Source organism: Nannobrachium achirus (genome assembly GCF_963921795.1).
Source record: "Nannobrachium achirus genome assembly, chromosome: 12".
Taxonomy (NCBI): domain Eukaryota; kingdom Metazoa; phylum Chordata; class Actinopteri; order Myctophiformes; family Myctophidae; genus Nannobrachium; species Nannobrachium achirus.
This window is the reverse complement of record NC_137832.1, coordinates 13,914,540-13,986,628: the sequence shown is the minus strand read 5'-3', so window position 1 is coordinate 13,986,628 and position 72,089 is coordinate 13,914,540. Positions and strand designations below refer to the sequence as shown.

Sequence of the window (72,089 nt, the reverse complement as noted above, 5' to 3'; positions counted from 1 at the left end):
ATATACATTAGAGAAGGGGTGCCCAAAAGGTAGATCGTGATCTACCAGTAGATCACCAAGGGTGTGCAGGTAGACCACATGACTTGCCTCTAAAAATATTTAATTAAAATAAAAGAATATGTCAATATGACATCAAGAAGGGCCTGTCAGCTCCCTTCATCGCTTCTAAAGTAGGCAAACCTCAAATGCAATACTTTGTTCAAGAGTCAGTCGCATTAGAATCCCAAAAAACTACCACTTCCATACAGAATGGGATGACATTCCCCCAGTATTTCCCATTTATTTCCCCCTTACAGTAAGTGTGTTTGTCTAAAATGTAAGGCCAGTGCTGTTATTCCAAAGCCCCCCTCAGGCCCTCAGCTAAAACATTGTGGATGGGTAGATCATGTTGAGCTAGTCATTTTAAAAGTAGATCTCATGTCAAAAAAGTGGGTATCTCCAGATTATTATTATTATTATTATTATTATTATTTTTACTGACATGTTATGGCTAGTGCACATAGTTTTAAATGTATCTGCTCAAGAGGCACTATGATTGCCACTTGTCACTTCCATTGTATTCTTCTCATCATCATCATTCATTCACAACACTGTTTCTTTTTCTCTTCAGTCAGTTAAACTAAGGGGATATTGAATTCCATAAATTAGAAAACAAAGTAGTGAAAATAGCCGGCGCGAAGCGACGCATTGTGAGCTGCCGTTTTCACGGGCAAACGTCAACTTTCTCTTTCGAGTCCAGAGCTAAAAAGTTTGGGAATTGGGATGTGTAATTCGTGCCGCGTTGTGAGCTTGTGGATCTGCTGTTTCCACAGGCAAACGTCTATTAATTTCTCTTTGGGGTCCTGAGTCCTGAGCCAAAAAAGTTTGGGAACCACTGGTCTAAACTAAACAGCATAATATCCCAACAAAATAAACAGGCTATTAACCTACTGTAGGTAAATAGGCTATGTATGGCAAGCAATGCATTCCGATTGAAACCATAGACAAGCAGTGAATAACCAGCAGCTATCGTTAGCAAGTAGCAAAATAGCTTAGAGCTAACGTTAGCCATGTTTACAAATGAATGCTTACCTTTCAGAAGAAGAAACGTCATGTAACAGAGCATGGCCTTCATGAAACTGCAACTGGGAAAAGCTGCATGTTCACTCTGGTCTGGTTTATCAGCAGCAATGGTGGACTTTTATTTCTCTTTTCTTTGTTTTTGCCTGGCTGGCTAAGCATAGCCTCTTCCACCATCCTGCTCAATTCACAGAGCTATTCTGAATGCATAAAGGCTTTGAAATGCAAGACAAGGCAACGCACTCAGCCAGCGACGCGATTGGCTGAAGTGCGCAATGAAATGTAATGCAGCCTTATCAATCCATATAAAAGAATAGACTAGGATATAAACAAGCTCCGTCCGTTGCCGGTCCGGTAATGGCCAAAATGATTATTTAATCCTTATTTTACGCCTTTTGTGGACATTTTTGAATAGAAACACATATATGAAGCCTAATATTTTTTATAACATATTTTCGAAACATTATCTTTATTTTATCGCCCGTTTTTCAAGAAAAAGTTGACTATAGCTCCTTTAAGGTTAAGGACTCTTAATCAAGTCATTTGACGCCACCCACAAGTCTGTATGACAAACGGTTCATGAGATAAAGGGTCACTTCCTGTTTGGTGAGGGTAGGCCCCAATTAAGGTTAAGGACTCTTAATCAAGTCATTTGACGCCACCCCCAAGTCTGTACGACAAACGGTTCATGAGATAAAGGGTCACTTCCTGTTTGGTGAGGGGCACTTCCTGTTTGGTGAAATAGGCCCCAATTAAGGTTAAGGACTCTTAATCAAGTCATTTGATGCCACCCACAAGTCTGTACGACAAACGGATCATGAGATAAAATGTCACTTCCTGTTTGGTGAGGGGCACTTCCTGTTTGGTGAAATAGGCCCCAATTAACTCATTGAATGCCATTTCAAGATGGCCCCCAAGTACCAGACTGCCACTATCCTAGATTTCTAGTGCACGGATCAATTTTTAGTGCACGGATCGTGCACGCCCATGCACCATATATGCATCATATGTGTAGTACTTTTTAACAGCTTTCAAACAAAAAAATCCGCTTGGAAATCCGTTCAGGCCTTCATGAGTTACAAGCCTTCAAAGTCAGACAAAACAAACACTGCCACCTTCCTAAATTTCGAGTGCACGGATCAATCTTTTGTGCACGGATCGTGCACGCCCATGCACCATATATGCATTATATGTGTAGTACTTTTTAAAAGCTTTCAAACAAAAAAATACGCTTGGAAATCCGTTCAGGCCTTCATGAGTTACAAGCCTTCAAAGTCAGACAAAACAGCCATTTTTGACATTTTGAAAGATGTGTTTGTTATGGGGCTAAACATGCAATTTCACAATTGTGATCATGCCTAATACATTTGAGGCATTTTTAGAAATTTTTTTATAAAAAAAATTTTTGAAAAAAAAAAAAAAAGCCATTTTTTTTCAAAATGGCTTCCAACTCGGGAAACTCGGGCTGTGGCAGCCTGGGAGTACTGCAATAACTCGTGAAACTCGTGCCTTGGCAGTCAATGAGTTAAGGTTAAGGACTCTTAATCAAGTCATATTACACCACCCACGCGTCTGTACGACAAACGGTTCATGAGATGTAGAGGCACTTCCTGTTTGGCGAAGGGCACTTCCTGTTACAGAGGGGGCGGGGCTTAATCAATTTCAGCTCATCCCTATTGGCCGGAAAAAGACCAACGTTGTGTGTGCATTTTAAAGTTTAAGTGACGTTCCTAGGGAAAAGTATGTCAGAGTAATGTGGGGCTAAAGTTTCTGGGTTTTTTTCAGAGTCCCCCATTCAAAGTCAATGGGGGTTTTTGAGCGTAGTTTTTTACGAATTACGTTGCCATGGCAACGCGGATCGGAAAGAAAAGTAATAGCACACCATGCCCGGCCGAGCCGCACGTTTTGATGTATATATTGCGGCGGTGGCGTAAATTGTGGGTCAGTTATTACGTACCGAAATTTGCAAGAACATGACCGACCGACCAACTTACTTAAAGGCCCAGTTCAGGGAATTAAGCTATTTGTTTATATACATATTGTACATGTAGAATAGTCATTTTTGAACCACTGTTAAAAAAATTGGAACTGTATCTTACAGCATTGTAGAATAAGACCACTTTACGTTTTTTTTAATCATGTCTGGTGTAGCATATTTTCAGGCTTTCAACCTCGTACGCATCACGGTAATACTGTAATATGTAATGAGCCTACTGTACTTTTAACTAGAAAAGAAAATTTCTAAGAAATTTTAAGTGTGCCTGCAGCTCGCTAAGTCTGTGCAACCTTGTGTAGCGGTTGGTGTTAGCATTAGCGTTACATTTTTTAACATTAGCATTTTTTGCATAAGCTTTAACATTATGGTTCTTCATATGACACCACCCACATTGTGTACGACAAACGGTTCACGAGAAAAAGGGTCACTTCCTGTTTGGTGAGGGGCACTTCCTGTTTGGCGAAATAGGCCCCAATTAAGGTTAAGGACTCTTAATCAAGTCATTTCACACCACCCACGCGTCTGCACGACAAACGGTTCACGAGATAAAACGTCACTTCCTGTTTGGTGAGGGGCACTTCCTGTTTGGCGAAATAGGCCCCAATTAAGGTTAAGGACTCTTAATCTTGTCATTTGACGCAACCCGCGCGTCTGTTCGACAAACGGTTCACGAGATCAAGGGTCACTTCCTGTTTGGTGAGGGGCACTTCCTGTTTGGTGAAATAGGCCCCAATTAAGGTTAAGGACTCTTAATCTTGTCATTTGACGCAACCCGCGCGTCTGTACGACAAACGGTTCACGAGATCAAGGGTCACTTCCTGTTTGGTGAGGGGCACTTCCTGTTTGGCAAAATAGGCCCCAATTAAGGTTAAGGACTCTTAATCTTGTCATTTGATGCAACCCGCACGTCTGTACGACAAACGGTTCATGAGATCAAGGGTCACTTCCTGTTTGGTGAGGGGCACTTCCTGTTTGGCGGAATAGGCCCCAATGAAGGTTAAGGACTCTTAATCAAGTCATTTGATGCCATCCTCGCGTCTGTACGACAAACGGTTCGAATTACGTTGCCATGGTAACGCGGATCGGAAAGAAAAGTAATAGCACACCATTCCCGGCCAAACCGCACATTTTGATGTATATATTGCGGGGGTGGCCTAAATCTTGCGGCAGTTATTACGTGCCGAAATTTCCCCCATTCTAAGTCAATGAGGTTTTTGGGCGTCGTTTTTTGCGAATTACGTCGCCATGGTAACGCGGATCGGAAAGAAAAGTAATAGCAACCTATTCCCGGCCGAGCCGCACGTTTTGATGTATATATTGCGTGGGTGGTGTAAATTGTGCGGCAGTTATTACGTGCAGAAATTTGTGGCGAAACTAATTACTTACTTACTTACTTACTTAAGTATGGCGGATTACAATAAGTGTTTTGCCATTGCGTTGCATGGCAGGCACACTTAATTAAGTGTGCCTGCCATGCAATGCAATGGCAAAACACTTATTGTAATCCGCCATACATAAGTAAGTAAGTAAGTAACTAGAAAAGAAAATTTCTAAGAAATTTTAAGTGTGCCTGCAGCTCGCTAAGTATAGCAGTTGGTGTTAGCATTAGCATTTTGCATTATCATTAAAATCATTATTAGATTTTTTTATTTCAGCATTTTTATCATTAGCTTTAACATTATTTTTTTTTAGCATTAACATTATCATTGATTTTTTTCCTTTAAACATTAGGCATTTGTTAACATTAGCATCTGTTAACATTAGCATGTGTTAGCATTAGCATTTTTAGCATTAGCATATTTGTTATCATTAGCATGAGCATGTGTTAGCATTAGCATTTGATAGCATTAGCATTATCATTTGTTAGCATTATCATTTGTTAGCATTATCATTTGTTAGCATTAGCATTTGTTAGCATTAGCATGTGCTAACATTAGCATTAGCATGTGTTAGTATTAGCATTTGTTAGCATTAGCATTAGTTAGCATTAGCATGTGTTAGCATTAGCATTTGTTAGCATTAGCATTAGCATTTTTAGCATTAGCATGTGTTAGCAATAGCATGTGTTAGCATTAGCATTTGTTAGCATTAGCATTTTTTAGCATTAGCATGTGTTAGCATTAGCATGTGTTAGCATTAGCATTAGCATTTGTTAGCATTAGCATTTGTTAGCATTAGCATTTTTAGCATTAGCATGTGTCAGCATTAGCATTTGTTAGCATCGGCATTTGTTAGCATTAGCATTAGCATTAGCGGTTAGCCGTTGGGACTGTGGGACCACCCACCGAGTTTGTGACCAGTAACGTGTTGGGAAGTGGAGACATGGCTGTTTAAAGCCTCGCCAATAGGAAGGCAGAGGGGGCGGGGTTTAAGCATTTACAGATAGTTCCTATTTGCCATGTAAGTACACACAGCGAGTTTCGAGACGGTACCATGCTGCAAACTGGAGATAAAGCTGTTTAAAGCTAAGCCAATAGGAAGATAGGGGCGGGGCTTAAGAGGGGCGGGGCTTAAGTAATAAGTCCCTATTGGCCGTTTAAGTCCAGACACCAAGTTTCAAGACGGTACCATGCTGTGAACTGGAGTAGTGGCTGTTTAAGACCCAGCCAATAGGAATACAGAGGGGGTGGGGCTTAATCAATTACAGCTCTGCCCTGCCCCCTCTGTAACAGGAAGTGCCCCTCACCAAACAGGAAGTGACCCTTCATCTCGTGAACCGTTTGTCGTACAGACTTGTGGGAGGCGTTAAATGACTTGATTAAGAGTCCTTAACCTTAATTGGTGCTACCTTCGCCAAACAGGAAGTGCCTCTATATCTCATGAACCGTTTGTCGTACAGTCGATAATGTTAAAGCTAATGCAAAAAATGCTTAAAATGTAAAAAAATCTAAAGTTAATCTAACGCTAATGCTAATACCAAAAAAATCTAACATTAATGCCAACACCAACCGCTACACAGGGTTGCACACACTTAGCGAGCTCCAGGCACACAGTAACCCTTTATCTCATGAACCGTTTGTCGTACAGACGCGTGGGTGGCACCATATGACTTGATTAAGAGTCCTTAACCTTAATTGGGGCCTATTTAGCAAAGCAGGAAGTGCCCCTCACCAAACAGGAAGTGACCCTATATCTCATGAACCGTTTGTCGTACAGACCCGTGGGTGGCGCCATATGATTTGATTAAGAGTCCTTAACCTTAATCGGGGCCTATTTGGCAAAACAGGAAGTGCCCCTCACCAAACAGGAAGTGACCCTATATCTCATGAACCATTTGTCGAACAGACGCGTGGGTGGTGTCATTTGACTTGATTAAGAGTCCTTAACCTTAATTGGTGCTTCCTTCGCCAAACAGGAAGTGCCTCTATATCTCATGAACCGTTTGTCGTACAGTCGATAATGTTAAAGCTAATGCAAAAAATGCTTAAAATGTAAAAAAATCTAAAGTTAATCTAACGCTAATGCTAATACCAAAAAAATCTAACATTAATGCCAACACCAACCGCTACACAGGGTTGCACACACTTAGCGAGCTCCAGGCACACTTAAAATTTTGTAGAAATGTTCTTTTCTAGTTGTAAATGACATTGTGTGTGTGTGTGTGTGTGTGTGTGTGTGTGTGTGTGTGTGTGTGTGTGTGTGTGTGTGTGTGTGTGTGTTTACATGATTGCCATGTCGGATACGACATCAAATCCAAGCAGTGCAGCAGGTGGTCTGAGCCTTTGATTAGGGGCGGTCTGTTATTGAGCGGAGCGCTGTGTTATCCAAGAAATAACAGAACGCTCATTGACCAATCAGAATCGATCATTCAACCAAGCCGTGTAATAAAGAACACTAAATGTTAGTATAATACAGCACATTGCATGATTGCAGTGTACTTCCAGCCAGACTAAACATGAGTATACTTCAAGGGTGTTAAAATGGAACAACTTTTTTTGTTCTTCAGTAGGAAACGTTCCAACGAGCTGTAATGATAATCCCCGCCTCCTCTATCTTCCTATTGGCTAAGCTAAACAGCCATAACTCCAGTTTGCAGCATTGTACTGTCTCGGAATTTGGTGTGTGTACTTACATGGCCAATAGGAATGATCTGTAATTGTTTAAGCCCTGCCCCCTCTTTCTTCTGTTTGGCTGGGCTTTAAACAGCCATAACTCCACTTCCCAACACGTTACTTGTCTCAAACTCGGTGGGTGGTCCCACAGTCCCAACGGCTAACTGCTAATGCTAACCACTACTTCCGCTAATGCTAAGCTAAAAATGCTAATGCTAATGCTAACAAATGCTAATGCTAAGCTAAATATGCTAATGCTAATGCTAACAAATGCTAATGCCAACACATGTTAATGCTAACAAATGCTAATGCTAAAATGCTAAAGCTGCCTCTTGGGTATTTATTGTTTTCCTGACCAGTGTTCGTATAACCCTGAAGAAGGCAGCTTTGTCTGTCCGAAACGTTGGTTTCTCTCTGTGTAGTCCAATATAATAAATGTGCATCGGCAGCTACGAGTGTGCGGCTTTACATTTTTTTCAAAATGCTAAAGCTAACACATTCTAATGGTAACAAATGCTAATGCTAAAATGCAAATTCTAATGCTAGCTAATGCTAAAAAATGCTAATACTAATGTTAGAAATGCTAATGCTAAAATGCTAATGCTAGTTAATGCTAAAATGCTAATGAAAAAAAATGATAAAGCTAATGCTAATAAAATGCCATTGCTAAAATGCTAATGTTAAAATTTCTAATGCTGATGTTAATGTTAATGCTAAAAACACTAATGCTAACACCAACCACTACACAAGGTTGCACACACTTAGCGAGCTGCAGGCAAACTTAAAATTTCTTAGAAATGTTCTTTTCTAGTTTTCAATATTAGCAAATATGATACCCATAAAATATATTATATATAGCAGTAGATGTTGTAGTTTGACCCCACTTGGCAGCCATTTGGCTTGTAGTTTTCTGTTAGTGAGTCAACACTCCAATGCGGGGTCAAATGAACTACACACCCCAGAAAACCATCTGTCATGATGTCATCACTGCCTACAGCCCTGCAAGATAACATGGGAAATGGATGAGTCTGGTGTGTCTCGGCTTGTGTTGGCTACAACAAAGAATAGCAGATGTACAAGATGTGTGTCACAAAGTAACATGCATGCTGCGAGATTGTAGATCTGCTATTTTTGAGTAGCCAATTCATGGGTTGCATTTGTAGTCCTACACCAGCCATTTTGAGGACCAACACAGGTGTTTTGATTAACGTAGAACATTGGTTCTATGCCAATCAGACGAATTGAACACCTGTGTTGGTCCTCAATATTGCCGCTTTAGGACTACAAATGTAACCCATGAATAGACATTAAATAAAGAATGACACAGATGCTTTCAAGGTTTTGATGGGTTGAGGAGGTCAGATAAGAAACAAGGTTGTAAATAAAACTCATCAGTTTGTTTGATTCTCCTTACAGATTCTGAACCGATCAACAACCTGACCAACCTGACCAACCTTGCCAAAGACTTGGACCATCTACTGTCCAAATACAACAACCTGACCAACCTGGCCAAAGACCTGGAGCATCTACTGTCCAAATACAACAACCTGACCAAAGAACTGGACATCATCACTGCAGAGAAGGACCGGATCCAGTCCAGTTATGACCAGCTACAGTCCAGATACGATGCCCTGACCAAGCAGAAGGACCAGATCCAGTCCAGATACGATGCCCTGACCAAGCAGAAGGACCAGATCCAGTCCAGATACGATGCCCTGACCAAGCAGAAGGACCAGATCCAGTCCAGATACGATGCCCTGACCAAGCAGAAGGACCAGCTACAGTCCAGATACGATGCCCTGACCAAGCAGAAGGACCAGCTACAGTCCAGATACGATGCCCTGACCAAGCAGAAGGACCAGATCCAGTCCAACTATGACCAGCTACAGTCCAAATACGATGCCCTGACCAAGCAGAAGGACCAGCTACAGTCCAAATACGATGCCCTTACCAAGCAGAAGGACCAGATCCAGTCCAGATACGATGCCCTTACCAAGCAGAAGGACCAGATCCAGTCCAGTTATGACCAGCTACAGTCCAGATTCAACAACATCACTGAGCTGAAGAGGAGGCTCTGTGGTCAGTGAGACTTCACTGTTTTATTCACTGTTACATCATGTTGTTCATCATTTATCATTAATATGAGAAACTGACAAAAACGAAACAAAAATGTACTTGTTGTCTTTATGTTGTTGTTAGAATTATCCGGATGGAAGACCTTTGGCAGCAGTTGTTATTACATCTCTACTGAGGAGAACACCTGGGATGAAAGCAGAAAGTGGTGCAGAGACAACCAGGCAGACCTGATCATCATCAACAGCAAAGAAGAACAGGTACGGTGTAGTGTTTAATGCCGGGAACCGGGATCCTGAGCTCACCTAATTTACCTCCCGGTTATTTGGCTTCGGGAACCGTCATCCCGGAGATTGTTTTTTCTTGTTATAAATTAGGTTACTATAGGCCTAGTAATTATTACTAGAAAGGCCTACTACAGTGCGGAGGCAATTAGGCTGCTTGCTACATTAACCTCGCCTTCTTTTTTAACAGGAAACATATATATCAGAATGAATCAGAACGTCAATATGCCTAATCCAACCACAAATTAATCTCTCTCTGACTTGAGCACACACATCTCTTCTGGCTCATTCTCAGAATTAATGGACATTTAGTTTGGCTGTTGATATCACGGGAGGCAGTCAGAGTGCTGTGCAATTCTAAAGCCAGTATAGGCCTACTATAATAAACGTAATTGATTAAATCTAACGTGGCCTGGTACCGAAATTATACTGCGTTCCAACCGTCCCTTTACCATTACAGAGAGACCGCCTGTATGCTTGTTTTGCTTGTTTTCCAGCAGCAAATAATAGAAAATTATAGATAACAAGTCTGTTGTTGGCAATCATGCCGTGAAGAAAATAAATCCACGTTACATGATCCAACTCTACTGTAAGTAATACGTTCTGTGGTCTACCTTGCTTTCTTGGGGTGAACTATGAAGAATGATCTTGCAAGCATTATATCCCCCAAATAAATAACCAATTGTGTAAGTAATGCAATGCTTTATAATGAGCCATTGAGGAACATTAAGTGTTAAGAGGAAGAGCTGTGCGCGTCCAACTAAGGCATCTCCCATTATTGATTATAGTTTGTTGTGCGAGTGTGTTGCGTCATGCTGAAAATAGCCGATCTGCAAGCTCACATAGCGTCTAATCTACAACGTGTTGTGAGCTTGCCGATCATCTATTTTCACAGACACATGTAGCCCCCTGGTGGTTAAAGGCCGTTCCATGGTTATTAATTATTATTACCAGTAAGACTCCCTAATCGGGAGATAAGCGACCGTAGGTCACTTATCTCCACAAATAGGGCAAAAATGTGTTTTGCCAAAATCTTCCTGATCCATGTTGATGACATGAGTGTAGACATACTGTGTAGTGATTTTCGTGATTTTACTGCAAAATCTGTAGGAGCAGTGTCCAAAAATGTGTTTTTAAAAATCGGCCTGGAGGTGGCGCTATATGGGAGAGATTCATGTTGATGGGATGAGTGTAGACATACTGTGTACCGATTTGTGTGATTTTAGGGCAAAAATTGTAGGAGCAGTGTCCAAAAATGTGTTTTGCAAGAATCGGCCTCATGGTGGCGCTAGAAGAGGGCCATGTGAGAAATGAGGGGTGGGGTCTCCGCGCCGGCAAGGCGGACGAATAGGTACCGGCCCCGGCTGTCCCGGTCGCTCCTAGCCGGAGTTACGGCATTTTATGTGAGCTGCAGTGTAGGGGGTTCTCCACTGGGGGCACCACCACTTTTGCATCCGTTCTGGAGCACCAGGAGTGGGTGGTCCCCGGGAATTCCCCGTGAGCAGCCCCGTGGGGGTGGTCATTTGGTCATTTTAGCACATTTGGTCATTTTTTACATCTGGGGGTCCCCCAGGGACCTGGGGGTCCCTGGAGCTCCGGGGGTCCTTGGAGGTTGTAGTTTGGCAGGTAAGGAAGGTGTGTGTAAAATTTGGCATGGATCGGGGCAACGGTTGCGGAGATATGAGCAGGGCAAGAGTGTGACGTGTGAGGTGTGACAGACAGACTGACAGACAGACTTACACTTTGTGCAGGGTTTGATAGTAAATGCGACCTACGGTCGCAATTATTATTATTATTATTAACGGGAAATACCGGGGAGCCCGGGAGACGCTCCGAAAACCCCCTTTTTTTTAAATGAGCTAAATTCTGGAAAAAAGTAAACACTAGTACGGTGTGTGTGTGTGTGTGTGTGTGTGTGTGTGTGTGTGTGTGTGTGTGTGTGTGTGTGTGTGTGTGTGTGTGTGTGTGCGTGCGCGTGCGTGCGTGTGCGTGCATGTGCGAGCATGTGTGTGTGTGTGTGTGTGTGTGTGTTATAACATATCTATTGTACAGTGTGTATTTCAGTAACCAGCATCTCTTCTGTCCAGGACTTTGTTGACAGCTGGGAGCGAGTAGAGAGCGTGTGGCTGGGTTTGACTGACAGCGAGGAGGAAGGAGTGTGGAAATGGATCGATGGAAAACCGCTGACCTCACCAACGTAAGACTTTATACCTTAAAGGGGGCGTGACACGGCCAAAACAGCTAATTATGGCTATCAAATTAGCCAATTTTTTTAATGATGTCATGTACCCCCATGTTAAATGACCCAATCAAATTAATTTATTGTAGTTACTGTACTGAAAGTAGTACTTTCTGTACAGTAACCGAAATAAATTAATTTGATTGGGCTAATATGGGGGGAGGGGCGGGGTCGATTATCCATATCATTATCTTTTGAAACTGCCCCAAAAAAAGCTGTCCGAGGTGTCTTTCCGACTTTCTAAACCAACTTTAAAACTATCAGTTCTAGGGGTAAAAATGTAATAGCATTCGCTATAAAATCAATGGTTAGACCGATAAAAAAAGTACATGTCTTCTTCAAAAAAGGTGTCAAAAAAGGTGTACGAAGGTCAACACGCTTCTCCCCGTCTATGCGACGGTTTTGTCGGCCATACCCTGCTGTCTCTTGCCCTAACCTGACTGGAGCACCCGGGACACCGGAGCAAGCGTAGAACCAGGGACCAGCGATCTCCTCCTCCTCCTCCGCAGAGGAGGTCCGCGGCTCATACACTCTGTGTGTGTGTAGCCTGTGTGTGTGTGTGTGTGCTTTCGCTCGCGCGCATGTGTGTGTGTGTGTGTACACACACAATAGCTCTCGCAAATAGCCGTGCGGTGCAGCGCTAGCCGCGCTACACGCTAACAACAAGGTTGTGCGCGGCACCGCACGACGGACGAAGTATACATTGCGCGGTACCGCACGGCGGACGAAGTATACATTCACTACTAACTGATACGGCCCGCCTCCTTTTCAGACTGTTTGAAGAAACACCGCACGTGACCTACTGTATCATAATGTTAATTTTCGGCCGGTGTCGCCATGCACTCCTTTAAGTCCACAATTCAAAAGGTACTTGAGTAAAAATATGAACGTGTTGGCATCAACATCAAAAGTACCAACATTTAAAATACAAAATGTTTGAAAATAGCCGATCTACATATGTGACACGTTGTGAGCTTGTAGATCGGCTAATCTCAAATAGCCTTTGTATAAAATAGGGCTAAAGTGGTTCATGTATGTTTTATAATATTACAACTTATCTGTAAAGTAATTAGCTACTGAAGTTTTCAAATACATGTAGTGGAGTAAAAGTACAATATTTGGATTCAAGATGTAGAGTAGAGTAGAAGTAAAAGTATTTTAAAGAGGTGGTGCCATAGTTTTGTACTTTTTCTGTTTTTCATGTGTCTAGGAGGTTGAAAGTACCGCATTAGACCCCCTGGTGTGGTTTTTATGAGCAATTATTTATTCACTTGGTATTTGTTTGTTTTCTCTTGGAGGCTGACACCTCTGGTCAAAAGTGTCAGTTAAAAAAACACAGATATGATGACATCACAGAATCAACTCCTCCCCTAATTGCCATTCACCCAATACTGTGGGGTGTGGCTAACTCAGCTAGGTCACCACCCACCATGACATCCATGCATACTTAATGAACTGGGGGTGTGGCCACATAAAAACCCAATTTTAACTCTTTCTGTATACTTTTTTGGAAAAAATCTTCCTCCTAGTATAATCATAATACCTGATAATCATGTTTTAGAGGGGGGAAATATCATGGCACCACCTCTTTAAAGGAGCTATCAACCGTTTGTCATACAGACGCGTGGGTGGTGCCATATGACTTGATTAAGAGTCCTTAACCTTAATTGGTGCTTCCTTCGGCAAACAGGAAGTGCCCTTTGCCAAACAGGAAGTGCCTCTATATCTCATGAACCGTTTGTCGTACAGACGATAATGTTAAAGCTAATGCAAAAAATGCAAAAAAATCTAACGCTAATCTAACGTTAATGCTAACACCAAAAAAAATCTAACGCTAATGCTAACATCAACCGCTACACAAGGTTGCTCACACTTAGCGAGCTGCAGGCACACTTAAAATGTCGTAGAAAGTATGGCGGATTACAATAAGTGTTTTTCCATTGCATTATTGCATTGCATGGCAGGCACACTTAATAATAATATTGTTTCGAAATATTTTTAAAAAAAAGTTTACGCTTCATATATTAGGCGCAGGAAGAATGACGAGCTAGTTCGGGGGGTGAGATCTCAAGAGGTTGGCGGCGCGCCCCCAGGTGGGCGGAGTATTATATTCCGCCCCCCCCGTCTCAGAGTATATCTAGGGTACTAACCTACAATACCTACAATACCTGATAATCATGTTTTAGAGGGGGGAAATATCATGGCACCACCTCTTTAAAGGAGCTATCAACCGTTTGTCATACAGACGCGTGGGTGGTGCCATATGACTTGATTAAGAGTCCTTAACCTTAATTGGTGCTTCCTTCGGCAAACAGGAAGTGCCCTTTGCCAAAGAGGAAGTGCCTCTATATCTCATGAACCGTTTGTCGTACAGACGATAATGTTAAAGCTAATGCAAAAAATGCAAAAAAATCTAACGCTAATCTAACGTTAATGCTAACACCAAAAAAAATCTAACGCTAATGCTAACATCAACCGCTACACAAGGTTGCTCACACTTAGCGAGCTGCAGGCACACTTAAAATGTCGTAGAAAGTATGGCGGATTACAATAACTGTTTTTCCATTGCAATATTGCATTGCATGGCAGGCACACTTAATAATAATATTGTTTCGAAATATTTAAAAAAAAAATATTACGCTTAATATATGTGTTTCTATTAAAAAATGACCACAAAAAGTGTAAAATATTGATAAAATAATCATTTTGGCCGTTGTCAGGCTTACTTTGTTTATATCCCTCTTCTAGGATTGATAAGGGATCAGGGATGTAAACAAAGTAAGTCTGACAACGGCCAAAATGATTATTTCGTCATTATTTTACGCTTTTTGTGGTCATTTTTTTTATTGAAACATATATATGAAGCTTAATCTTTTTTATAAAATATTTTCGAAACATTTTTTCTTTTAGCTTCCGTTTTTCAAGAAAAGGTTGACTCTAGCTACTTTAAATTGGAAATAACTGAAGTAAAATTGTACTTAAGTAAATGTACTTGGTTACTTTCCACCAGTGTGATTTAGAAGGTGTTTTTAGAATGACCCCCAGGTCTAAAACAAAAGATGAAAGTGAAAAGGTATCCTTGTAAATGTACAGTATTGTAATGAATGTAATGGAACTACTTCTACAGGTACTGGTTGTAAATGTACAGTATTGTAATGAATGTAATGGAACTACTTCTACAGGTACTGGTTGTAAATGTACAGTATTGTAATGAATGTAATGGAACTACTTCTACAGGTACTGGAACACTGACTATGGTGAGCCTGCGGGTGGAAGAAACCAAAACTGTGTTCTGCATCATTGGACCCTCAAGTGGATCAATCGATCATGTACTTTTATTCGCCATTGGATGTGTGAAAAGGCTCTGTAGTGAAATCACTTTCACATTGCATCAGTTGTGTGTTGTGTTGCTACAGCTACATGATAAGTGTGTCAACAGCTGGTCGTTTATGTGTTTGCTTTGCTTTGTCTGCCTTGTAATTCTAACACATTTGTTCAATTCAAAGGAGCTTTATTGGCATAAGAAAAACATAATAATGCACATGCTATATTTACATGGCCAAAGCAAGCATGTAAACAGACCTATGTCACATTGCAAAGTCATAATTATGCATTTTCTTTTCTCAAAGTGATTTAAATAGTATACAAAACAACAGATTTAAAATGCATTTAAAGCTAGCAGCTGTGTTTATGTGCAGTAGGTCTATAGAGGTCTACTCAGTATGTAACCATTATGCTACTGTATAATCATTTATATCATTATATTTTACATTATGAAGTTAAACAGAGCCTATCCACCTGTTTCCATTATGCTACTGTATGATCATTTATATCATTATATTTTACATTATGAAGTTAAACAGAGCCTATAGAATGTCTGTTTCATTTTAATATCATGCATATTAATGAATGTTTCATTTTAATATCATGCATATTAATGAATGTTTCATTTTAATATCATGCATATTAATTAAGTGTTTCATTTTAATATCATGTCTCATGCAGATTAATGAATTGTGTTGTATTCTTAAAACACTGTATTTCTCACAACACAATACTGGATTTAAATTTTAGTTTTAGGTATTTTATTTCATTTTATTTTCCATGTAAGTTTTGTAATGAAAATATGATTTACTTTAGAATTCTTTGCTGTATTTTTTTCTTTTCAAATCTTTCCTGTAACACAAGATCGTTATAGTTGTTCTTGTTTTCTTCCTTTTAGTCCTGAGCATTAAACAAAAATATATCTCTGAAAAAAAAAACGAATTATTTCATTATAGTCTGTTTTAATCTTTGGCATCAACCTGAATCTTTGGTGTGTGATGTTGTTACTGACAGCATGTTGAGTTAGTAGTGCCATCTAGTGGTAGACTGAGGTACAGCCCAACAGAGTGCCATCAGTGTGTAGTTCAGGGTGTTCAAACTTTATTGACTCCAGAGCTACTTTTCAAATGAACAGCTCAACATGATCAACCCGCCCCAAATGGAGGCTTTGGCGTTACTTATAAGATACACACACTTAAATAGTAGGGATAAAATAGGGAAATATTCTGGGGAAAGTCTTCATCCCATTCTGTATAATTGGTAGGTTTTCGGGTTCTTTATACTGACTCTTGAAGACAAAGCATTGCATTGTGGGGGTTTGCCTACTTGAGAAGCCATGAAGAAAGCTGATAGGCCCTTCTTGATGTCAGTCAATGAGTGTGTGTGTGTGTGGGGCGAGCTGGTAGATCTGCAATTTTTTGAAAAGTTATGAAAATGTGTGCAATATCATTGAATATATGTATTTTTTAAGCGAACATTTGTAACTCAAATTTTGTTTCTGGGGGGTCCCTGGAACTAAATATTTTGAGATGGGGATTGGGGGTCCGTGGCCAAATACATATCATTTTGGGGGTCCTTCACAAGAAAAGGTTTGAGCACCACTGACATATAGAAACATACTGTAGGCCTATGTTTTAAAAAAAAACGTGCCAAATGTTCATGATTTTTCAAAAATAGCAGATTTACAAGCTTGTCTATCTATAAATGCGAGAAGTCTCTGCGTGTCTGCGTGTCTGTAATCCGCGTATCTCGAGAACCTTCGTCCCACCGGCTTCAGATTCGGCACGCGCAGTGCCGGGCCTCGACCCGACCCGACGCGCGGTTTTCCCGAACCGGCACGAAATGTTCGGAATCTCCTTATGCGGGCTGATTGTTGACATCAGGCTGTTCCGGAGGAAATCGGCGCAAGCGCTGACTCATTGTGACATCACCTCATAAAAGGCTCTGACATCACGTACGCCACATGAGTCAACAAAAAATCTCTGTGAGTGTGTATGTATGTATGTAATCCGCGTATCTCGAGAACCGTTCGTCCCACCGGCACGCGCGTTCTCCATATATGGGAATAAAATGAATGCCCGTATGCGGAGCTGATGTCTGACATCAGAGTTTTCCGCAACCGGTACTGTGTGTGCAGAGATCTTCATATATGGGCATAAGTGGACAAAGACAAACAGATGGTCAAAACGGGTCCTATGACAACAGGTATATTGGGGCTGACTCCATAACAAAAATAATAATAATTCTGAACGATAGAGACCTTTGTTATATAATCCAGGAATATAAAAGAAGACATATCACAGGTATTTTTACAATCACTTGCTATTCGATGTGCACAGTACATAATGTTATTGAGGCAGCTAAACAGCAGCAGGTATAGTTTCTGTCTCTGAGCTATCGCAAGATTTGGATTCCAGACAGGGAATGGTGGAGAGTCTCGCGATACTAGCTAGTTCAGAAACTTACTTTGTGCTCTTTAGATACCTCTATAAAGTTATACAGCGTACACACTGAAAATCAACACAGCAGAAAATAATGTGTGACATTTTTTCTTTTATATTCCTGAGCCGAGTATTTTATAAAGGTCTCTATCGTTCATACAGCCGGCTCTCATAGACTCTAATTTTATTCATTGAACTTACGGTGCGAGTTTTGCCACCGAAAGTGTCATGGCGCATAGCCGTGGTGCCAAAATAACGCATCAGCGTCTTTTCCTTATCTCTTTTTTCCTAGCCGTCATCTAAATGCTGTGTTTGTGAGGCAAAAGCAGCGTTCAGTAGGATCTGAACCCTAACCCTATAAATGCTGTGTTTGTGTGGTGAAGGCAGTGTTGGTGTAGGATCCGTCCTTTGGCGTATTGTCGTGGACAGAGCTCGGTCTGGTTGTTTTGGCAGCGGCCATCTTGTTTTTGTCCCTCTGGCGTCCTGTGTGTTGGACACACATGTCCAGACGGTCCTCGGCCTGAAGCGAGACACACAGGCGCTGTTAACTCATTAATGTGCTTCATATTCAAACTCTGTTGATAAAAACACAAACTTTACTTTTCCAGATGGTGTTTATATGTCTCTGTGGTCAGCCGTGTTACTGGGCCGGTAGCCTGTTGACTTTCACATTTTACCCAGTGGTGGAAAAAAGTAGGCATACTCAATTTTCTTTTACTTAAGTAAAAGTATCAATTCTGCAATATAGAAATACTCTGTTAGGGTGCCCTCAAACCAAAATACCTAGAGTGGAATCCGCCAATGCTTTTCAATGAGAATGGAGTGTTTTTTGCCAGCAGAGGATTTCTGCAAAAAAAACGCTCCATTCTCATTGAAATGCATTGGCGGATTCCACTCTAGGTATTTTGGTGTGAGGGCACAAGTAAAAGGAATTCCGGAATTCAAAATGTACCTGAATTTAGCGCAGGAAGTCATGACGTAGCCAGTTCGGGGGGGAGAGCTAAAGGTTGACAGCGCGCCCCAGGGGGGCGGGGGCTAGCAGCCCTGGCCTCCCCTTACCCAGAGTACATTAGGAGTTGTAGCATAGGCATAGATCAGTTGCTAAACTCAACGCTGCTTGCAGGCTGCTGCAGCTGCCACTCACGGAAAGGTTACCGGTTGTTTCTGCTGCTCACTATTGCTAAAGCGCATTTTTAGCTGCTGTCCAGGCGGGGTTCAAGGCAAGGCTTATGGCATAAATGTTGGGTTTGTTGTTGTGGTAAACACGGCTGAGGTCTACTCTAACTACTGGGTCTACTCTAACTACTGCTTCATCAAGGTAATCGTGCTCATTCCAGCTGATTTTGCATACTACAGATCGAGATGGGAGTAGTTGTGGCTACTGTCCAATGCTAAAATAACTTCATTGTGCTTGGCTTGCTTGCGACCGTTCGCTAAGGTAAACTCTGTTGCTTGTGCTTATCGGGAACAGGGGTGTGTTTGTCGACAGGCGCTAGCCGTATCTGCTACTGCTGCTACTTCCTTTCAGTCAGCCAGGGGCTAGCTTTTGCTTGTTGTTAGCCGGCTAGCTTTAACTTCTGGAAGGATAGCTGTTAGCTGGTAAAACAGCTTGCTAGCCATGTTTTAGGCACAAGTATGGCCCTGTCTGTTGCCTCTATAAACAGTAAAGACTCATGTCAGGAGGAATAATGTATGTAAGTTGCGCGTGTCAGTATGCGGCATCTACCTAGCAGAGTTTTACGTCTTCATGGAGGAGGTTTACGCTCGGCAGCGAATACTAAGCGCTGCGTGTGGGAAATGTAGTTCTCTATCATGCCAAGCCTCTGCGTTGTGCTAGTAGCAAGAGTCGTATGAACTACTAGTCACGTCAGGCCAGGAGGAAGCATTCGATTCAAGCTTCGCTCGCAGCGTGCTTAATCTAGTTAGTATGGGGCCTATATTGCTTCTGCCTCGCCTCGGGTTATGTGTATGTTTTCCTCTTTTTGCACTGTCTGGCCGTCTTAACAGCTGCTGCTTATGAGGTGCTAGTTGCTATACCATAGCAGCTAATAAATGGTTCTGTCGCTTCTTGGACCACAGTAGGGCTGCTGCCAGTTACCGTGGCGTAGAAGCCCTCGCGGGATGAATTATTAAAAACAGTAATCGCCTCTCTTTGAGAAGCCTATAAAGGATGTCTGTCTGCGTGGGCTCCTGGGAGGAGGAAAACCCGCAAGCTCATAGGTGCCACAGTTTACGTGCAAACAATGTTTTGCGTCCGCTAACGCAAGTCGTGCCTGTCTGTCCTGACGTCACCAGTTAAACTCGCTAGTGCATGCAGGGAATCGTAGTCTTCTCTAAATGCTCGGTAGCTCCAGCTAAATATTCTCTTCAGTTTCAGCATCCATCAGCTGCAGCTCATCAGCTTTCCTCGCACCGCAAGCTTTTAGTTAGGGTTTGATAAGTTCTAAGTTGTCAGTTGTTCTGCTATATTAAATGCTAAGTAAAATAGGCAAATTGTTGCTGCTGCCGCAGTTGGATACTGTCATGTCTCCTTGGTTTCGTCTGAGGCTAGCTCTACCCAAGCTGCTAATGCTGCTGTAATTGCTGCTAATAATTACAACTGATGCTACCGCTTGTAGGATGCTGACATCATGCTTATCTGGGCAGTGCATGCTCAGCTGCCACGTGTCTGATACTAAATTATTTGTATCATTACAGCTCCCGGCTAAAGCACTTCTGGTCCGCTGCTACACCATCAAGTTATCGGTACTGCTGCATGTTAAAGCTGCTACCAGTGTATCAGAAGTAAAAGGGATTTAATTTAAATATTTGTTTCAAACTAAGGTTATAGTATTGGGTCACATAGCACACTGTATGTTCTAGTAGTGTTTCCGTAGCCGCTGCACTTGGCTTCAGTGCTGGTTTACAGCTCATGCTTAAGCTGCTACATGACTGTTGTAACATCATGTTCATATCCAGGATTTCTCCTTATCCGTTGTGCTGCTATCTTGGAGGCTAAAATGGTCACATTATGGTGCTAGTGGCTCTTGTTGCCGCTGCTACAGTCAGATACTATAATGTCTCCTATAGTTTCAGCTATTGTTAGCTCCACTCAACCTGCGGCTGCGTGCTAGCATAACTGCTAATAATTACAGCTAAGGCTGATGCTTGTAAAAATGCTGCATCATGTTTTCTTACAGCTCATGCTAAAGCTAATACTTGTTGGTTGCTAACATCCTGTTTATTATTTCAGCTCCAGGCCGGAGTGGCTGCAGGCCCACGGCTACGTCATCAGGTTATCATGGCAGCTTTATGCTAAAGCGGCTACATGTTCCACTAATCGTGTTTTACTTTATAGCTTCTTGCTGCGGCTGCTACATGTCTAACTGCTAACATAATTTCTATCCTTTCAGCTTGTGCTGGAGCTGCTGCATAGCTGCTACTACAGCAGGTCGCCATAGCAGCATGGCGCTGCAGCTGCTGAGGTTTTCTGCTAACATATTTATCATTACAGCTCCAGGCCGGAGCATTGCAGCTTTATGCTAAAGCTGCTACATGTTCCACTAAATCGCATTTTTCTTTATAGCTTCGGGCCACGGCTGCTGCTACATGTTGCTGCTAACATCATGTTTGTCCTTTCAGCTTCTTGCTGGAGCCGCTGCATAGCGGCTGCTACAGCATGTCATCATTGCAGCGTCGCGCTGCAGCAGCTGAGTGTTTTCTGCTAACATGTTTATCTTTATAGTTTCGTCCACTACTGTATAATGTTTATCTTTATAGTTTCGTCCACTACTGTATAATTCCATGAGACCAGTCAGGAGTCGGTTAGCACTGGAGAGGGCATTGCTACTACAGCTTCCGCTACTTCTGCCGCTACCATGAGCTGCCAGCCTGCCCGCCTGCCTGCCTGCCTGCCTGCCTGCCTGCCTGCCCGCCCGCCCGCCCGCCTGCACTGCCCGCCCGCCCGCCCGCCCGCCTGCACTGCCTGCCCTCCCGCCCGCCCGCCTGCCTGCACGCGTCATATTCAGCAGACGGAAGTGGCCTACCGCCAGCCCGCCTGCCTGCCTTCCCGCCTGCCTGCCTTCCCACCTGCCTGTCGGCCCTCCCGTCCGGCTGCCCGCCCACCCGCTACAGCATCAGTTAATGCTATTACTGCTGCTACCATGAGCATGAACCAGCGCTGCGTCGTGCTGGAAGCCTGTGGTGCCGGCCCATCTTCCGGGGGCGCTGTCAGGCTGTGACCGTCGTCGCCACCGCCAGGTCGCAAGGGAACATGGGAAGCTGCAGTTTCAGCACCAGCGGTGGGAACTCCATTCCTCTCGCCAGCTGCAGCTTTCCCAGATGCACTGAGGAGCCACACTCTAGCAGGTAAATAGCAACGCATTTGCTTGTTCGATTCTGTGAGCGTTCAGCCGCTCTCTAAGCTTGCTAATAATAGGCAACCATAGTTACATAGCAGCGACTTACTTGTACTGAATGTTGGGCTTTAGCCGCTCTCTAGGCTTGCATAGCTTGCCTTTAAAGGTCAAGACGGGTATCTCGTGGAGATTCTTATATGTGCAGCAGCAGACTCTGCAGCAGAGCGCTCTGTGGGCTGCGAAAATTTCTCGTGATCCTAAAAGTCAGCGACCCTAGGCGTGGTTTCATTGTTATGGTCAGCTAAAGCTAAGATTGTATTTTCTGCAGCAAGCACATGCGGTCACCAAGGCCAGGCTTAAGATGTGACTAGCACATGGCCTCTGAAGATTGCAGCTCGCAGTTAAATCAGGGAAGGTACACCAGTGTCAGTCGCAGAACTAACCCTCCCTTCTGTCCTTTCATGTCCATGCTGAACACCGGGCTGTCTGCCCGACGTCCTCGTCACACGACCCCCGGAGAGAGCTGCCAGATTTGCGGCCCGCCGCCTCTTCACTCTGCATTCTCTCCGGATCGGAGCAGCCACACCACCAGCACTTCTGGTGCCCTCAGCTAACTCAAGATCCTGCACGCCCAGCTATCAAGCACACACAACACAGGACTGACCGAAGCGTGATGGTTCCAAGCTGGAGTTGGACGCGCTTCAGTTAACGCTTCTGCTGCTGATGCTAATAGTGCTGCAGGCACTATTAGCAGGGTTGTTCCATAGGGTTTCACTTTGCTGCTTCTGCTGCGTTACTCGGGGCACGCGCCCCTGATAGGTTGCGTGTTTTATTTGCTGCTTCTGTTGCGTTTACTCGGGGCACGCGCCCCTGATAGGTTGCGCGTTTTATTTGCTGCTTCGATGCAGCGCTTCTCACGTATTCTTTGAGACACTGCAGACACACATGCAGGTATTTCAGGGCTTGGCCGAATCCGCTATTGCTTCTCCGGGTGAAAAAACACAGCTTTCACCCTTGGAATTGCATTACAGAACGTACTCGTTGTTACATTTTATTCATCATTGGGCATCATATGGTGAAGTATAATTGCAACAACCACGATCTGTTGAAGAATGAAAACGGGACAGTCAAATATTCTAAACTTTCCTCGATTCTTCCAATAATCATATTTTTTGAGACACACATCTGGGCTCATATACTTGACAATGACTTATGTGTATGTAGAAGAATATATCAGGCTTTAATTTCTAATAGCAGGTCAGTATCTTAATAGTTAGACTAGTTAATATCTGAATAGTTAGACTAGTTAGTTAGTAATTCTCTTACTGTTGTGTCGTTGTCACAACAGACGTTCTGGAAGCCTAATGTGACATTAGGCTTGTCCTGTTGTCCGGGAAAACTATTAATCTTTATGAACAAGTTAATTAAAATGCACCTAACACTGGGTGAAAAAATGGGTTACAAAATCGTGGGATAAAGATTTAAGGAACATTTTTAAATATACTTGTGGCTTTTGGTTTCACTTTTTCTGTGATGCTCCTAGCAGCTTTGTGCTGTATGCAGACTATGTACTGTGGAGTGGAGGGGGCCGCGAGTTCCTAAACTCTAGGGTAAGTGGGGGAAAACCTTAACTTTAACCTTAACCTTAACCTTAACCCTAAACCTAACCTCAGTAAAACTAACGCTATTGAATGCTAACCTGTTGAAATGCTAACCTGCCGACGCTGGTGTGTAGCTAACCTGCCGACGCTGATGAAAACGAGCGCTCCGTCCCCCACTTACCCTAGAGTTTAGAAACTCGCGAGGGGGCCTTATTTATTTGTCCCCAAAAAAAAGGAAAATAAAAAAGACTGAAATGGCTAATTGACCAGTGACTTTTGTGCCAGTGAATGGGAAATGTACTTGTCCAGAGGACACCCATGTGCTTCAAAACGTTAATGTCGAGCCCCGCTAATCCCCCGATCCTCCCAACATGGCTGCCAGGGGGAGGGGCAGCCCAGTGTGACATCAGCCTTTCCAGCCCTATTTGAAAATGTGCATCCTGTACACACACATACAATATTTTGCTTTGTTTACTGTTGAGTGAGAAAACTATGCCCCCAAATAGTTTGGGGATCACCCGGGGGTCCTGCCCCACAGTGTGAGAACCCCTGTCCTACTGTACCACTGAGGATGCTAATCAGGGTTCCCATGGCAACGGTGGCTGTGAATCCCAGCGTGCTGAGGTGGAGATAGGACATGCAGTACCAGGTGTCAGCCAGCAGGGGCCTGGAGGCAGCAGAGGACAGGGCAGTCAGACCCACAGTCGCACCAAACTCTGGGCCCGGGGAATTATACCCATTATTTTGTGCTTTAACTATTGAAAAATAGCAGATCTACAAGCTCACAGCGCGGCACCGAGTGCCGCACTGCGAGCTTTTAGATCTGCTATTTTTGAAAAATTGTGAACATTTGTGCAAGTCTTTGAATATTTCAAATCCTTCTAAGGTTTTTTGAAAAACCTATGTTTTTATGTCAGTGGTGCTCAAACCTTTTCATGTGAAGGACCCCCACAATGATATGTATTTGGCCACGGACCCCCATCTCAAAATATTTAGTTCCAGGGACCCCCCCAGAAGCGAAATTTTAGTTACAAATGTTCGCTTAATAAATACATAGGCCTATACATACACATTTTCACGACTTTTCAAAATTAGCAGATCTACAAGCTTGCAGTGCAGCACTCGGTGCCGCACTGTTAGCTCGTAGATCACAGAAACGGAAGTTTGGTAGGCGCTGCAGTGTGATCTAGGTAGGCCAATCAGAGGCCGGTACGTTAGGGGCGAGTCTTTTCCTAACCCACTGTGTTTTTAGTTTTCAGCTTTTTTTATACTTTATTAGTCAGGTGCAGGATTAAGAGTCAGAGTAGGCCTATTGTAATCAAAAACTTGTTTAGTTCATTTTGTAAACACACAATACAGTTTCAGTTATTGTTTTTCATTCTTTCTTCTAGTTTTTATTTAGTTCAGTTAACACAATGTTCTTATTTTGTTAGTTTCCACTAACTGTAATAACCTTGCTGTAGAGTTGGCATCCATCATGGCATCAGCAGCAGCAGCAGAGCTACCAGACATGTTGGTGAGAGGTTGGCACCCCGCGGTGCTCAGTGCCAGCGGTCTGGCGCTGTGTGCCAGTGCCGGGTACAGCAGCGACCCCACCCGGGTCCAAAAGGTCAGCCCGATGCCCGTCACCAAGCCCCCCGCTGCCCCCTGTAGACACAACATGAACACTGCACGGTTAACAGCCACATGAGGTGTTCTTGTGGTAAAACTCCCTAAAAGGCCAATCTGAATTATGCTTCCTGTCAAACGTGCAGAGATAAATAGACCCCTGTGTGATTCCCATAGCCACACGCACGCGCGCACGCGCGCACGCACGCACGCACGCACGCACGCACACACATTAATCACCACAAAAAATAATCCGATCTGAAAACATTTCAGGTTAGAAATAATCAACGTAGTAACTAATCTCAAGACAGAGCTCCTCATTTCAAAATATATAAAAAAAAAAAAAAAAAAAAAAAAGCAATTTCACCATGCCTTTGACTGAGAGAAGCCGAGAGTTTCACTGGGTTAGAAGGGCTAACCCTAACTTAAAGCTTAGAAACTCTTTACTTCTGGCCTGTTTTATTATATCTGATGTAACCGATTCTATATCTGTTGTGAAGAAAACTTGGACATAGATCATGTTACTTCTGCCAGGAATATTGTGTTATTTCAGTAATATATTTACAGTGATTTGACTGCATTGATTTTAATACACCACCAGAGAGCGACAACTACATTTCTATCGTTACACTGAAGAGGCCTCAGGCTTTCTGATATGCGGACATAACAGGCTCAATGTCCCCATTCACTTGGGTTAGCGAAAACATTGTCGCCCCGTGGCGCTCCACATGCGCGATCGGTGCGCAGTCTGCGCACCCATATAAGGGTTCGCATGCTCTCTATGCACTTTCCCAAATATCTTTTTTACCAAATGAAAATACGATCTACAGAAGCGGAGATGTCGATTTTAAGTTGAAGTGTGTTGCTATTGCAAAAATAGCTATGCCGATCCGGAAGCGATCGCGCATTTCCGGTTTTGGTTCAACGGCCGAGATCGTTTGGGATATCGTTTGCCATGGCATGCGATAATTATCGTTTTTTATCGTTATTTTTTTTATCGTTTTTTTTTCTTCAAAACGTTCGAATACGTTCTGGCTGATTCTGATTACCAAGAAAATATATTCAAATACGATTTGGCTGGGAGTGAGTTTGGCAGGCAGTTTAAATGTGCTGGTGAAGGATTGTGCAGGTGGAACAGACCTTGGAGTTGCTCCATGGGAAGATGATGCCCAGCGTAAAGAGACCCAGCATGGGACCTCCACACATCCCATGGATGCTCAGAGCCGCCTGCATGGGAGGATAGGAGACTCTAGATTTGAAGCACTTTATCCATTATTTTATACTTTGGCTATTCAAAAATAGCAGATATACAATAGCAAGCTTGTAGATCTGCTATTTTAGAGAAAAAAAATCATGAATATTTGTGCAAATCTTTGCTTCTGGGGGGTCCCTGGAACAACATATTTTCAGATGGGTGTCCGTGGCCAAAAACATATAATTTACATGACAACGTTTGATAACCATTATGATAGAAACATGAAACATTTATAGAACCAGGTCAATACAGACTTGCGCAAATTGTCATGATTTTTCAAAAACATAGCAGCTTGTAAATCTGCTATGTTTTAATAGTTAAAGCATAAAAAGATGGTTAAAGTGGTTAAAATCTAGAGTGACAGGGATGCGTTCCAGGTCTTAAAGTAAAAAAAAAAAAAAAGATCATATGTGTTAATCACGTGATTAAATTCAATCACACATGATTTGGGAGATTCCGTGTAAACCATCAGTAGCTTTACAGTACATCTTTACCTGGTTAATCAATCCTTATTGATCTTTGTGTTAAACCATCAGTTAATCGATTTGTATTGGTCTCTGTGTTAAACCATCAGTATTAGTGTTTACCTGTATCAAAGCTCCCATGTAGGATGCAAGGACTGCCATTGAAGTGCAAGCTGTTCCAAACAGCAGACCTGCGCACATGTAATATGTACACTATACCACTGGATAGTTCCGACGAAGCAATATGATTGGTTGAAATAGCTCTCTAACCGTGATAATAACGAGCATTATGGAACGGGTCTCATCAAACAAAGAAATCAGCTGTGACTATGCTAGTGGCTACGCTAGCGGTTTTCATGTGAAGTTCAGGGACATAGTAGTTAAACGTGGCATTCAAAATGTATGAATTTCAATCGAATATCTTAATTACAATGAAATGAAGTTGACATGTTTTTTGTATAATCGCAATATTACACTTGAGGGTGTGGGTTATCATGATTATCGGCATTTCTGGGCTGCCTACGGAACTCGCCTTCGGCACGCAGGCATGCCAATAATCATGATAACACACACCCTCTGGTGTAATATTGCTTAATAACGTATGTTTCACATGATTTTATTCAAACATGTAATCATGTAATGAACCTATTTGATTGACACCACTGCACTTTTACAGCCAAACACAACTTGGTGTCCTCTTAATGAAGGGTGAAATGTAACACATAAGGTCTCATTATGTCTGTGAGTCACTAGGGGTTCATAAGATCGGGATTTGAATCCCAGTCTTATGAGAGTTAGTGATGCCTCATTAAGGCTGGGGGCTTATTTATTTACAGAGGCCTTTGCTGATCCAGGCGCTGGCATCGGTGCGTGACAGGACGCAGCACGGCTGGACAAAGTCCTCGTAGGTGACGGTGGCCAGAGCGTTGATGCTGGCAGCCACTGTGCTGAGAGAAAGGACGACACATTATTCATGTTTGTACCTTTTGTTTCTATACATTTTAATCCCACAATGTAACCCAATTTATACTCAGTGTCAATTATCTAATCAATTATCCTAAGTCATCCTGGGCGCTACACTCCCTCTGCCAACCTGGGGAGAGCAACAGACTGACCTCATGCTTCCTTCTATGCTTCTATGAGGAGTCCAAGTGGCTTCTTTTCACCTGACAGAGGGGAGTTTCCCCGATAGTACGTAGCGCGTGGAAGGAACACGTTATTCCAACCAGTTCCTTTCCTCTCCATCAGGTGCCCTGGCTGGCCAGGGGGAGGCACTATAGTGACCAGGATTACTGCATGTTTTTTGTGAGGGTACCTACCCTAGGAGACACGGGGAGAACATGCAAACTCCACACAGAAAGGCCCTTTTGTCAACCCCACCTAGGGTGTGGGCACTGATGACGCAGAGGAGAGAACATGTCCCCAGCTTCCCCAGCGGGAATCGAACCCAGGACCTTCTAGCTGTGAGGCAGCAGACAGCACTACTGACTGCGCCACCGTGCCCCCTAATGTTTATACCTTCATTTATCAAACACTGCAGAGGGCAAATCTTTATGTTAACGTTTATAACACTATGCAGAGGACAACTACACTTTATCCTTCGTTCATCACACTAGAGCAAGAGCTGAACACAATGCATCTTATGGCCACATTTATCTATAGACTTTATCCACGTTCTTGTGTGAGTGTTGTGTTTGTAGTGTTTGCTGTGCTCATGTGTTGTTATATTCCAACCTTAGAGTTGCACTGAACACAGCGGCTACAAACAGTCCTGGAAGGCCTGGGAATCCCCCCAGAATCTCCATCACAAAATAAGGCATGATCTGAAAGGACAGAAGACAGAACAGTTCATAGTCTGAAGACAGAAGACAGGGCAGTTCATGGTCTGAAGACAGAAGACAGGACAGTTCATAGTCTGAAGACAGAATACAGGACAGTTCATAGTCTGAAGACAGAAGACAGGACAGTTCATAGTCTGAGGACAGAAAACAGGCCAGTTCGTGACCTGAAAGGACAGAAAGCTTACCAACAGCCATCAAACTTCTGGATTCCCTATCCACATTTGAGACAGGGAAACCACTCCCTCACTCAGCCAGCTCCATGGAAGGAGCCCAGTGGGTGTGGCATCCTCTGACCCCGCCCCCCACCATACTTTTTTCTTTTAAATATATCTACCGTATATTTACAAATAGTAGCCGGGTACCTAATTGTATCCGGGGGACTGACCCCGTTTTGCATACAAACGCCATTCAAATAGACGCAAATACATTTTGCAAACAGCCGCCTGGCTCTTTTAAACGCCTGGAGTCCAAATCGATTTTGCATATTAAACTGCTACTATTTGGAAATATATATGGTATTATTGCTTTTAGTGTTGTTGTTGATATATGATGTGACGATGCTGAAACCATCACTAACTGACCGGTTCTCAGTGAAACTAATCACTAATCATGTTCAACCCAGATTTAACACTAAACAAGGCTCTAATTCGTTCTCCAGCTGTACCAACATGTGGAACATGCTACCGCAGGCCTTAAAGGAGCTGTCATGAAACTGTACCTTTTTTTTGACTGACTTTTCATTTAGACCATCAGGATATAGTTGTAATACATGATAATAAATTATATTGTGTTATAACCACTATTATAATCTATTATAGTGTAGTATAATTATTAGAATAATACATTAATATTTTATAGTGTATTATAATCACAGTTAAAAGGGTTAATTTGTTTCTTACCAATAGGGGTAATTTGGGTAATGGAAAATGTCGATATTTTTATGTGGTGTGGTGTGGAGTGGTGTAGTGTAGTGTTGTGTAGTGTTGTGCTAAAGCTGCAGTCGAAAAGGGGCTTAACTGACCCGGTTCACAGTGAAACCATCACTAACTGACCTGGTCAGGAGCAGACACCCTCCCAGAGGTCATGGGGTCACAGTGGGCGTAGAAGGCGTACATGATGAGACCGGACAGAACACTGCAGAGCAGGATGAGCCACAGACCCAGCAGGCTGATGTACAGAGCCCTGAGGAACACCACAAAACAAAACAACAGGAGGTTGATGTACAGAGCGCTGAGGAACACCATGACAACACTGTTATCAGCCCTGGAAATACAGTACCAGACTGTAACCCCTTACAGTATGTTAACCCCTATACAGTCTGGTCATGTGTTAACCCCGTAAGGAAACTTGACTTCGGTCCATTATATCTCCCCTTTAACACATGGGATGCTCAGGTTTCTAACATTTCTAGCTGTTGCTGCTGCCGCCGTTCACTCACGCTTTATTTTGAAGAGCCTCGGAAGCTTTGTGCGTGTGCACGTGGGTGTCCACTGACGATTGAGGAAGAAAATCCATTTGTTTACAAACGCTCGCGAAACTAAAATCCAAACCGCGGCCGACCATTGCGGTAAAGTGTCGTCGTGAAAACAATCAGATCTCTGCTTCCCTGGTGTTCTTTTCACCTCATTCATAGATAAAGCCCTTTTTATGTTTCAGAGTAGAATGGAAATCAATGCAGCCTAGAGCATCCATTTTCTCTCTCTCTCTCTGGGCTACGGGGTGACGTATGACTAGGGTCATTCACAGGTCACAGCATGCACGCAGCACGCTGTACAGTTAACCCTTTGTTGTCTCGATCATGAAAGAGACAACTCCTTTTGGCAGGGTGACCCCTAGTGGCCTTAACTCGTTACTGAATGAGTTTGGCACCCAAGTTGTTAATAATCCCAATTGGTATTGTGTTTGGTATCATTTTTATCATTGATTAGTCACCTTTACAACGACTAATCAATACAGCTTGTAAGCACCGGGAATTCGTGGAATGAGCAACACAGCCAAACGTGTGGGTAGCGCCAAACCAAAGATTTGCCAAAATGACCTGTAATACTGTTCTGTTAGTATTCATTCACTTGTTGTTGCGTGGAGCATTGAAGATTGCACTCCCCCAAAGTAATAAGGACTAGAGAAAAGAAGTAGAAGAAGAAGAAAAAAAAAACACATATTGGCCATACATACACTTAATTAATTTTACACTCAGTGTCAGGGACCTCAGTAGCGTGTGGAACATCCATACGAAGCCACAACAGCTCCTCATGCTGGTGACCAACCTAGCCACATTTTGCTGCCGGATGGCATCTCATTCCTCAACAAGGATTTGTCACAAGTCAGCTAACGTGGTTCTGTTGGTCTCCCTAGCACGTACAGCTCGCCCCAGCTGATCCCACAAGTGTTCAATTGGGTTGAGGCTTGAACCCACGGCAGGCCATTCCATCCTCTCCACTCCCAAATTCTGGAGGTACTCTCTGATGATCCTGGCTCTGCGTTGTCATCCTGGAGGATAGCATTATGTACTAAATTCTGGCAGAACCCATGCTCAGGTGCTATAGGCACACACCTGTGACTGTCACACACCTGTGACTGGCAAACACCTGCCAGTACTTGAAGCCCAAAACGAGAGTGAATGCCAGCAGAACAGTATTACAGGCCATTTTGGCAAATGTTTGGTCGGTGCTACCCGTTTGACTGTGTTGCTCATTTCACAAATGCCCGATGCTTACAAGCTGTACCTCGTTGTAAAGGTGACGAATCATCGATATAAATGATATAAAATACACAACACCAATTGGTATTATTAAAGGGGTGATATAATGGACCGAAGTCAAGTTAACTTACTTTTTGTGCACGGTTTATGTTAACCCCTTACAGTCTGGCGTGGCTCTCGCTCCTGCAGGAGATGCATCTCTGGACCACGGACTGGTTAACCCCGTAGATGCCGAGCCAGGTGAAGGTTCCGCCGACGCACAGCGTCCAGAAGGTGTGGCGTCTCAGAGGGCTGGGGTCAAAGCTTAGGGGCAAAGGTCAGAGCAAAGGGTTAACGATTCATGGGTTTCATTTGTTGTCCAACACCAGCCATGTTAAGGACCAACACTGGTGTTCTGATTGGTGTAGAACATTTAGTTCCATGACAATCAGACACATTGAAACACCTAGTGTTGGTCCTCAACATGGCCGTTTAGGACTACAAAAGAAACCCATGAATTTACAGATACTTTTATCTGACGCTTTTATCCAGAGCAATGGTGTAAACTAACGAAGCACAGTTTACTCAAGTACTGTACAATACAAGTAGGCTGGCCGAGCGCAGACGTTCTATGACCCAGAAGGGGCCAGAGCGCTTAATTGCTCCCCTTGAACTTCAAAGGGGTTGTGAACTGAGGTAACTGATTGGGTCATAAAAGTGTCTCAGATAGAGTGGATGAGGAGGATGGGAGAATGTGTTTGTATGTTACACACAGACTCGCCTGATTGGCTGAACCACAGTTACTGGGGGCTTTACCCAGGCTTTTATTTCTTGAATGAAATGCCTGGATCCCGAGGCTACAATACAAGCTACTTTCCCTTTACTTGTTTTATTATTTCCATTCCTTAAAGCTATACTGTGTAAGTTGCTAAACTAGTGGTCAGTAGCGGTATTGCTTTTTTCTGCCGTTTTTCGCCCGGAGTCGTCGTGGACCACCGCCGCGGACCACCGGAGCGGCGCCGCAAACCACCGCGACGATACGAATCCGTGGAGGGGTAGAACGTAATTTTCTGGCCAGAATTTGGGGATTAAGAGGTTAAGAATCCTTCACCATGGTAAACACTGTAGCTGAGGGAAGCTACTTCCTGAAGATACGGCAGATACGCTGTGATTGGCCGGTAGTGTATCGTGTGTATGATCCGCGATGTGATTGGCCATCGTATACACAACGTATACAGATGATGCAGATGACGTAATTTTTTCTCGAAATCCGGTCCCCGGCCAGGATCATAGAAAACATATAAAGAGAAGGCTTTAGAAGCTGAAAATAATGGAGTGGGTGTTCTAAAACTTTAGCGATTTAACAGTTAGGACAATTTTAAGATTTGTTTTATTTTTATAAAAAAAGTTACATGGCATAACTTTAATTCTTTATCATAGACAAATATACTATAATTATTTGACAACTTTAGTTATTAGTTACTTCCAGATTTGGGTTATTAGGCCAGAGTGAGGCCAGAGTTTCCTGAGTTTAGATTAATTAGATTTGATTCAAAACAATCCAAATTCGGATCGCCGATTCTGCCCCAAAGATAATGCTTACGAAAGTTCCGGTTTGGGACAGGAAACGGAACCGGATATGCTTTTTTTTGGCCGGAACAACCCATTTCTCTGTGACCACTTCCTGCTCTGTTTGTAAAAAAAAAAAAAGAAAAAAAAAAACACCTCAAAGCTTAAGTACTTGAGTAAACGTACTTAGTTGATGTGTTTGTAATGTCATACTCTACATATTAATTATTTGATGTCATTAAGACTCAGTGATGTCATACTCAAACACGTTGAGTCTGCTGCCGTTATGCGCGGCTCCCCAGACCACCTCCACCCCCCCCAGTGTCCTGCTCCCCTGAGCCAGCACCGCCATGAAGCCCACCACCATGACCAGCATCTGGAACACATCTGACCACACCACCGCCTTCAGTCCTCCCTGACAAGCACACACACACACACACACACACACACACACACACACACACACACACACACACACACACACACACCCAGGCACACATGTTTTTTTTACTGTAATCTCAATCTTAATGGGGTGAAATGGGAGAAAAAAATTAGATGCAAAGTTATTTAAAATTGAGTCACATATTCTGTTGTAGTACAGTTTACAGTTTACAGTTTAGGCATTTAGCAGACGCTTTTAATCCAAAGCGACTTACAATAAGCAGATAACATCACAATAATAAACAAGATAATATGTCAGTACATCATCAACAATATAACAAATGCAAATGGATATCTATCTAGAAAAAACACAATATAATCAAAGTTCTGAAAAAACCTAAAAAACAAAAACAAATGCTAACTAGCTTCATGTATTCATTGATTCTTTTTCTGTAGTGCTAAGGGTTTAGGTGGAGTCTGAAAAGGTGAGTCTTCAGTCCACGGCGAAAGCTAGCGAGTGAGTCCGTTGTTCTAAGTGCGACAGGGAGTTTATTCCACAACTTGGGGGCCAGGAGGGCAAACTGTCTCGGACGAGTGGATTTTTGCCCTGGAGTTTTGAGCGAGGGTTCTGTCAGCATCCCTGTGTTGGCTGATCTAAGTGACCGGGTGGGGGTGTAGGGGTTGATCAGCTTCTGGAGGTATGGAGGAGCCATACCTTTGGCTGCTTTGAAGGTCAGCATCAGTGTTTTGTATTCAGTGCGGGCCGCAACCGGGAGCCAGTGGAGGCTGCGGAGAAGGGGAGAGACATGTGAGAACTTAGGCTGGTTGAAGACCAGTCGTGCCGCGGCATTTTGGATCAGTTGGAGAGGTTTAAGTGCACATGCCGGGAGACCAGTGAGGAGAGAGTTACAATAGTCAAGCTTTGATATGACAGATGTCTGAATGAGGAGCTGGGCTGCCTCCTGGGTGAGGAAGGGTCTGATTTTACGGATGTTATAGAGTGTGAACCTACATGACCGGGTGACTGATGCAATGTGTGCCTTGAATGATAGCTGGCTGTCCAGGACCACACCAAGGTTTCTAGCAGTAGGAACTGAAGTCACAAATGCATTATCTATGGAAATAGTGAGATCTTGCATGGGGCAAGACTTAGCTGGGAAGAAGAGTAGCTCCGTCTTGTCCGGGTTCAGCTTAAGGTGGTGGGCTGACATCCACTGTGAGATGTTGGCCAGACATGCAGCAATGCGTTCTTCCACCTGGGTGGCAGAAGGGGGGAAGGACAAAAACAGTTGAGTGTCATCAGCATAGCAGTGATAGGATAGATTGTGAGCAGAGATAACAGCACCAAGGGATTTGGTGTACAGGGAGAAAAGCAGAGGGCCAAGTACGGATCCCTGGGGGACTCCCGTTTGGAGGGTTCGGGGGGATGAAAGCAAACCTTTCCATGAGACCTGATAGGTCCGGTCCGACAGGTAGGAGGAGAACCACTTTAGTGCCGTCCCGGTGATGCCTAGGTCAGCAAGGGTGTCCAGGAGCAGCTGGTGATTCACTGTGTCGAATGCCGCTGATAGATCCAGAAGAATCAGGACTGCAGAGTGGGAGGCAGCCTGGGCAACATGGAGTGCTTCCGTGACTGCTAGGAGTGCAGTTTCTGTAGAATGGGCTGGTTTAAAACCTGACTGGTTGGGATCCAGCAGGTTGTTCTGTGAGAGATGGAGAGAAAGCTGGTTAGAGACCACACGTTCAAGGGTTTTTGAAAGAAATGAGAGGAGGGATACCGGTCTGTAGTTCTTGACGTCCGAGGGGTCAAGAGTTGGTTTTTTGAGGAGTGGTGATACTCTGGCTGCCTTGAAGGCAGCTGGGACACAGCCTGAGGTTACAGAACTGTTGATGATGGCGGTTATGAAGGGGAGTAGGTCAGGTGCGATCGTCTGGAAGAGTGGAGAAGGGATTGGATCCAGGGCACAGGTGGTAGGTCTAGAGGAAGTCACTAGTTTTATGACGTCATCTGTAGAGAGAGGGGAGAAGGAGGACAGACATGTTAAGTTGGGGATACAATTCCGTGTGTTAGACACTGTATTCTGGGGGAGATGGGAGAATGAACTACTGATATCGTCAACCTTGTGATCTCATATTTGGACAGCATTGTGTTGTGCAGTAACATGAGCCATTATTCATTCAGATGTATTGCTTTATTATAAATAATAATAATAATATTGATATTCTCACCAATGTACAGTAGAATGAATAATAATAATAGTGATATTCTCACCACAGTACAGTAGAAGGTACACACGATGCCTGTGGCTGCTACCGAACCCCAGAGACTGAAGCCTGTCACTGTGGACGGATTTACAATTAAACTTCACGCACATGACACAGTTTTGAAAATATCAATGTGCTACAGGATTAAAAAACATGGTGCGTTTGTGTGAGTGCGTGCGTGCGTGCGTGCGTATATATCCGATATCTGATATATTTTACCTTGATTGAGAGCCAGAGCTGGAGCGTAGACCACAATGCCTGTGTAGAGAATCTGAAACATTCAATCATTCAATAGCTGTATATACCGTCTTTCCCTATTGAGCTTGGCACATTTCCTGAGGCAAACTGCCCAGATCACACATGTCACACGTGTCTTCTTATTTTTTCACTCTCAAAAAGCGCCTGCAATGTAGTGCATTTGAAACTACATTGCAGTGCACATCATGGGGTGATCACTGCTTGCCTCCTGTGAATTGTTTTATTTTATTTTTTTGTTTATTTTCTGTTTATTTCGTTGCTGATTGAGGTCAGCAGACAAAGTGACATGAGTGAGATGAAAATAAGGAACAGGCCTCCTGGTCTGTTCCTGCAGCCCCATCGGGGCCCAAGCCTTCCTGAGCACCCACCTCAGGCAGTTCTTTCTCACAGAAATGTTTTTACAAGGATATGTGCTTCAGCACGTATAACATGAAAATAGATACAGAAGCACATGATTCACTGACAGAGTGATAGAGTAAGCGTGGGGGAGACAGCTCCGCTGTTAGATTGACATCTGTAGTTTTATTGGAAATAGCACAGTGATGTCAAAGCAAGTACATAATATATACAGTATATTTGGTAATCTATATGTTACAGTATGTTTGGGTAACTCAGGACGGTAAGAGTAAGAGCGCTTGTTTTGTCGTTCACCACACACTAATCACCACCAGATGGCGACGCAGCCATTCAATAGTGAAGGCGCTGACGTCACTCGTTTGCGACTCTCTTTCTTTATTTACTAGCCTAGCCTAGCCTAGCCTAGCCTAGCCTAGCTTAGCCATTAGCTCCATTGTAGTCACTTGGACAGGGCGTTTATCGTGGGCTTGCCCAGGCCTTACGGCCTGGGCATAAATATAACGATTGCATTCACCACGGCTTAACCCTAACCCTAACCCTAACCCTGCACTTTATGTTTGACCACAAAATGATATATATATATATATGTTACAGTTAGTTTGGGTAACTCAGTTAGATTGGGGTAGGAGCGCTTGTTTTTGTTCACCTCATGTCCCAGTGGTAGAGCATTTGACTGCATTAGTCCCACGCTGGTGAATGCTACTATGCCTAAACCTAAACCTAACCCTAAACCTTACCCTAAACCTAACCCTAACCCCTAACCCTAAACCTAACCCTAACCCTAAACGGAGGAGCCCTGGCAGACAGTCAGGCGGAAGCACACTGAGAAAAGGAACCGGAAGGACACAGGAGTGTCCCAGGTAAGACAGCCCTGGACCAGGACTGAACCCAGGAGGGATTTCAGACCTAGGCCTACCTACCAACAGCAACACGGGAATCCCGGAGGAACCCGTGGGGTAAGTACTATGCATCATTCTACTCGAGCCCATGGAGGGCATTACTACACGGAGGAGCCCTGGCAGACAGACAGGCGGAAGCACACTGAGAAACGGAACCAGAAGGACACAGGAGTGTCCCAGGTAAGACAGCCCTGGACCAGGACTGAACCCAGGAGGGAAATCAGACCTAGACAAACCCACCAACAGCAACACAGGAATCCCGGAGGAACCCGTGGGGTAAGTACTAACCAACAGCCACAGTGGAACACGGGCAGACCCAGAGGACGGAGATGGGAGCCAGCTAGTGAAACCACACGGCCAGGGAGAAATGACAGACCCAGGAATAACAACAGGACCCAAGTAAGCCAGACCAACAACTACATACACACAGCAGGAGAACGCAGAGACTCCAATTTACTGGTAACCATACGTAACATATACGACATAATGGTAGCAAAACACCACTTGGCAAATGTCAGCAATCTGGACAAAACTCCAGATAACATAATAAAACGAACCAGAGATCTGGTCACCTGGATCACCCCTGCTAAACCAACAGAGCACACACTACAAATGCTGGTTAGCAATGCTAAGAATTGGGAATACACCACACTACAAATTCTCAAACAACACTACCTGGACCAAATGGATGGAGCAACAGCGGCCTTAAGCCTATGCCATCCACATGATTTTGAAAAAGCATTTCCTATCGCAACAAGATGGGCAAAAAAGAAATTTGGCAAACGTATAACACCAGGAACGACTTCGGCAACCCGGGAGATATTGGTGGATTTAAAAGATGCCTTAGAGGCTGACAGCGCTACACACACACAACCAGGAACCACCACACCCCCCACCCGACCCCCAACCCCCCAACCCTCCCCCCCCCATCCTGTCTCACTGTCTACCCCAAGGGAAACAACTGGACCAGATGTAGAAACCAGCCCTGGACCAGCCTGGAACGCAAGAACCACCACGACAACAGCAGAGGTTCACCTCTCCGAAGCGGAATTCCCTAACCTCACTCCGAACAGAGACACACCTAGGCTTCAACGCCCCAGACAGAGAAGAAAGAACCAAAACAGAGCACAGGAAACCCTGGACAACCTGGATGAAGAAGGGAGCATGGAAGAACTCCAGGATGGAAGACAAACCACCCCAGACAGCCCAACATCACCAGATGGGATTGACGAAGGAATAGAGGAACTAAACGCAACAACTCCAGCCACAGAGAGTCCCCAAGCAGAAGACACAGAGGAAGAAGAGGACAGCATTCCCTGCACCGCATACCAACCACGCAAACATGAGGGCAAAAAGAAGAATTGGAGACTACACCTCAACAAACCGATAGTCATCATGGGTGACTCTAATCTAGCAACGATTCCCACCTACTCAGATTCCAACGTACAGATAGAATCATACCCAGGCATGAACCTGGAGTGGGCAATCACAGTGTTAGAGCACACCGAAGTTAACGAGGAAACAGAACGTCTCATTCTGAGTGTAGGTCTAACGAACATGGACCAGAAGAATACCGTGACCAGTCAGAAAAACTTAGGACGACTGATCAAGATAGCTAAAACCAAATTCCCTAACGCAAACAGACAAGTAGCGCTAATAAACTTCTCTGAGGATCTAGAAGAAAACCAAAAATGGATTCTTACCAATTTGAATAAAGAAATTAAAAAAACCAACTGTCTCCCAATGTTGGACCCAACCAAATTTAAAACACAATGGGACAACGTACACTGGACGAGAAGGACAGCTACCAGTATATTTGACCTTTGGATGGAGTCGTTAAACTAAGAGGCCCTGAACGCCACGAAGCACTAAGGGAAAAAGAAAAGACCCAAACAAATAGTATAATCAATTTATCGCATTATTTTAGACCTAACGAACACGAAAAAACCCTATTGGAAAAAGGGCTATCATTTGTACCCACAGTAGACATTTACCGGGAACAGATGAATAATCTGAGAAAGGACGTCTCCAAATATCACCGGAGGCTAAAACTAACAACACATTTTGGAAATACGGACCAAGAGGAAATCCCCAGATTCATGCCAGCATCTTACTGGGAACCAGCAGGGGAGCAACTCCCACAGGGCCTAAAGCTACTGATCCAGCAAGATCTGACGACGATCAGAAACATGCCGGGTCATCTAAAGGAGAAGCCGAACCTCACTGCAGACCAGGTAAGAGCACTCCGATCCCTAACTAACAACCAAGATATAATAATCAAACCCGCTGATAAGGGGTCATCGATTGTGATATTGGACAGACAGCAATATATATTGGAAGGCATGAGACAATTGAAAAATGTGAACCACTACAGGGAACTAGCCAAACCGATATTTGAACAAACAGCTTTAGAAGCTGAAAAAGTTATAAACACCTTAAGGCAGAAAAAATTTATAAACAGAAAACAGGAAAGATACCTGTTAGGGGTGGACAAACCCAAGGCTCGAACTATGTATCTTTTACCAAAAATACATAAAGATCCAGCCAGTTGGACAATTCCCTACGAAATTCCAACAGGGCGTCCGATTATCTCAGACTGCGGATCTGAGACTTATGGTACGGCTGAATTCATAGAATATCACCTTAACCCCTTATCCATAAGACACAAGAGCTATATTAAGGATTCCTATCATTTTGTGGAAATAATAAAGAACATTGTCATTCCAAAGAATGCGATATTATTTTCGATAGATATTGACAGTCTATACACAAATATTGACACAAACGCAGGGCTACAAGCCATCAGGGACATATTCCGGAAATACCCGGACAGAAAGCGACCAGACAAAGAGCTTTTAGAATTATTGGAAATAAATTTAACAAAAAATGACTTCCAATTTAATGGCAGGACGTTCCTCCAGATCAGTGGAACAGCCATGGGCAAAAGATTTGCCCCGTCACTGGCCAATATCTACATGGCTTCCTGGGAGGAATCAGTAATGGAAAGATGTCCACTCAAACCATCACATTATTACAGATACCTGGATGACATATGGGGCACATGGGAATACACCATGGAGGAATTCCAGGATTTTATTACAATCCTAAACACACATCACAGAACAATAACAGTCAAATATGTCACAGACATGACACAAATTGATTTTTTGGACATCACTACATACAAAGGTAAATATTTTGACACAACAGGAAAACTTGACCTGAAAGTATTCTTCAAAGCTACGGACACACACGCTTTATTACATAAGAGCTCGTTCCACCCACAACACTGTTTTTCAGGAATCGTCAAGTCACAGTTATTGCGTTTTAAACGTATTTGTACGCAAAAAAATGACTTTGAAACAGCATGTAAAATTCTTTTCAAAGCCCTAAGGGAAAGAGGCTACACAAGAACTTACCTAAGAAAAGCCTACAGCACCTTTGAGGAGGTCAAGATCAGAGACCAGAGACCCCTTTTAGCCCTAGTAACAACTTATTCCAGCCAAAGCATATTGGCCAACAAACGCCTAAAAAGCAACTTTGAAAATAGGCATAACAATCTACTACAGGATTACAAGATAATCTCAGCCTATCGCAAAAATAAAAATTTAAAGGACTACCTGGTCCGGAGTAACTTGAAACAAAGTAACAGGGCTACAAAACCAACCCCAAGCTATTTCAGCCCACAGAAACAAATTATAAATAGATCAAAAAGAAATGTAGTTGAAATCAAACAAATTATACCCTACAACACACAAAATGTGATATACCTTATCACTTGTGACATTTGCAAACTACAGTATATTGGAGAAACGGGAAACTCCATAGCATGTAGGCTTAACCAACATCGCTATAATATTAATAACCATAAAGAAACACATTTACTGATTGTAAAACACTATTTAACACATGGGATCCAAGCCCTTAAGGTGTGTGGTCTAGAACACAACAGAAACTGGACTGTTGGAGAGAGGAAATTCCAAGAACAGGAATGGATTAGAAGACTAGATACGAGATACCCAGGAGGGCTAAATCTATAAAAGTTAAAACACTCTACCTACACAATCCCTAACACAAAGGCCCCCAATGCCTCTGTGATTAAACAACAATGAGCCTACTTGGCCTTTGTCATGCCTAGGGAGTGGGTACCACAACACACCCTAACCATAACAATGACCCAAGTGATGGACCATTATCACACCTGGAATCCTTTGTTATGCCTAAAACAGAAGATCTGGGGATTAACACAAACTCAAAAAAATTGAGATTTGAATAAACCTTACAAGCCTTGTCATACCTGAAGTGAATGGCCCTGACTGTCATACAACAGTCAGGATTACTTACTTAATCTGCAAGGAGACCTATTGAAACCTATTTGAAATGCAAAATGAATAGAATAAGAATTGTCATGGCGTTTATCGTGCGCTTGCCCAGGCCTCACGGCCTGGGCAGAAATATAACGATTGCATTCACCACGGCTTCGTAACTCGCGCGGCGCTCCGCCGGCCGCGCAGCCCTGGCCCGCTCTTCGCGGCCACTCGCGCCTGCGGCGCTCGGGGGCGAAGAGCAGGACCAAGGTCTGCTGGCCTTCGCGCCGCTTGCAATGTCGTGGACAATAACTATGACATCTATTGTTTTATAAAAAACACTAGAAAGGCTAGTAAACATTTGGAAAAACTAAAAAGGACTAACTATAGCCCATAACCTATTTAAATCCTAAACACATAGTCCAAACAGACTATAACCATAGGGAACTTAAGAAATGTATAGAATATACTAGCCCTCTCCTACATTTTTAAATTATGGCGAGTGCAATCATTCCCTCAGAGCTATTTACAGGAAGGAACCATTAAATATGATTCCTTAATGTAAACAGTACTGATCGAACTCTGACAACCTACCTAAACCTTAGCCTAAACCTAACCCTAACACCTAACCCTAACACCTAACCCTAAACCTAAACCTTACCCTAAACCTAAACCTAACCCTAACCCTAAACCTAACCTCAGTAAAATTATTCCTAGTTCCCCGAAGGAGGCGGCGCCTGCTCCACATTGTGCACAAAAACGAGCGCTCCTGTTCTCAATCTAACTTAATCTCAAACTAACTGTGACATACGTATATATATATATATATATATATATATATACATACATTGATTATGCTATGTAAGGGATAACATCTCGCTCAGCGGTGATTATCAAGTGATAGGAGACCGACAGGTTGATATGCATATCTGGCCACCATTGCATATCAACCTGAAGGGCTCCTATCACTCGATAATCACAGCTGAGCGAGATGTTATCCCGCTTATTACCCGGCTACTCAATAAAATTAATAATTTCACTCAAAACTCAAAACAAAACAAAGTATTTCCATGTTTACAGACTGCTGAAAGTGTTCCACAAGTGTTGCGCTGGGCGTCTCCCCCAGCGCAACACGGTCGCCTTGGAAAACAAGGAAGTGCTGATCAAATAGAATCCATTTCCTGACAATGGACAATGGGCCAAAGGCGATTCCGAGAGAGACGATGGATAGACAAATTAGACACAATGGGCCTCATTCATCAAGCACTTAAGACCAAAAATACGATCATATTTTGTTCTTACCGGCATTTAGGATGATTCTCAAGTTGGGGGTCAAATTCATCATTGTATTTTGGTCTTGGATTTGTGCTGGAAATACGATGGAAAATACAATTCTTCATGCAAAATCAATTTTAAATTGTGCCAAACTTCAAATAAAATATTTATTAGTCCATTCTGCCCAACATGTGCCAACACATGTATTTAAAAAATAAAAGAATATGTCAATTGTCAAACAATTACATATTCAGTCGTGGATTAGCTGTCACTGAGTTTGTTACCAAATGGACCCGCCGATGGGGGACCACTCATGCACCGCATGATGACTGCCCGCACTCGTCCATTTGGTTTCATTTTAAAGAGTTAAGGATCTATAAAGGCCCAAGGGTCTGTTTGGTTACCAACTCTCCTTCATTTACCACCAGACCACTTGTAACCCCCAGCACAGCACTGTGGTCCCTGGACCACTGGTTGAGACCCACTGCACTACCTAGGCCTACTGTATTTGCCACTAGCCTATATTCTTACCTCTGATGAAGAATAGCAGTGTTTCACTTTGTGGATATTTCCACATAATTTTTTTTGTGTATTATTCCGTGATGGATTGAACCTTGTAAACCACTTTATTCTATTATAGTCTAAATTAGAGCATTACGTTCAGCATCCATTTTGTAATCTGCGGGATCAGAACAGTTTTAATTCATATCCTATGTTGTCAATGTGATGCTGATATGTTTTTCTTTCCTTTTTTTCCTTTGTTTTTTGACGAGACAAGTTGAAGTTTTTATATGCAGCAAGTCCAAGTTCAAGTTCCTCTGCTGGCGAGAAGGTGGGGGGCGTCGCAACCCTCCACTCCACTGATTAGGCTTTAATTTATAATAGACTAGGCTACTGTATGCCTATTGATCACATCAACACATAATGCTACACACAAAAGCAAAATAACTCTTACCTTCGGTCTGATAAGAATAGTGGCTTTACGGGACAATGTTGAAATATTAATTTTAAAAAAGAATTTCCCCTCAGTATATACATATAGGATAAATAATCAATAAAGCTCGCGACCTGGTCTGGTCCATATCGGAAAGCAGCCGTGTCACAGCTCATACTGTATATTCCTTCAACATTATCTTTTTGGCAATGTTCAGTAGAAAAGGATTATAATATCCATCCCATGTTTATTATTTTGTGATTGAGGACTAATCGTAGCCTTGTAAATGTGCCGATCTATAGAGAAGAAAAAATAGGCAGCCTATTCTTTTTTTTTCTCTCTCTTTCTTTTCTTTTTCTTTTTTTTTGACAAGACACAATTAAGTTCAACAGCATAGCCAAGTTTAAGTTGTGATTAATTTCTAGTAGCCTAATAGTGTGAATGGGTTCCCAGAGCAGAAAGTGCTTAGTCATGCTCTCTCTACCATATATGGTCCTGCCGTAAGTACTATGGAAGCTGCTCTCTCGTTTTTACCCTTGTTTTTGCACTTAAATTTACGTCCAAATTCATCATGACATACACCTGTGGATAAGCACAAAATGGGATATACACACTGCTTGATGAATTTGACTGACGTTTGGACTTACTGAAATTTAAGATGAAATTTAAGGAAAAAAATACACCCTATTTACGACCATATTGATGAATGAGGCCCAGTTCCCAGCGGGACTGAACATGAAGGGGAGACTAATGGCCCTAGAACAGTAGGCAGATAGAAACTCAGCAGAATCATCAACACATCTCACACCTGGGGGGAACAATAGGACAAGACTCCTGATGGGGCATCAGACGTCTTTCTCACCCAAGGTGTGATAAGTCAGGACCACTGACTTAATCTCCAAGGAGATCTATTGAAATGTAAAGTGAATAGCTGCTGCTGTTGTTGAATATCTGTTGCTGCTGTTGAATTGCTGTTGATGTACTGACATATTATCTTGTTTATTATGGGGACGTTTTATCTGTAAGTAAGTAAATTATCATGACGTTTATCGTGCGCTTGCCCAGGCCTTACGGCCTGGGCATAAATAGAACGATTGCATCCACCACGGCTTCGTAACTCGCACGGCGCTCCGCCGGCCGCGCGGCCCTGGCCCGCTCTTCGCGGGCACTCGCGCCTGCGGCGCTCGGGCGCGAAGAGCAGGTCCAAGGTCCGCTGGCCTTCGCGCCGCTTGCAATGTCGTGGACAATAACTGCAACATCTATTTTTGGGGAGAATAGGGTTGTTAGTTATGAACAATGTATAAATCTGAAAGCCATTGGCATGCGGTCAGAAATAAGATCACTTCTGACTCACGAAATTTGACCATCGTGCCATGCACAGTCTCGCACATAAAACCCATAGGACATAAACTACAAGATGACCTGTATGATTTTATGAACTAGGGGAACCAACCCAACCTAAAATTGCAACATTCTTTCTTTTTAAAAACAAGATGGCGAAAGCACTATTCTCTATATTGCATCTTAGGCATTAACTTGACCTAGGACAATATATTGAAGTCTTCACTCCCTAACCTAACCCTAAACCTTAGCCTAAACCTAACCCTAACACCTAACCCTAACACCTAACCCTAAACCTTACCCTAAACCTAAACCTAACCCTAACCCTAAACCTAACCTCAGGTTAGCTAGTGAAACCACACGGCCAGGGAGAAATGACAGACCCAGGAATAACAACAGGACCCAGGTAAGCCAGACCAACAACTACATACACACAGCAGGAGAACGCAGAGACTCCAATTTACTGGTAACCATACGTAACATATACGACATAATGGTAGCAAAACACCACTTGGCAAATGTCAGCAATCTGGACAAAACTCCAGATAACATAATAAAACGAACCAGAGATCTGGTCACCTGGATCACCCCTGCTAAACCAACAGAGCACACACTACAAATGCTGGTTAGCAATGCTAAGAATTGGGAATACACCACACTACAAATTCTCAAACAACACTACCTGGACCAAATGGATGGAGCAACAGCGGCCTTAAGCCTATGCCATCCACATGATTTTGAAAAAGCATTTCCTATCGCAACAAGATGGGCAAAAAAGAAATTTGGCAAACGTATAACACCAGGAACGACTTCGGCAACCCGGGAGATATTGGTGGATTTAAAAGATGCCTTAGAGGCTGACAGCGCTACACACACACAACCAGGAACCACCACACCCCCCACCCGACCCCCAACCCCCCAACCCTCCCCCCCCCATCCTGTCTCACTGTCTACCCCAAGGGAAACAACTGGACCAGATGTAGAAACCAGCCCTGGACCAGCCTGGAACGCAAGAACCACCACGACAACAGCAGAGGTTCACCTCTCCGAAGCGGAATTCCCTAACCTCACTCCGAACAGAGACACACCTAGGCTTCAACGCCCCAGACAGAGAAGAAAGAACCAAAACAGAGCACAGGAAACCCTGGACAACCTGGATGAAGAAGGGAGCATGGAAGAACTCCAGGATGGAAGACAAACCACCCCAGACAGCCCAACATCACCAGATGGGATTGACGAAGGAATAGAGGAACTAAACGCAACAACTCCAGCCACAGAGAGTCCCCAAGCAGAAGACACAGAGGAAGAAGAGGACAGCATTCCCTGCACCGCATACCAACCACGCAAACATGAGGGCAAAAAGAAGAATTGGAGACTACACCTCAACAAACCGATAGTCATCATGGGTGACTCTAATCTAGCAACGATTCCCACCTACTCAGATTCCAACGTACAGATAGAATCATACCCAGGCATGAACCTGGAGTGGGCAATCACAGTGTTAGAGCACACCGAAGTTAACGAGGAAACAGAACGTCTCATTCTGAGTGTAGGTCTAACGAACATGGACCAGAAGAATATCGTGACCAGTCAGAAAAACTTAGGACGACTGATCAAGATAGCTAAAACCAAATTCCCTAACGCAAACAGACAAGTAGCGCTAATACACTTCTCTGAGGATCTAGAAGAAAACCAAAAATGGATTCTTACCAATTTGAATAAAGAAATTAAAAAAACCAACTGTCTCCCAATGTTGGACCCAACCAAATTTAAAACACAATGGGACAACGTACACTGGACGAGAAGGACAGCTACCAGTATATTTGACCTTTGGATGGAGTCGTTAAACTAAGAGGCCCTGAACGCCACGAAGCACTAAGGGAAAAAGAAAAGACCCAAACAAATAGTATAATCAATTTATCGCATTATTTTAGACCTAACGAACACGAAAAAACCCTATTGGAAAAAGGGCTATCATTTGTACCCACAGTAGACATTTACCGGGAACAGATGAATAATCTGAGAAAGGACGTCTCCAAATATCACCGGAGGCTAAAACTAACAACACATTTTGGAAATACGGACCAAGAGGAAATCCCCAGATTCATGCCAGCATCTTACTGGGAACCAGCAGGGGAGCAACTCCCACAGGGCCTAAAGCTACTGATCCAGCAAGATCTGACGACGATCAGAAACATGCCGGGTCATCTAAAGGAGAAGCCGAACCTCACTGCAGACCAGGTAAGAGCACTCCGATCCCTAACTAACAACCAAGATATAATAATCAAACCCGCTGATAAGGGGTCATCGATTGTGATATTGGACAGACAGCAATATATATTGGAAGGCATGAGACAATTGAAAAATGTGAACCACTACAGGGAACTAGCCAAACCGATATTTGAACAAACAGCTTTAGAAGCTGAAAAAGTTATAAACACCTTAAGGCAGAAAAAATTCATAAACAGAAAACAGGAAAGATATCTGTTAGGGGTGGACAAACCCAAGGCTCGAACTATGTATCTTTTACCAAAAATACATAAAGATCAAGCCAGTTGGACAATTCCCTACGAAATTCCAACAGGGCGTCCGATTATCTCAGACTGCGGATCTGAGACTTATGGTACGGCTGAATTCATAGAATATCACCTTAACCCCTTATCCATAAGACACAAGAGCTATATTAAGGATTCCTATCATTTTGTGGAAATAATAAAGAACATTGTCATTCCAAAGAATGCGATATTATTTTCGATAGATATTGACAGTCTATACACAAATATTGACACAAACGCAGGGCTACAAGCCATCAGGGACATATTCCGGAAATACCCGGACAGAAAGCGACCAGACAAAGAGCTTTTAGAATTATTGGAAATAAATTTAACAAAAAATGACTTCCAATTTAATGGCAGGACGTTCCTCCAGATCAGTGGAACAGCCATGGGCAAAAGATTTGCCCCGTCACTGGCCAATATCTACATGGCTTCCTGGGAGGAATCAGTAATGGAAAGATGTCCACTCAAACCATCACATTATTACAGATACCTGGATGACATATGGGGCACATGGGAATACACCATGGAGGAATTCCAGGATTTTATTACAATCCTAAACACACATCACAGAACAATAACAGTCAAATATGTCACAGACATGACACAAATTGATTTTTTGGACATCACTACATACAAAGGTAAATATTTTGACACAACAGGAAAACTTGACCTGAAAGTATTCTTCAAAGCTACGGACACACACGCTTTATTACATAAGAGCTCGTTCCACCCACAACACTGTTTTTCAGGAATCGTCAAGTCACAGTTATTGCGTTTTAAACGTATTTGTACGCAAAAAAATGACTTTGAAACAGCATGTAAAATTCTTTTCAAAGCCCTAAGGGAAAGAGGCTACACAAGAACTTACCTAAGAAAGGCCTACAGCACCTTTGAGGAGGTCAAGATCAGAGACCAGAGACCCCTTTTAGCCCTAGTAACAACTTATTCCAGCCAAAGCATATTGGCCAACAAACGCCTAAAAAGCAACTTTGAAAATAGGCATAACAATCTACTACAGGATTACAAGATAATCTCAGCCTATCGCAAAAATAAAAATTTAAAGGACTACCTGGTCCGGAGTAACTTGAAACAAAGTAACAGGGCTACAAAACCAACCCCAAGCTATTTCAGCCCACAGAAACAAATTATAAATAGATCAAAAAGAAATGTAGTTGAAATCAAACAAATTATACCCTACAACACACACAATGTGATATACCTTATCACTTGTGACATTTGCAAACTACAGTATATTGGAGAAACGGGAAACTCCATAGCATGTAGGCTTAACCAACATCGCTATAATATTAATAACCATAAAGAAACACATTTACTGATTGTAAAACACTATTTAACACATGGGATCCAAGCCCTTAAGGTGTGTGGTCTAGAACACAACAGAAACTGGACTGTTGGAGAGAGGAAATTCCAAGAACAGGAATGGATTAGAAGACTAGATACGAGATACCCAGGAGGGCTAAATCTATAAAAGTTAAAACACTCTACCTACACAATCCCTAACACAAAGGCCCCCAATGCCTCTGTGATTAAACAACAATGAGCCTACTTGGCCTTTGTCATGCCTAGGGAGTGGGTACCACAACACACCCTAACCATAACAATGACCCAAGTGATGGACCATTATCACACCTGGAATCCTTTGTTATGCCTAAAACAGAAGATCTGGGGATTAACACAAACTCAAAAAAAATTGAGATTTGAATAAACCTTACAAGCCTTGTCATACCTGAAGTGAATGGCCCTGACTGTCATACAACAGTCAGGATTACTTACTTAATCTGCAAGGAGACCTATTGAAACCTATTTGAAATGTAAATTGAATAGAATAAGAATTGTCATGGCGTTTATCGTGCGCTTGCCCAGGCCTCACGGCCTGGGCAGAAATATAACGATTGCATTCACCACGGCTTCGTAACTCGCGCGGCGCTCCGCCGGCCGCGCAGCCCTGGCCCGCTCTTCGCGGCCACTCGCGCCTGCGGCGCTCGGGGGCGAAGAGCAGGACCAAGGTCTGCTGGCCTTCGCGCCGCTTGCAATGTCGTGGACAATAACTATGACATCTATTGTTTTATAAAAAACACAACACTAGAAAGGCTAGTAAACATTTGGAAAAACTAAAAAGGACTAATTATAGCCCATAACCTATTTAAATCCTAAACACATAGTCCAAACAGACTATAACCATAGGGAACTTAAGAAATGTATAGAATATACTAGCCCTCTCCTACATTTTTAAATTATGGCGAGTGCAATCATTCCCTCAGAACTATTTACAGGAAGGAACCACTAAATATGATTCCTTAATGTAAACAGTACTGATCGAACTCTGACAACCTACCTAACCAGGCCAGTACCTAACTTAAAACTGGGAAAGGAACTATATATATTTTTAATACATTTCTTTTTTGCTAAACCTACATGAACCAGAACATGTAGACATGTGTATAATAATATACTTATACAGACATTATGCCCTCTTGCAAAAACACAGTGAAATGGAACCCCCTACAAGGGCTAAGACCATTCACACAAATTAACATAGCAATTGGGCCATTGATACCAACCGGGGACCAATGGGAAGACCCCTAACTTAAACCACACCCACTCATGGGACACCAGACCCCCATATATACTGGGGTAACAGAGACAAGACTTCATTCTCACCTGGAGAATCACGCATCTGAGGAAGTACTAATACTGTACGAAACGTTATGCATCATCCTACTGAAACTCGAGCCCATGGAGGACACTACTACACGGAGGAGCCCTGGCAGACAGTCAGGCGGAAGCACACTGAGAAAAGGAACCGGAAGGACACAGGAGTGTCCCAGGTAAGACAGCCCTGGACCAGGACTGAACCCAGGAGGGATTTCAGACCTAGGCCTACCTACCAACAGCAACACGGGAATCCCGGAGGAACCCGTGGGGTAAGTACTATGCATCATTCTACTCGAGCCCATGGAGGGCAATACTACACGGAGGAGCCCTGGCAGACAGACAGGCGGAAGCACACTGAGAAACGGAACCAGAAGGACACAGGAGTGTCCCAGGTAAGACAGCCCTGGACCAGGACTGAACCCAGGAGGGATTTCAGACCTAGACAAACCCACCAACAGCAACACAGGAATCCCGGAGGAACCCGTGGGGTAAGTACTAACCAACAGCCACAGTGGAACACGGGCAGACCCAGAGGACGGAGATGGGAGCCAGCTAGTGAAACCACACGGCCAGGGAGAAATGACAGACCCAGGAATAACAACAGGACCCAGGTAAGCCAGACCAACAACTACATACACACAGCAGGAGAACGCAGAGACTCCAATTTACTGGTAACCATACGTAACATATACGACATAATGGTAGCAAAACACCACTTGGCAAATGTCAGCAATCTGGACAAAACTCCAGATAACATAATAAAACGAACCAGAGATCTGGTCACCTGGATCACCCCTGCTAAACCAACAGAGCACACACTACAAATGCTGGTTAGCAATGCTAAGAATTGGGAATACACCACACTACAAATTCTCAAACAACACTACCTGGACCAAATGGATGGAGCAACAGCGGCCTTAAGCCTATGCCATCCACATGATTTTGAAAAAGCATTTCCTATCGCAACAAGATGGGCAAAAAAGAAATTTGGCAAACGTATAACACCAGGAACGACTTCGGCAACCCGGGAGATATTGGTGGATTTAAAAGATGCCTTAGAGGCTGACAGCGCTACACACACACAACCAGGAACCACCACACCCCCCACCCGACCCCCAACCCCCCAACCCTCCCCCCCCCATCCTGTCTCACTGTCTACCCCAAGGGAAACAACTGGACCAGATGTAGAAACCAGCCCTGGACCAGCCTGGAACGCAAGAACCACCACGACAACAGCAGAGGTTCACCTCTCCGAAGCGGAATTCCCTAACCTCACTCCGAACAGAGACACACCTAGGCTTCAACGCCCCAGACAGAGAAGAAAGAACCAAAACAGAGCACAGGAAACCCTGGACAACCTGGATGAAGAAGGGAGCATGGAAGAACTCCAGGATGGAAGACAAACCACCCCAGACAGCCCAACATCACCAGATGGGATTGACGAAGGAATAGAGGAACTAAACGCAACAACTCCAGCCACAGAGAGTCCCCAAGCAGAAGACACAGAGGAAGAAGAGGACAGCATTCCCTGCACCGCATACCAACCACGCAAACATGAGGGCAAAAAGAAGAATTGGAGACTACACCTCAACAAACCGATAGTCATCATGGGTGACTCTAATCTAGCAACGATTCCCACCTACTCAGATTCCAACGTACAGATAGAATCATACCCAGGCATGAACCTGGAGTGGGCAATCACAGTGTTAGAGCACACCGAAGTTAACGAGGAAACAGAACGTCTCATTCTGAGTGTAGGTCTAACGAACATGGACCAGAAGAATATCGTGACCAGTCAGAAAAACTTAGGACGACTGATCAAGATAGCTAAAACCAAATTCCCTAACGCAAACAGACAAGTAGCGCTAATACACTTCTCTGAGGATCTAGAAGAAAACCAAAAATGGATTCTTACCAATTTGAATAAAGAAATTAAAAAAACCAACTGTCTCCCAATGTTGGACCCAACCAAATTTAAAACACAATGGGACAACGTACACTGGACGAGAAGGACAGCTACCAGTATATTTGACCTTTGGATGGAGTCGTTAAACTAAGAGGCCCTGAACGCCACGAAGCACTAAGGGAAAAAGAAAAGACCCAAACAAATAGTATAATCAATTTATCGCATTATTTTAGACCTAACGAACACGAAAAAACCCTATTGGAAAAAGGGCTATCATTTGTACCCACAGTAGACATTTACCGGGAACAGATGAATAATCTGAGAAAGGACGTCTCCAAATATCACCGGAGGCTAAAACTAACAACACATTTTGGAAATACGGACCAAGAGGAAATCCCCAGATTCATGCCAGCATCTTACTGGGAACCAGCAGGGGAGCAACTCCCACAGGGCCTAAAGCTACTGATCCAGCAAGATCTGACGACGATCAGAAACATGCCGGGTCATCTAAAGGAGAAGCCGAACCTCACTGCAGACCAGGTAAGAGCACTCCGATCCCTAACTAACAACCAAGATATAATAATCAAACCCGCTGATAAGGGGTCATCGATTGTGATATTGGACAGACAGCAATATATATTGGAAGGCATGAGACAATTGAAAAATGTGAACCACTACAGGGAACTAGCCAAACCGATATTTGAACAAACAGCTTTAGAAGCTGAAAAAGTTATAAACACCTTAAGGCAGAAAAAATTTATAAACAGAAAACAGGAAAGATATCTGTTAGGGGTGGACAAACCCAAGGCTCGAACTATGTATCTTTTACCAAAAATACATAAAGATCCAGCCAGTTGGACAATTCCCTACGAAATTCCAACAGGGCGTCCGATTATCTCAGACTGCGGATCTGAGACTTATGGTACGGCTGAATTCATAGAATATCACCTTAACCCCTTATCCATAAGACACAAGAGCTATATTAAGGATTCCTATCATTTTGTGGAAATAATAAAGAACATTGTCATTCCAAAGAATGCGATATTATTTTCGATAGATATTGACAGTCTATACACAAATATTGACACAAACGCAGGGCTACAAGCCATCAGGGACATATTCCGGAAATACCCGGACAGAAAGCGACCAGACAAAGAGCTTTTAGAATTATTGGAAATAAATTTAACAAAAAATGACTTCCAATTTAATGGCAGGACGTTCCTCCAGATCAGTGGAACAGCCATGGGCAAAAGATTTGCCCCGTCACTGGCCAATATCTACATGGCTTCCTGGGAGGAATCAGTAATGGAAAGATGTCCACTCAAACCATCACATTATTACAGATACCTGGATGACATATGGGGCACATGGGAATACACCATGGAGGAATTCCAGGATTTTATTACAATCCTAAACACACATCACAGAACAATAACAGTCAAATATGTCACAGACATGACACAAATTGATTTTTTGGACATCACTACATACAAAGGTAAATATTTTGACACAACAGGAAAACTTGACCTGAAAGTATTCTTCAAAGCTACGGACACACACGCTTTATTACATAAGAGCTCGTTCCACCCACAACACTGTTTTTCAGGAATCGTCAAGTCACAGTTATTGCGTTTTAAACGTATTTGTACGCAAAAAAATGACTTTGAAACAGCATGTAAAATTCTTTTCAAAGCCCTAAGGGAAAGAGGCTACACAAGAACTTACCTAAGAAAGGCCTACAGCACCTTTGAGGAGGTCAAGATCAGAGACCAGAGACCCCTTTTAGCCCTAGTAACAACTTATTCCAGCCAAAGCATATTGGCCAACAAACGCCTAAAAAGCAACTTTGAAAATAGGCATAACAATCTACTACAGGATTACAAGATAATCTCAGCCTATCGCAAAAATAAAAATTTAAAGGACTACCTGGTCCGGAGTAACTTGAAACAAAGTAACAGGGCTACAAAACCAACTCCAAGCTATTTCAGCCCACAGAAACAAATTATAAATAGATCAAAAAGAAATGTAGTTGAAATCAAACAAATTATACCCTACAACACACAAAATGTGATATACCTTATCACTTGTGACATTTGCAAACTACAGTATATTGGAGAAACGGGAAACTCCATAGCATGTAGGCTTAACCAACATCGCTATAATATTAATAACCATAAAGAAACACATTTACTGATTGTAAAACACTATTTAACACATGGGATCCAAGCCCTTAAGGTGTGTGGTCTAGAACACAACAGAAACTGGACTGTTGGAGAGAGGAAATTCCAAGAACAGGAATGGATTAGAAGACTAGATACGAGATACCCAGGAGGGCTAAATCTATAAAAGTTAAAACACTCTACCTACACAATCCCTAACACAAAGGCCCCCAATGCCTCTGTGATTAAACAACAATGAGCCTACTTGGCCTTTGTCATGCCTAGGGAGTGGGTACCACAACACACCCTAACCATAACAATGACCCAAGTGATGGACCATTATCACACCTGGAATCCTTTGTTATGCCTAAAACAGAAGATCTGGGGATTAACACAAACTCAAAAAAAATTGAGATTTGAATAAACCTTACAAGCCTTGTCATACCTGAAGTGAATGGCCCTGACTGTCATACAACAGTCAGGATTACTTACTTAATCTGCAAGGAGACCTATTGAAACCTATTTGAAATGTAAATTGAATAGAATAAGAATTGTCATGGCGTTTATCGTGCGCTTGCCCAGGCCTCACGGCCTGGGCAGAAATATAACGATTGCATTCACCACGGCTTCGTAACTCGCGCGGCGCTCCGCCGGCCGCGCAGCCCTGGTCCGCTCTTCGCGGCCACTCGCGCCTGCGGCGCTCGGGGGCGAAGAGCAGGACCAAGGTCTGCTGGCCTTCGCGCCGCTTGCAATGTCGTGGACAATAACTATGACATCTATTGTTTTATAAAAAACACAACACTAGAAAGGCTAGTAAACATTTGGAAAAACTAAAAAGGACTAATTATAGCCCATAACCTATTTAAATCCTAAACACATAGTCCAAACAGACTATAACCATAGGGAACTTAAGAAATGTATAGAATATACTAGCCCTCTCCTACATTTTTAAATTATGGCGAGTGCAATCATTCCCTCAGAACTATTTACAGGAAGGAACCACTAAATATGATTCCTTAATGTAAACAGTACTGATCGAACTCTGACAACCTACCTAACCAGGCCAGTACCTAACTTAAAACTGGGAAAGGAACTATATATATTTTTAATACATTTCTTTTTTGCTAAACCTACATGAACCAGAACATGTAGACATGTGTATAATAATATACTTATACAGACATTATGCCCTCTTGCAAAAACACAGTGAAATGGAACCCCCTACAAGGGCTAAGACCATTCACACAAATTAACATAGCAATTGGGCCATTGATACCAACCGGGGACCAATGGGAAGACCCCTAACTTAAACCACACCCACTCATGGGACACCAGACCCCCATATATACTGGGGTAACAGAGACAAGACTTCATTCTCACCTGGAGAATCACGCATCTGAGGAAGTACTAATACTGTACGAAACGTTATGCATCATCCTACTGAAACTCGAGCCCATGGAGGACACTACTACACGGAGGAGCCCTGGCAGACAGTCAGGCGGAAGCACACTGAGAAAAGGAACCGGAAGGACACAGGAGTGTCCCAGGTAAGACAGCCCTGGACCAGGACTGAACCCAGGAGGGATTTCAGACCTAGGCCTACCTACCAACAGCAACACGGGAATCCCGGAGGAACCCGTGGGGTAAGTACTATGCATCATTCTACTCGAGCCCATGGAGGGCAATACTACACGGAGGAGCCCTGGCAGACAGACAGGCGGAAGCACACTGAGAAACGGAACCAGAAGGACACAGGAGTGTCCCAGGTAAGACAGCCCTGGACCAGGACTGAACCCAGGAGGGATTTCAGACCTAGACAAACCCACCAACAGCAACACAGGAATCCCGGAGGAACCCGTGGGGTAAGTACTAACCAACAGCCACAGTGGAACACGGGCAGACCCAGAGGACGGAGATGGGAGCCAGCTAGTGAAACCACACGGCCAGGGAGAAATGACAGACCCAGGAATAACAACAGGACCCAGGTAAGCCAGACCAACAACTACATACACACAGCAGGAGAACGCAGAGACTCCAATTTACTGGTAACCATACGTAACATATACGACATAATGGTAGCAAAACACCACTTGGCAAATGTCAGCAATCTGGACAAAACTCCAGATAACATAATAAAACGAACCAGAGATCTGGTCACCTGGATCACCCCTGCTAAACCAACAGAGCACACACTACAAATGCTGGTTAGCAATGCTAAGAATTGGGAATACACCACACTACAAATTCTCAAACAACACTACCTGGACCAAATGGATGGAGCAACAGCGGCCTTAAGCCTATGCCATCCACATGATTTTGAAAAAGCATTTCCTATCGCAACAAGATGGGCAAAAAAGAAATTTGGCAAACGTATAACACCAGGAACGACTTCGGCAACCCGGGAGATATTGGTGGATTTAAAAGATGCCTTAGAGGCTGACAGCGCTACACACACACAACCAGGAACCACCACACCCCCCACCCGACCCCCAACCCCCCAACCCTCCCCCCCCCATCCTGTCTCACTGTCTACCCCAAGGGAAACAACTGGACCAGATGTAGAAACCAGCCCTGGACCAGCCTGGAACGCAAGAACCACCACGACAACAGCAGAGGTTCACCTCTCCGAAGCGGAATTCCCTAACCTCACTCCGAACAGAGACACACCTAGGCTTCAACGCCCCAGACAGAGAAGAAAGAACCAAAACAGAGCACAGGAAACCCTGGACAACCTGGATGAAGAAGGGAGCATGGAAGAACTCCAGGATGGAAGACAAACCACCCCAGACAGCCCAACATCACCAGATGGGATTGACGAAGGAATAGAGGAACTAAACGCAACAACTCCAGCCACAGAGAGTCCCCAAGCAGAAGACACAGAGGAAGAAGAGGACAGCATTCCCTGCACCGCATACCAACCACGCAAACATGAGGGCAAAAAGAAGAATTGGAGACTACACCTCAACAAACCGATAGTCATCATGGGTGACTCTAATCTAGCAACGATTCCCACCTACTCAGATTCCAACGTACAGATAGAATCATACCCAGGCATGAACCTGGAGTGGGCAATCACAGTGTTAGAGCACACCGAAGTTAACGAGGAAACAGAACGTCTCATTCTGAGTGTAGGTCTAACGAACATGGACCAGAAGAATATCGTGACCAGTCAGAAAAACTTAGGACGACTGATCAAGATAGCTAAAACCAAATTCCCTAACGCAAACAGACAAGTAGCGCTAATACACTTCTCTGAGGATCTAGAAGAAAACCAAAAATGGATTCTTACCAATTTGAATAAAGAAATTAAAAAAACCAACTGTCTCCCAATGTTGGACCCAACCAAATTTAAAACACAATGGGACAACGTACACTGGACGAGAAGGACAGCTACCAGTATATTTGACCTTTGGATGGAGTCGTTAAACTAAGAGGCCCTGAACGCCACGAAGCACTAAGGGAAAAAGAAAAGACCCAAACAAATAGTATAATCAATTTATCGCATTATTTTAGACCTAACGAACACGAAAAAACCCTATTGGAAAAAGGGCTATCATTTGTACCCACAGTAGACATTTACCGGGAACAGATGAATAATCTGAGAAAGGACGTCTCCAAATATCACCGGAGGCTAAAACTAACAACACATTTTGGAAATACGGACCAAGAGGAAATCCCCAGATTCATGCCAGCATCTTACTGGGAACCAGCAGGGGAGCAACTCCCACAGGGCCTAAAGCTACTGATCCAGCAAGATCTGACGACGATCAGAAACATGCCGGGTCATCTAAAGGAGAAGCCGAACCTCACTGCAGACCAGGTAAGAGCACTCCGATCCCTAACTAACAACCAAGATATAATAATCAAACCCGCTGATAAGGGGTCATCGATTGTGATATTGGACAGACAGCAATATATATTGGAAGGCATGAGACAATTGAAAAATGTGAACCACTACAGGGAACTAGCCAAACCGATATTTGAACAAACAGCTTTAGAAGCTGAAAAAGTTATAAACACCTTAAGGCAGAAAAAATTTATAAACAGAAAACAGGAAAGATATCTGTTAGGGGTGGACAAACCCAAGGCTCGAACTATGTATCTTTTACCAAAAATACATAAAGATCCAGCCAGTTGGACAATTCCCTACGAAATTCCAACAGGGCGTCCGATTATCTCAGACTGCGGATCTGAGACTTATGGTACGGCTGAATTCATAGAATATCACCTTAACCCCTTATCCATAAGACACAAGAGCTATATTAAGGATTCCTATCATTTTGTGGAAATAATAAAGAACATTGTCATTCCAAAGAATGCGATATTATTTTCGATAGATATTGACAGTCTATACACAAATATTGACACAAACGCAGGGCTACAAGCCATCAGGGACATATTCCGGAAATACCCGGACAGAAAGCGACCAGACAAAGAGCTTTTAGAATTATTGGAAATAAATTTAACAAAAAATGACTTCCAATTTAATGGCAGGACGTTCCTCCAGATCAGTGGAACAGCCATGGGCAAAAGATTTGCCCCGTCACTGGCCAATATCTACATGGCTTCCTGGGAGGAATCAGTAATGGAAAGATGTCCACTCAAACCATCACATTATTACAGATACCTGGATGACATATGGGGCACATGGGAATACACCATGGAGGAATTCCAGGATTTTATTACAATCCTAAACACACATCACAGAACAATAACAGTCAAATATGTCACAGACATGACACAAATTGATTTTTTGGACATCACTACATACAAAGGTAAATATTTTGACACAACAGGAAAACTTGACCTGAAAGTATTCTTCAAAGCTACGGACACACACGCTTTATTACATAAGAGCTCGTTCCACCCACAACACTGTTTTTCAGGAATCGTCAAGTCACAGTTATTGCGTTTTAAACGTATTTGTACGCAAAAAAATGACTTTGAAACAGCATGTAAAATTCTTTTCAAAGCCCTAAGGGAAAGAGGCTACACAAGAACTTACCTAAGAAAGGCCTACAGCACCTTTGAGGAGGTCAAGATCAGAGACCAGAGACCCCTTTTAGCCCTAGTAACAACTTATTCCAGCCAAAGCATATTGGCCAACAAACGCCTAAAAAGCAACTTTGAAAATAGGCATAACAATCTACTACAGGATTACAAGATAATCTCAGCCTATCGCAAAAATAAAAATTTAAAGGACTACCTGGTCCGGAGTAACTTGAAACAAAGTAACAGGGCTACAAAACCAACCCCAAGCTATTTCAGCCCACAGAAACAAATTATAAATAGATCAAAAAGAAATGTAGTTGAAATCAAACAAATTATACCCTACAACACACAAAATGTGATATACCTTATCACTTGTGACATTTGCAAACTACAGTATATTGGAGAAACGGGAAACTCCATAGCATGTAGGCTTAACCAACATCGCTATAATATTAATAACCATAAAGAAACACATTTACTGATTGTAAAACACTATTTAACACATGGGATCCAAGCCCTTAAGGTGTGTGGTCTAGAACACAACAGAAACTGGACTGTTGGAGAGAGGAAATTCCAAGAACAGGAATGGATTAGAAGACTAGATACGAGATACCCAGGAGGGCTAAATCTATAAAAGTTAAAACACTCTACCTACACAATCCCTAACACAAAGGCCCCCAATGCCTCTGTGATTAAACAACAATGAGCCTACTTGGCCTTTGTCATGCCTAGGGAGTGGGTACCACAACACACCCTAACCATAACAATGACCCAAGTGATGGACCATTATCACACCTGGAATCCTTTGTTATGCCTAAAACAGAAGATCTGGGGATTAACACAAACTCAAAAAAAATTGAGATTTGAATAAACCTTACAAGCCTTGTCATACCTGAAGTGAATGGCCCTGACTGTCATACAACAGTCAGGATTACTTACTTAATCTGCAAGGAGACCTATTGAAACCTATTTGAAATGTAAATTGAATAGAATAAGAATTGTCATGGCGTTTATCGTGCGCTTGCCCAGGCCTCACGGCCTGGGCAGAAATATAACGATTGCATTCACCACGGCTTCGTAACTCGCGCGGCGCTCCGCCGGCCGCGCAGCCCTGGCCCGCTCTTCGCGGCCACTCGCGCCTGCGGCGCTCGGGGGCGAAGAGCAGGACCAAGGTCTGCTGGCCTTCGCGCCGCTTGCAATGTCGTGGACAATAACTATGACATCTATTGTTTTATAAAAAACACAACACTAGAAAGGCTAGTAAACATTTGGAAAAACTAAAAAGGACTAATTATAGCCCATAACCTATTTAAATCCTAAACACATAGTCCAAACAGACTATAACCATAGGGAACTTAAGAAATGTATAGAATATACTAGCCCTCTCCTACATTTTTAAATTATGGCGAGTGCAATCATTCCCTCAGAACTATTTACAGGAAGGAACCACTAAATATGATTCCTTAATGTAAACAGTACTGATCGAACTCTGACAACCTACCTAAACCTAACCTCAGTAAAACTATGCCTAAACCTAACCCTAATCCTAACCCTAACCTCAGTCAAATTATTCCTAGTTCCCCGAAGGAGGCGGCGCCTGCTCCACATTGTGCACAAAAACGAGCGCTCCTGTTCTCAATCTAACTGAATCTCAAACTAACTGTGACATATATATATATATATATATATTAGGGCTGGGATGCGATTAAAGTTTTTAATCTAATTAATTACAGGCTCTGTGATTAATTAATCGCAATTAATCACATTTTAATCGCACATCGATATTTGACCTGAGAAGCATTTTTCTTTCAAGTAAAACACATTTTGTTGTACGAGTGAATCAACGAGTGAGTTTTTTAATCTAAATTTCGCATCCTCTGGGCCAAGCAGAGCGCTCTGATCAGCTACTTCTCCCTTTGCGTTTGTTGTCTCTTCTTGATGGTGCATCGCTATGATCGGTATGCCCGAAAGTGAAGGTTCTGTGGTGCAAAAACTAAGTGCGATTAAAATGAGTTAATTTTTTTAATCGCGTTAATTTTCTGTAATTAATTAATCGCAATTAATCAGTTAAAGTCCCAGCCTTAATTTTCACGATTAAAAAAAAAATAGCAGATATACAAGCTCGCAGCGCGGCACTTGGGGCCGTGCTGTGAGATTGTGTATCTGCTGTTTTTCAATAGGTAACATTCATGGGGGGCCCGCAGTGAATCCCTGTACCCAGGGCCCAGAATTTGGTGTGACACCCCTGCTTTCTTCCTCTCTCCTTATGCCACTCTTTCTTATCTTTCTATTGTTTACGGCACCCCCCCACCCCTCTCTCTCTCTCTCTCTCTCTCTCCCTCTCTCTCTCTTTCTGCATCTTCAGCATTCTCATTCTCTCGTTCTCTCGTCGTTCCGCCTTCTCTTTTACTCTTTCTCAGAAGCTGCCTTTATTGCTCTCTCCATCTCCCCTCTATCTCTTCATCTTTTTCTCATCTATCGCTCCCTCCTCTCTTTTTGATCTCTACCCTCCTCCTCCCCCCCCCCTCTCTCTCTCTCATATATCTTTCGTTCTACACACCTTTCTATCTCCTTCCTCTTTTCCTCTTCTCTTCTTCCTCTGCCTGCTCAGTGGTGTAAAACAATTAAGTACATTTAAGTGCATTAAGTACATTACTGGATTATCATACTTTTACTTATGCATATATTTACAAATGTTATACTTTTACTCCACTACAATTATTAGAAAACTTGAGATAACAGTTACTTTGTGGATTCTGACGGCCCGGTGTCACGGTAAGGCCCAACGACGTTTATATTAAAACAGTGCCGAACCCGGAGTACTTCGGGAAAGGCACCACGCATTGCGGCGCGGCGAACTACTTCGGGATAGACACTAGACGAGTTGATAAACATGACCTCCCCTCTCTCCTCAGGCCTGGTGGAGATGGATGAGGGTCGTAAGGTGGTGTTCTGTCCGGGTCAGTCCATCCCCCTGACGGTGGTGAAGTCTGACGGAGGCTACACCTACGACACCTCCGACCTCGCCGCGCTGCGACACCGCATCTTTGACGAGAAGGCCGACATCATCATCTACGTCACAGACAGCGGGCAGGTGTGTTTGTTTGTGTGTGTGTGTGTGTGTGTGACAATATCCTCTGCATCACTGAGAGAAAAGAGATGGATTGATTGACAGGGAAATATGCCTGTCACAAATAGTGGAAATAGCAGATCTACAAGCTTGTAGATTGGCTATTTCCACTATTTCTTTTTAAATGTTTGAAGTTGGGCTGGGATGCGATTAAAATTTGTAATCTAATTAATTACAGGCTCTGTGATTAACTCAGTTACTGCCAAATTAAATATGCCTTCTAATGGCATTATTGCCATAAAATCTCCATAGACTCCCATGTAATTTATAGTGCACAGATCATGCACGCCCATGCACAGATCATGCATCATGTTTGTGCAGGCTGTTCACAGCTTTCAATCAAAAAAAAAGATTGGAAATCCGTTCAGGCATTCTTGAGATAATAGCCATTATGTTTTACATTATGTAAGCAAAGATGGCTGCCCTGTATGAAAGATGGGGTTGTATGGGGGGTGGAACATGCAAAATCGCGATTGAAATCATGTTTACTAGATTTAATGGGGTCCAATTTTTTTTTTTTTAAATCAAAAAAGTAAGTAAAAGTCGCCAAAAGTCGTCTGGCAGGGAAGTCCATAGTGAGATAGTTGATCTGAAAGTCGTTTGGCACTGTATGAGTTAATGAATCGCAATTAATCGCATTTTAATCGCACATCGATATTTGATCTGAGAAGCATTTTTTTTTCAAGTAAAACACATTTTGTTCTACGAGTGAATCAACAAGTGAGTTTTTTAAATAAAGATTTCGCATCCACTGGGCCAAGCAAAGTGCTCTGATCGGCTACTTCTCCCTCTGCGTTTGTTGTCTCTTCTTGGTTGGTGCATCGCTATGATCGGTATGCCTGAAACTGAAGGGTCTGTGGTGCAAAAACTAAGTGCGATTAAAATGCGTTAATTCTTTTAATCGCGTTAATTTTCTGTAATTAATTAATCGCAATTAATCAGTTAAAGTCCCAGCCTTAATATATATATATATATATATATATATATATACATACATTGATTATGCTATGTAAGGGATAACATCTCGCTCAGCGGTGATTATCAAGTGATAGGAGACCGACAGGTTGATATGCATATCTGGCCACCATTGCATATCAACCTGAAGGGCTCCTATCACTCGATAATCACAGCTGAGCGAGATGTTATCCCGCTTATTACCCGGCTACTCAATAAAATTAATAATTTCACTCAAAACTCAAAACAAAACAAAGTATTTCCATGTTTACAGACTGCTGAAAGTGTTCCACAAGTGTTGCGCTGGGCGTCTCCCCCAGCGCAACACGGTCGCCTTGGAAAACAAGGAAGTGCTGATCAAATAGAATCCATTTCCTGATACTGTGTTGTCTATTTCTCGCCTCAAATGTTTTGAAAAGCATTCTTGAGAGCAACGTTTAGTTGTAAATGACGCTGTGTGTTTGTTTACATGGCTGACATATTGGATACGTTACTAGATTCACACAGCACAGCCTGAGCGCAGCAGGTGTTCTGAGCCTTTGATTAGGCAGTGGTCCATTATAGTGGAGCGGTCATTATTCTCCTATAATTCACAGCTGATTTCAACGCTTAACCAATCAGAATCAAGCATTCAACTAAGCCGGGTAATAAGTAATGTTAACAATATACAATAATTATACAGCGGGATGAATCAGGCTCCAATCCTTCATCGGGTAAATTACTCATATCATCCATGTTGAATCTAGTTTCATTTCACTCGTTGTGAGTGTGTAGATAAGTCAACTGTAGATGTAGATTTAGTCAACTAAAACTAGACTAAAAGTAAAACTTTTCAGACTAAAACTAAATGGAATTTTATTCAAAAGACTATGACAAAAAATATTTTGGGCTGTCCCCAGTTCAAATATGATTATTGGCTCACAGCACTGAAAGGTTTGGGAACCATTGTTCTAAATGTGTCAATAGAGAAGGCGACGAGAATGAATTTCTTCTGAGGAAAACCACCAAAACATTCCCCACAATGCCTTTTTTTTCTTTTTTACCCCATCATTGGGGTCCTTTTTTAACTCATAACATAGAATAAATATATATATATTTAAACAGGTGACATCACAGTGTTATGAATCTCCATATATGGGCATAAATCCCATGCAGATGATGCCCTGTTAGGAGAACCACACTATGATCTCCATGTATGGGTATACAAGGGATTGTATCCCAGATGATGCCCTGTTAGAGAGATCCCTGTGATGCCAGGGGGAACAAATCCCTTTTATGCCCATATATGGAGATACGGAGATCCCAGTGATGCCAGGAGAACAAATCCCTTTTATGCCCATATATGGAGATCCCTAATGTCCACATCACTGATCTCCATATATGGGCATGAAAGGGATTGTATCCCAGATGATGCCCCATGACGACGGCATACGCCACCCCGAACAGCAGGAAGGAGGCTCCGTAACGGTAGACGTCGGACGGCGAACCGATGACGGTGACGGCCGACATGAAGCTGGTGGTCAGAGACAGCGCCACGGGGCCAAAGGTCATCCGCCGCCCCCCCGCCAGGAACTCCCTGCACCGACCCATGGGTGATTGATAATAATAATAATAAGCTATTAATTGTGGGCTCGCCTGAAAGGCGAGAACACTATGTTATCCTCATTATTTATATAAATATATAGTGAGTTCCGCCGCTATTTCCGCCGTAAATGTCTGCCGTAAATTTCTGCCGCAGACAGTACAAAGGCAGGGCCCTTAGCCAATGAGGCGCAATTGGTGGAAAAAAATCTGGGAGTGGCGTTAGCTGGAGTATTGGTAGAGCGTCACATGACAGTTAGCACACTGCAGAATATAGTCAAGTTGGCAAACCTAAGAAATGAAGAACAATTTATTTGATTAAGAGTTTTTGAAGCGGTGAAAGCCGCTTCCAAGGAGTGGCTTTGTGTGTCCCGTACATGTCCATATATGGTCATTCCAGTCCAGAATGAACAGGTTTTATCTGTCCCGTACATCCAGAATATGTGTGTAGGCCTAGCGTCCGTCCAGGATCGAGGATTGGTCAAGCTTCACATGACAATTTGGCCCTCCAGATAAAATCATTCATTCAATTCAGAAAATATAGACCTGAAGCACATAGAAAGTATCTAGAACACAGAATATATAGATCTAGAACACAGATTTCATAGCTCTAGAACACATAGAATAAACATTCACCGCTTCACTTCGAACCGAGGTTTGATTTTTATTTCAGTTATTGTTGTGGGCTCGCCTGAAAGGCGAGAACACTATGTTATCCTCATTATTGTGGGCTTGCCTGAAAGGCGAGAACACTGTTATCTTCATTATTGCCAGACCCATGAAATGGGTAGGCCTACATAAGCAAATGTCGGTCTGTCCGGGTTTTCTATATAAAGGGTATATATGATGATGACATGATGATGACATGCCTACAAAAGGCATGATGTCATAAATGATGATGACAGACAGAGGGTTGGCAGAACCGGGGTCTGGCACAACCAGGTTGACCTGGTCTAGTTTATATATAGTGAGTTCTGTCTCAGACAGTAAAAAGGCAGGACCCTTGGCCAATGAGGTGCAATTGAGGTGTGGAAAATCTGGGAGTGGTGTTAGCTGGAGTATTGGTTGAGCTTCACATGACAGTTAGCACGCTGTAGAATATAGTCACAATCGAGCCCACACTGTTTCGTAGGAACAGTATTTCTAGTCTAAGTTATTGTCTAAACAAACCTCCATATCTATTTATGTTCTCTGTTAGTGGCCGTGCATTAAGTCAAATGTCAACTCTTCTTCCCACTCTGCAGAAGTGTGAGAGACTGTTGCTGCGGTTGTTTAGCAGTGAGATGAGTTCACACTTCCACCAGCCTGCTGTCCCCTCGGTGAGTACACACAGCTCCGCAGTTATTCATACTTTTTCTGTCCTTTTTCTTCTTTTTTGGGACTCTTATTATTGCCAGGCTTGGCATGTTTTTAGGGTTTTTCTTTCTTTCTTTTTTTCTTTTCTGTTATATAGCTTTTTTTATCCGTGTTTCTTTTTGTTTTCTCCACTGACAGACCGGCTGGCGGTACAGTTGAATACAGCAGAACAAAGAACGAAAGAAGGGCCTTTTTTTTTTCAAGCATCGGGCTCGTCCTTCTTTGGAGACGCTAGCTGGGAATTGATACACAGATCACGACGATGCGTTATTTGGACATGAGCTGTGGCGATAATGAAGGCCTGTTTGATCACGGCCGAGCGGGCCGGGGAAGTAACGCAGAACGGAGCAAGGGACAGTTTTACGCACGGAGCGTACGGAGCGTACGGAGCGCAAATACAGTATAGCAGAGAGTTTTTATCAGCCCTCCGTGTGTTCCAAAGACAATGGGCCCGATTCACCAACCTACTTACGAACGTTCTTACGAAGAAATTTGTTCTTAGACCCTTTTAAGAAGTTTTTTAAGAAGATTTGGCATACACCAATGTTTTCTTAGCTGTGATTTGTTCTTATGTTAAGAAGAAATCTACGCATACTCTAGAGCACTCTTAGGGTGGCCTTTTAGTTCTTAAGTGTGACATGCTGTGCTAAAATAATGTATTCTTTAGTGTGTCAATTCAATTTAGTGTATCAATTCTACAGTTGTATAATAATATGATTTAAATCACCAAATATTTGTATCATATCTTTAGAGCAGTGGTTCTCAAAGTGTGGTTTGAGGACCCCCAGGGGTCCTTTAGGAAGTTCCAGGGGGTCCACAGTAAAACAAGGAAGGAGAAGGAGTTTTACCATTTTAACCCAGTTTTAAAATTTGTTTGAAAATAGCCGATCTACAAGCTCACAACCGAACACATAACCATTACAGCCCAATTTGAGCTTGTAGATCGGATATTTTTTAAACACTTTGATAAATCTTGAAAAATCTTCCCAGGCAGAGAAAATATTCAGGTGGGGGTCTACAGAATGCATGATAATTTTTGGGGTCCTTGACTTCAAAATGTTTAGAACCACTGGTTTACTGACTAGTTTTCAACAGGTCTGAAAATTTGCCCCCCCCCCCCCCCCCCCCTCCCCTCTGCACAACCCTTCATCCCCCCCCCCCCTCAACAGCCGCCACACGCCCATTTTCCTGTCCCCTTCCTACCTGAAAGCCCCCCTTGCACCATGCACCATATCCCAAACACCACACCCCTACTTCCACCCCATTACATACCAAGCAGCTGCTAACTTAAAGCCCCTCTATACCCACCTACCAGCTTTCAGTAATAAAATGTTTTATATCCACAACTAATGCTATTTCCAAACATGAAATATGGATAACATTCTAATTTCAGCAAATTTACATTGATGTCTATAGTGAAATAATAAAATACATTCATTCATTAAATACAAATAATTAGCTGTTCACATCAGAAGTACCTCCACAGAAGTATATATTTTTTATGTTTGGAGCCTAGTGTTCCACCATCTTTACACTTTAGTTAGGCTATTCTTGTGTTCATTCTCTCAACTTTATTTCTGTGAGTGATTTCTTGTTAGTTCTGTGTACAGCAATCAAACACAGGTGTGACTACATAGAGTGTCATGAAGTTGTGCCTTATATGGGGATTTGTGGGTGGCTCCCTATGGTAATAGGGATGCAAATTAGGATATGTGGGGCGTCTACCTATGATAATTAGGATTACCTGGCACACCCCTTCAAATTACGAGGATTGGCATTCATCATGATAAGAACATAGTTAAGAACAATTTTGCCTTCCTAAGAACGTTTCATGAATGTGACTGGACTTCACTTAGGAATTCACTTAGGAAGAAATTTAAGAACAAGTTAAGAAGAAAGTTAAGAACTTATTGGTGAATGAGGCCCATTGTTCCCAACTTAAGGATTACTAGACAGGGGAGAGGTAGTGGCCTCCATAAGAGTGCAAAACGAGCGAAATTGAGACTTTCTTTCCTTCGTTGATTAGGCGGCCATATATTCCCGCTGTCGTCTTGGGAAATGTACGGTCCTTTCAAAATGACCGGATTTCTCTGATCAGATCAGCTCGGGTGATTGAAAGATCTAATGGGAGACTTCAAGGGGGAGGGGGTATTGCTGTTTACATCAACAAGGATTGGTGCAGGGAGGGGAACACTACAGTGAAAAAACAGATCTGTAACTCAGATATTGAACTCCCGGGGCTCGTTCTGAGGCCTTTCTACCTCCCACATTCCGCTTAAGCATGGCCTGAATGGTCAGTGACATCTGGTGGACAACTTCGTTGGTATAGTGTGGAGATGGAGGTTTTTCATCAGAATATCTAACTGGTTGAAGCTCTTATGTGGTGTGGACACGCTGGTGTCTCTTCAGGGAACTTAACTCACTGAAACTCTTGTCACACTGTTTACACTCAAAGGGTTTTTCTCCACTGTGGACACGCTGGTGAATCTTCAGGTGACCTAACTGACTGAAACTCTTGTCACACTGTTTACACTCAAAGGGTTTTTCTCCACTGTGGACACGCTGGTGTCTCTTCAGGCTACCTGACTCACTGAACCCCTTGTCACACTCTTTACACACAAAGGGTGTTTCTCCAGTATGGACACGCTGGTGTATCTTCAGGTTATATAAGATACTGAAACTCTTGTCACATTGTTTACAAACAAAAGGTTTTTCTCCACTGTGGACACGCTGGTGTCTTTTCAGTGTACCTAACTCACTGAAACCCTTGTCACACTGTTTACACACAAAGGGCTTTTCTCCACTGTGGACACGCTGGTGATTCTTCAGAGAACTTGACATACTGAAACCCTTGTCACACTGTTTACACACAAAGGGCTTTTCTCCACTGTGGACACGCTGGTGCTTCTTCAGAGAATTTAACTCACTGAAACCCTTGTCACACTCTTTACACACAAAGGGTTTTTCTCCACTGTGGACACGCTGGTGTGTCTTTAGAGAACTCAACACACTGAAACCCTTGTCACATTGTTTACACACAAAGGGTTTCTCTCCAGTATGGACACGCCTCTGGTGTGTCTTCATCTGACCTGACTCAGTGAAACCCTTGTCACACTCTTTACACACAAAGGGTTTTTCTCCAGTATGGACACGCTGGTGTGCCTTCAGATGACCTAGCTGACTGAAACCCTTGTCACATTGTTTACAGTGGAAAGGTTTTTCTCCTGTGTGGACACGCTGATGTGTCATGAGTTTACTTAACCGACTGAAACTCTTATCACACTGTATACACTGGAGAGGTTTTTCTTTGGCATGGACATGCTGAGACGTTACCTCAATGAAGCTTTTATCACACATGAGGTTTTCATTCCTGTTTAAGTCATCCAATGTTTCCTTACTTCTCCTGTCTGAGGTGTAGTCCTCGCAAGATCTTGGTTGGTCTGTGTCTCCTTGTTTCTGGCTGGTTACACCGCTGGTGATATTCCGACAGGAAGATGAGGGGAGCTGTCCATTTCTCATCATTTGACAGTAGAGGTTGTTGTGGTCCCTTTTCATGGAGGACCCGAGACGTATACCTGACTCTCTGATTCTCACAGTAGACTCTACCTGTGTATGGTTCCTCTTGGTCGTACTCAGACTAAATGTGATGTTTAAAAAACTGTCTCACATCTTATTCAGGTTGACCGGAGCTCTGGTCTGACATCACACAACACAAACCGTTGGCATCGTTCCTAATAACACCGATTTGCACATCTGACAGTTGAAATTCATCAGTGAATTTAGTTGAATCATTGAATCAAGTTAATGACCACATGTCCAAAATGTGGGCAAAGTCTGGGGACTATCCCACATAATGAACTTTGCCTGAACTAATTTTGCCTGAGCTCATCATTATTATGACGTCACCCTTGTCCCCTCTCTGATTGGCTAGGGCATAAACACAGACACAGACAGACAGACAGACAGACAGACAGACAGACAGACAGACAGACAGACAGACAGACAGACAGACAGACAGACAGACAGACAGCGCGCGCGCGCACACACACACACACACACACACACACACACACACACACACACACACACACACACACACACACACACACACACACATTTGACTAATCTATGTATGGCCTGTATGGCCTACTTATGTGCCAGCAGAGTGTTCCTTATCAGGCCGCGCTTGTTAACCCATTTGCTGCTCCAGACATGAAAGGGTTAAATGTCCAGCGTGCCGGCCAACTGCTCCGTCCGCGGCCAGTCTCTTATTTTGAAGGCCGGAAGTAGATCAAGCTCACGATTCATCCGGAAGTAGGTCTGGTCGAAATGTAACAGGGGTGGAAGATGCATCCCTTTATACTTTTGCTATTTTAGCGAGAATCCAATGCCATCCTTGGTATCAAAAGTGTTTTTTGGAGAAAATGGACATTAAAGATGAGAAAGACCGTTGGCTTCCATGTTATGGATGCACTATTGTGTGCACGTGGATGCGCGATGATGATGAATCGGCGAGTCCACCCGTGCCAGCACTTTCCAACGGACGGTACATAGCCCTTGCCAGCTTTACTGTATACAGTATATAGCCCGCGACATCGCGGGATCGGCACTCTAGGTACCTTTTAATATTTCACGAGATATCGCAGGATCGGCTTCAGATGAGTTAATGGTGACGTCATCAAGAATGCAGGTCCCTCAATGGCTGTTGATGGTGATGATGGTGACACTCTGCGTTATTTCAAAGGTTTTTTCATTGGATGACGTGAACACAGACACAGATGGACATAGATTTGGCTAATTGTGGGCCAGTATGTTCTCCCAAATCTTTATATACCAAGTTTATTCTCCTCAAAAAAATTACGACAGTACAAAGGCAAGGCCTTTAGCCAATGAGGGAGCAGCGTTCTTGGTGACATCACCACCAACAAGTGCGACCTGATATAAATATCAACAACCCATATGAAATCTTGGGTAGTTCTTTAAGCCCATACATGGTGTTCCATGCGAGCCCACACTGTTTCGTAGGAACAGTATTTCTAGTTTATATTAATAACAGTTATAACTATGACCGTCATAGTATATTTATGATAATAATTAATATGTTATTGCCAGACCCATGAAATGGGTAGGCCTACATAAGCAAATGTCGGTCCGGGTTTTCTATATAAAGGGTATATATGATGATGACATGATGATGACATGCCTACAAAAGGCATGATGTCATAAATGATGATGACAGACAGGGGGTCTGGCACAACCAGGTTGACCTGGTCTAGTTATTATAACCAAGCCTGGAATTTCACCATTTTAGGGGCAAGGCCTAGGGTTGTTTGAGGGCACAAAGGCCAAATGCCATAGCAGGAAGGCCATCAAATAAAACACGATTGTAGTCCATTGAAAGAATTATTTGACTCTTTTAGTGCTAAAACCGAACAATTTCGGGTTTTTTTCCCAATCCAATCCAATATTTTTTTTGCTATTTTATTTACACTGAGCTGCTTGTAGAGACGTGGGTGGTCCTGGCTCGTCCGACGCTTTCCAACGAGCCATTCTACGTGTTCCGACGAACCCATATCCGAGGTGCCGAAACCGAACAATTCCGGTTTCTTTAATAAAATGAATTAATTAATCGGAGGCCACCGACCGCGATCTCTTTCCACCGGCCCGTAATCGGGTAACGCCGCCGCATCGCGCCGCCTAATCCAATACATTCTCACATCTTTAGAGCTCATTTTCTCTGAACTTTGTTCCTATGGAAGCGAAAAGTTTTTTCTTGCGGCTAAATAGCCTCAAATCGGGCTTCAAAAAATAAAAAAAGCCTATAGCCATCTGTTAGCTCTCTTCATCCGAGTCATGTTCATTCCACTGGTCAACGTGAAATGAAAATCCACTGCTGCGTGGGTACCCGTATGTTACAGCGGTGGCTTATGGCGGAAT

At 43.1% G+C, this 72,089-nt stretch overlaps 1 protein-coding gene across 1 annotated transcript; it reads right to left on the bottom strand.

Annotated features, from left to right (window-relative positions):
- Positions 1-17,823: 17,823 nt before the first annotated feature.
- LOC308295409 (sodium-coupled monocarboxylate transporter 2-like) lies at positions 17,824-64,805 on the bottom strand (the record flags this gene model as incomplete). The annotated part of the gene is made up of 14 exons (XM_080738464.1): positions 17,824-17,988; positions 23,965-24,073; positions 24,860-25,053; positions 26,155-26,241; positions 26,857-26,924; positions 27,568-27,680; positions 28,468-28,556; positions 29,627-29,756; positions 31,438-31,578; positions 33,084-33,238; positions 35,477-35,544; positions 35,689-35,740; positions 38,445-38,456; positions 64,653-64,805. The coding sequence occupies 14 exons, from the start codon at positions 64,803-64,805 to the stop codon at positions 17,824-17,826; spliced, it is 1,536 nt and encodes a 511-aa protein (XP_080594590.1).
- Between the last annotated feature and the right edge of the window lie 7,284 nt (positions 64,806-72,089).